Below are 72089 nucleotides of genomic sequence, written 5' to 3' on the forward strand. Positions count from 1 at the left end.
AGAATAGCACGTTTCTTTTCAGTTTATGACCGCACATTCATTTTGCATTCATTGGGAAAAGGCCTACTAACCACAAAACGTTAAAAACTGAACCATGTAAAAGCATGGTGGAAGAAAAAAAACATTATTTCAACTGAGGAATGACTGACAATTACTCTAAAAAAATTCAATTATCAACCAGTAACTTTTATGGGAAAGAAATTGTAACCTTAGATAATGTCTTGTAACAGGAGCTAAGTTTTTAAAAGTACAAGCCATGAATACAAAAACAATGATGAAGTATCATTAACTAAAACAAGGATTTCCTACGGGCAATTTTTATTGTGATTAAGCATAATTATGAAGCTTGTTTACAATGATAAATTAATATACATATAGGATATCATCACATGGTTTGTGGACTGAATTCTAAAGTTTCTTGAATAAAAGAACAGTGATAATATAGGTTAATAAAACATTGTAAGAAGTGTATCCTTCTACATACTATACAGTAAATATTAAATGTATGCTTTACTCAAACATAATACATTTTACATTTGAAAACCTTCCTCAGCCAGCCTACACCACTTAAACCTCCACTAGTTCTGCCATTATTTTTAAAACAAATGCAAGATAATAATGGTCTTCTTGCACACAGTATGACATTGCTGTGAGATCATGGTTTATTGTTCCTGAAATCATGAGAATAACCAGATTCAGTCACGTTTATGGGACTGTAACTTGACATATAAGCCAGCTGTAGCCAGTGGTCAAGGGTATATACTGTTTTCAGATGCCACTGAAATGCCTTGGAAACCACAGAGAAGTATATGAAGAAATTGCATAGTAAGCAAAGTTTTTTTTTTCCAAAATTTCAAAAGTTCCTCAGAACTGTTCTCTTCCCTTAAGGGCTTTGGTTCACTATCAGTGACTGCACTGTGCTTACACTGCCATGGGACAGTATTTTAATAGATTAAGATGGACAGTCTACTAGACCAGTGCCAGCCTACAGCAGTTTTTCCCCCCAGAGTCTGTCCCTCATGTATCTCTATGTAATCCGGGTTTTTTTCCCCATTCGTTTGTTTTAAATCCAAATTAGCCCTAAATAATTTGGTGGTGTCGATTAATATCTGACACCCATTCAGGAATATACACTTGAAGTCTTTAAAGACAAATGCTGGAAGTGCTTTTGTTTTAATAATATTCGAACAATACAGTTCACAGCAAATACTGAATCCAATAAAAAAGTACCCTGATGCATAGACACAAAAATGAATGGAAAACAAGTTGTTAGATCTGCTCTCGACCGATGACACAGACATATTAGTTATGAACAACTGATGAACAATTTATCTGTTATGGCTTTTCAGCATCCACTAATGAACAGAAACCAAACGCAGAGGTATTTCTCCCAACAAGGTTATACTAAATTTAAGAAAAAAGAATGATTCAGTTCACTGAAGGCCCAGTGTTCAACATAGACCCTGTCTCACTTAACTAATTGTGCTTCAATTCAATACTAATTGTATTGCACTACACAGGGTCTTAAATGAAATAACTAAAGCAATGTCAAATGCAGAAGCAGAGAAAAAAACAGCTCCACCAAAACCACTGAGGAGATCAGACTTGGCTCACATAAGAGTACTACAGGACAAGTACTGGGAAAACATCGGTCTATAAGGCTGGAGAGACCTGCACATCACCAGAATATGAATACCACAGCAATTCACATCCCAGCCCAAACATAGCTGTCCTCAATTTAATGTATAATGTGCAGTCTGCAAAAAACTGGTTTGTTATGTCATTCTTTGTGTATATACTATTAAGATAAAACAGCTGTGCCCTGATCAAAGTATTAGAAGTCTGAAACAACTCCCAAACTAGTTTGCCTGCGGCATTTCACTTCTGGTTGCTGCAATTTTTGAATTGTGCAAGCCATATCAGGGTGCATGTGTGGGTCAGTCCATGAGGACAGATGAATTTCTACCATAGTAGAAAGCTGGTCAAGCATCTTGTACAGAGAAAATCGTATGGTCGACAGTTGGGCAGTGTGGAAACCACCAATAACTATAATGAAATACAACTGTATTTGGCTATTTAACCCAGCACTGTTCCAAAGGGTCACTGTTGTGAACCTTTACTTGTAGGCTTATCTATTTAGTTAAAATCAGATGAGCTCAGAAATGCAGGCAAAGCCCCAGAAGAAAGCCAAAAAGCCATGCAAATACAGAATGCAAACAGTTAAAAATAGCCAATACAGACTTAAGCAGTGAGTGGTGAATCCACACCATAAGAGTACAACACTGAGCTGTGCTTTTCTGAAAAACTTACCAAACTCCTCTGTCAGTATCAAACTCTCCATCAAATCTCATCACACTCTCTCATATTTTTAGTCTACCTCACTCACGAAGGGTACATTTAAAGGTAGTGGGCGACATCTTCTTGAAAAAATGCTTATTGAACATCTTTGTGTCTTGATTGTAGTGAGAAAAGACAGAAGAGTAAAATTATCATTGAGTGTCTTATACCGGGGAAGTAAAAACGGAGAAATATAAACAACAGCATATCTTTAAAAGAAGACTGCAAACCTTAATGTTTGTCTAGTCCTTGGGTTTAAGTTGCCACTGGTAGTGTATAACTCAGTTGTACTGTTACAATTTTAAGGTGAACTTTCTTAGGCACTTGAATCTTAACTCTGAGAGGGGTGTAGGGCGCCAGTGGGACAACGCCAAAAAAAAAATAATGAACCATTCACCCAACCACTGTATAACTGAGTTTAAGTCACATGCCTAAAGCAAGACCTGCTATGCACCAAAGCTTGCCTAATCCCCATCATTCTAAGAGACGTTCCCCTAAATGTTATCACATACTGTAGCACACAAAACAAAGCCGGGTCGTAGAAAATACAGGGGAAAATCAGAGGAGATCTGTTGCATGACGCTGGGTGAGGAGACGTTTCGTCGTTCCTGTTTATCTGTCCTTGGACGTCAGCTTCTCGATCAGTTCCTGTAGGGGAGCCAGTTCTTTTCTGTCTATCAGGTTGAACTCCTGCAAAAATAAAAACAATGCACACATCTCCAGAATTACACATTCTGTACACCACCACATCATCATTCTACCATGACAGAGTTTTGACATTAAGAAATACTGCATTTTCAAGTACATTTTCACAGGTATTCTTTTTTTTAGGCATTTCATAAAATCCAATATTACTGGGTGGAAATGGATGTAGAGGAAGTTAGTGTTGGTATCACGTTTTGTAGTATACTGCAGCCTGAATGAACAAGTTCGCCATTTATTTAGCAGATCATGCTACGTTCATTACCTTCCCACTGAGCGGGTAGCGAAAGCCACACCGAGCACTTGGGCACATTGAACATACCGAACGCACATACCTGAACAAAAAAGATAAAGTGCTTGAAGGACGTGTTCAGGTGAGCCTCCTCCTGCAGCTGGATGACGGCGTCGAAGTGTTGGTGGTATATGTGGGCGTACACACGGAAGAGTCGCTTCAAGATGGTCTTGGCCACCGACATAAAGTTCTTCGGAAAGGGGACACCTGCGGTCAGAGGCAACAGTGAGAAAACTCCACAGTGACCCTTCTGCTGCTGCTGCACGGTGAAACATTTTAAGACTGGTCAGACAGAGGGCTAATTAACTACCAACTCTGCCAACACTGTTGGTAAAGACCTGTCTGGGTAATTAGGTTTTGAGCAAAAAAAAAAAAAAAATCTGACTGGCACTCCACGGGAAGAACATCAAAAACATGAGTTTGCCTTTTAGCACCAGGGGACGAGAGTCAAAAACCTTATTTAAATTGCCAATTTGCATTAATTCCTGGCCTGTTTAGAGGTGGAAAAGAACATGCTAGTTTGCATAGAAATGAAAGACCAGAGGAAAACATTTCAATATAAAAGTAAGACCTTAGATGGACAATGAACTTGCATAGAAAAATATTAAAGTTGGAAATTTATGAAAGGGAGGCAGACTTCCACACTAAAAAAATGTCTGGATCAAAGAGTCAAAGGAAGAGAAAACAGGAACGCTGCCCATACCTATTTTTGATGGGAACAGTGTCTCATCATCCAGCTGGTCCTGCACCCAAGTCATTAAATAATCAATATACTTGGGTGCTGAACATTTGATTGGCTTTTTTATATTGGTTCCATCCGCCCAATGGTACTCATACCTACAAAATGAAAGTCAATCAAAATTCAAAAACTCATCATTCTTTCTGCATACACACAATGACTTAATATGAGATTAAGAAGTAATTCTGTATGGTTATATAAAGCATATGATAATTCCTATAATCAGGAAAAGACACTAGCGAAAGACAGAGCAAATACATGCCACAACTGAAAAACAAATTAGTATGACAATAAGCAAACAGAGCAAATTGTAAAAAGCCTCGTGAATTGAAGATAAGGTGCATCTGCCTTTTGTTGAAGTCCAAAGACTGGAAGACAAGAGGCAGGCAAGTCCTTACTTGGGTCCTGCTGACATGAGAGGACAGCTCTCCTCTGTGCAGAAGTCAGTGATGGTCCCGTACAGCATGTTGATCTGGTTGAAGAAATCTACAGCTGGAAATCAAACACAGACCTGTGCGTTAGGACGAAGTTACCAACACCTACCTACATATCTCAAAAGGGGTAACACATCAGTGTGTTGTTTTTTTAACAGGATTAATGATGCCAGTCAACACATCCACTTCGCTTTTTACACATAACTGTGACTTTTTTAATCATTTACATGACAAACTTTTCTTTTCAATGACTGCAATACTGTGCAACTAACAAAAAATATTGGCTTGTGTTATTTAGTCAGAGTTCAGGAGACACTGTAAGTGGAGGGACTGAAAAGCCCTCAGGGTTGGATTCAAGGGCCTGTTCAGTCAGTGGGATGGATTTCACCCTGAATTCACATGTACAGCTGGACTGAACTTGGCTTGGGGTTTACACTTGTTTGGTGCTACTAGCTTCCGGGACGCAGGGCTCCCTGGAAGCACTGCGTGTCAGGAAGTCCCAGCTTCCGTTGTTTCATTCCATCCCAAACAAGTGGCGAGCTGGACGGATCTGACAGAGGGTGAGAGCTCTTCTCAAAAGATAGTCTGCTGCATCAAGATGGTCTGCTGCACTGCTTGTGTCATATTCGGTGGCAGTTTCTCAGTAGTTAAGATACATCAAGAGTTCCTTGAGTCTTCTTCAAGGGCTGGGAGAACAACAGCTCCATGAGTACCTTGGCCTAATTATCACGAGGGTGTTTTAGAGTGCCAAACAGAAATCATTTTGGTTGTTGTTCAAATAATGCTCACAGTGCAAAGACCTTGCTTGGACAGCAATGTGAAAAGCCGGGAACACAGCTTTGATATATGGAACAGAACACAGTAGGTGATGCAGCTTTGCAGTCAATGATTTCAGAGAAATGAAAAACTGTTCTGCAGAGCTTGTGACTGCCAGCAATAATTTGAAATGATTCAGCTCATCTATTGGAGGATCCAATTTTAGTTGCAGCATGGCGAACATATTAGACTTAACAGCCTGTTCAGCAAAATGATGTCTGAAGGTGGTTAATGTGAAAAAAAAAAAGACTTAAAATGGCAATGCTGTGGTATTAAATGCACATTAATAAATGTGTTTTTGATGTGCCCTGATCTTCTGGGAAGGGGTGCATGGGGGAGCGTGTGCGTGGAGGTTAGGGGGACAAAAGGTATGACTTCTACTAGGTACAGCAAAAAGAACCTTCCTGGGTAATTTAAAATCCAGGCCTAAATGACACCAACTGGTTCCGTTTCATTGCCACTAGCATGGAGCAGAAGCACTATCCCCACTGGGGCCACACAATGCCAAAATGACCTTGGCACAGCACCAGCCCTCTGAAACTCACCAGACTGATCAAACCTCAAATGGCTCGGGGCACAAATTTAACAGACTCCCTTACCACAGGCCCCACCATTTCATTAAGTCAGGGACAAATATATATTTATATTCAAAATATTGAAATCCTTAGAAACAAACACCCCTGCCTCTAAAAAGCTGGCATGCATTGCCTTTGCTTATCTTGTGCTAGCTGCTGGTCGCTGGCTTGCGCTCACTGTGTCCGAGGATATCCCCAGGGAAATTTAACATGCTTACACTCGTCCTCCAAGCGATTTGTCTACATGCAAAATAAACCGGCATTGGTGGAAAGGGAGGACAATGAGGAGGCCACTTAAAATTCATGTCTCAGCGCTGCTTTACATATCAATTTCCTCTCACTGTAGGCCTGGTTAATAATACCAGGGGCAAGAGTGTCACAACTCAGGTGGAACTGCCTCAACAGCACACACCAGTGAGAACCAAAGTGGAGTAAAGTTCAAATCTAGATTCTGTTTAGTTCATTCTGATATCACTGGATTGCAACTGAACGTTCTGAGCAATCAATTTCATAATTTGCCAGATTTAAGCTCAGTCCTTGGCAACTTCATTAAGGCAGATTTTATGACATTAAACATGTGTCATGTATGATGGAAACAGCTTGTTACAATCCCTGCTGGCAAGTCACTCATCATGAGGTCTGTGTGTCCATCATCCCTTGATGAGAGTAAGCCACTTAACAAAATCAAAGCCAGCAGCTGCTGCTAATTTGGCCTCTGCTGACAGGTCATTTTCCATCTCTGCACTACACCCTAAAAGCTTCCCTATTTTTTTTTTTTTTTTTTTTACACACACTACCCCACACTACCCCTCCACCAAAAACAACCCAGCCTAATTAATAAATCAGGCATTCTCAAATTTGGTCTTTGGTCAGATTTCTGAACCACTTTATTAACCGCTAAATTCACACAATGCCCAAGACAAGCACTGAGAGATTGGTTCCTTGTCGCTCATGGTGAGGTACCATTAAATTGACCTTTCTCTTTTGCTTCTGTTGATAAGGATGGAAACTGAGCTGCAAAACTACTTGTAATTGCAAAAGACCTGGACAAATCTATCAGCGTACATGACCTGCTGCTGCTGTTCACTGAATTCGGTCTTATTTCACACTCAACCAGTTCCTCCCTAAATTCATCCAAGTGCAGTTGCTGTACATTCCTAAAAAGAAACTCAATTTATGCTTTTGCACAACATGACAACAATCTAGCAGGATACCACTACATGCACACTCATGTGAGGAACTGAACTTCATGCTTACATCTTAAAGACATGCCATCGTCTCCTCGCCTCCAGGTTCACTTAGCTTCACAGAAGCCAGCATGTCCTATCAAACCACATTAACCTCATTGCTTCAGAACCCCATTACCATCCAGGCTCAACATCTTTGTACTGTCATCTTTATAGAATACTGTAGAGAGGCCACAGCTGAAAGCCATTGTTGATGAGAATTGATTTTCCTCTCAATTCGGGTCAGTTACCCAATGAGGGATCCTCACTTTCCTTATATAGTGCCGGCCTCCCCACACTGCCTGGGGGGAGTCTACCACTGGTGACCTGCTGGACCAATGGAAGTGGAAGAATCAATATGTATTCACAATCGCAGGCTTCCATTGACTAGACAGGGGAAAAAAAGGTTCCTACATCCATAAATCTGCCCTACAACATTCGTGATGAAATGTTTCTTTTTCTTTCTGGGAAAAAAAAAAATTTCTCAGACTGATTATTGCCACTAGCCAGGACTTGCTCTGTTGCCGTTAGAACCCCAAGAATATTCCAGAATGGTATTCCCCTCTAGCATTCAGCAGTTGAGTCCTCATATCCGATTTCCTTTCACACAAACCTCCTCAGAATGTCATTTATTTCAACTTCTTCTTTATACTGTGCAATGTTCACTACAGTGGTGCTGCGTCTGCGTTTTGAGGGAACAGCAGTCTGACAGCTGAGACGTGTGGAGTGTTTCTCAGCGGTGAATTAGTCATAGCGAGGCTTGGAGGGAGGTGTGACAAACAAAAAACAACACACAGGCCATCACATGCAGATGGATGGAAACGCTGACCTCCCTAACCCACGTCTAGAGTGGACACATACTTGGATGCATAAGCCACTGGCAGTCTTTATTAGATCCTACTGAACACTCTCCCTGGGCTCCATAATTGCTCCTCAGCTTCCTTCCAAAGAACTTGAAAATGAATCGGTTAAACTGATGAACTGAATAGTTTATTCAGAGAACAGACTTGTATGCCCTTTAAGGAAGTGAACATGATCGATCAACCAACCACCCGATCAACCTTTACTGTACAAGTATAGTACCAGGTACAATAAAACTGTCATGACTACTTGACAGACTGGACTTCCCTGAGGGAATTAAAAACAAAACTAAACAAGACAACATTTTGGCTAATATGAGGGGAAAAAAACTGGAAAATGATTCCTTGACCCAGATAATCAGTCTGATCCTAACTAGTCAGAACAATTTGCATGTTAATCCACCAACAACCATTGCGTTAAGACACAGTGGAAGACAGATCGGAGTGGAAAGGTGAAGGCGGACACTCACTGTTGACTGCCACCCACTCGTTGAGGTCCTCCCCGTCCGGCAGCATGACGGCCATGCGCAGGTTCCCGCTCCCCAGCGTGGCCTCCGCATGCTTCAGCAGCTCGTACTGGTGCGAGCCTTCCGGGATGTTCTTCTTCGGCTTGAACGTCTTCGACGAGCGACTCCCGCTGAGGGACAGAGAGAGGAGACGGCACAAGCCTTTACTAGACCTGAACAGCAAATCAAAACAGCAGCTTTACACAAGGCCACCTGGCGAGAGTAAATCCAGCAATGGTACATGGCCACCTAAAACAGCTAACTAGACTAAGCAATGCATCTGCACATCACTTTAGCGCCTTAGTACCCTTTTGTCAGGGCACACAAATTAGCACCACTTAGGACAGATGTGACTCATCTACCCACACAGTCTTGACAAGTTAGTGGAAAAAGAACAAAATTAATCCCACTGAAGAGCTGAGTTTTAAAAAGTGTTCAAATGTGCTTATCTTTTTTTCAGTCGAATATAAAGACATGTAATCACCACTAATTCCAAGATGTTCTTAAAACTCTTGCCAAGAATTGGGACTCAGCGATTCTATTCTAACAACCTTTCTGCATTCATGGTTTTCTTCAATTATGTCCACCAAACGCGCCATATAATTCGTGCCCATACTTGTCATTTTATTCAAAGAACAAGTGAAAATAAGCACCTGGTGAAGAGAATACCCCACTTCAGCACTGTTGTGTGTCCTGCTCAATGATAGCACACAAAACCCTCAATTAACACCTCCCTGGTACCCTATAGTGCATGTCCATGCACCTGAATAGGTCAGGGATACCTGACAAGAGTTCAGGATTGTACAAGCAGAACGCTGACAAGACGGATCTTGTCACCTCCTGTTCCCTTCCAAATAACCCTGTGCACGATGGACCCGCTCAATGCAACAGAGTCCTTTACTGCAATGGCAAACGCTGCTCTCCCTAGTGTGGATTTTGTTTGGAGCTCCGCTGCTGCTAGCCACCTCTGTGCTCTTCCTTCTGCCAGCACACCTTGAGGCCAGCATTCCGCAGGGCGTGAACTCGCATGCTCCAGCCTGAAGACGCCATCTTTCACAGTCACACATGAGTCAGATCCTCCACTTGTCAGTGTCTTTCTGTTTAAGTCACGCCCAAGTACTTTGGCCACTGGGAGCTTGTGTTATTAAGAACAAAAATGGCATGCACAATTCACAAAAGGGCAGAGAACTCGTGATGAGTGATTTTAATTCACTTTTTTCCACATTCAATCTAAAAAAGGAATGCAATCACAAAAACCTAATGTGTGACAACAGACTGCTTACATTGTCCACTCTCAGATTTGAATTTAGTTGAAGTACAAATGTATTTTCCACAGAAGAAAGACTTTTGGGCATGACAATTTCTTACTTGCCTTTTCTCATCCAACCACACAACACACAACACGCAAGCTATGTGAACATCGATCACAGGGATGGTGCTGAGGTCATAGGACCCAGGAAAGGATGATAATGTGGCACGTTCACAGAAACGGTCTCAAAGGTAATACTAGTCCAAAAGCTGCACCTCAGTTGAACTCTGCAGCTCTACTAGTTTGGCTGAAGCGGCCCGCCTTGACTGAACCGCGCAAGGAGAGACACTGCTTTGGGCACAGACTTGTTCTTTTATGACCAGCCAGTACATAAACCTTTTTCCTTGAAGACATGTAGCCAGTTGCCAGCCTTCTTCCTATCCTGCAATATGCCTTCTTTTCCTATTGCATAAATCACTGTCTGTCATCTTTTGAATGTCCCCACTGATGATGCTTTGTGTAAGAAGGCCTCCCTGTTAAACTTGCGGTGAAATAAACATCACTAAAAGGCTGAGTAATTCCCTTATGATGGAACTTCCCAGTTTTACATCAGTCATATTACTGTCACCCAAGTCACAAGATTCATTGAGGTTTTATGATGGTCATCACCAGGTACGCCATGAACCTTTTCACTGAGAAAATGTGATCAAAACATTGCAAATATATAAAATAAACCAAGGATAGCATTTGCGTGATTGCTGTCACACAGCACATATAAATGTCTATTTATACAAAGACCATCTGCTGTAATTCAGAGGCAATCTCTTACTTCCTCTTTACACTTCCTGCCTGCTGGAGTTGGAGGAACCCTCAGAAGCCTCTCCGGTCATAAGGTGCTGAAATAAGCACGGCAAAGACATCAGCCACCGCGACAATGGAGAAACGCGGGGAAGCGGTAAAGCAGATGGACGCCAAACAATGAGCGGCGGAAATAACAGGAAGGAGCGCTGAGCGGAGGCTCCTTCCAGAGGCGGCAGCCAGCTGGGCTTCCCCGGGGGTCACAAAGTGTGAGGATTCATACAGCGAGACTGGACTTTGTCTCTAGGTGTGAGCTTGGAGATGAAGTGTACCCCATAAGAAGTGAGTGGCACCACGTACGTTCTGAGCCCTGCAGTTCATGACTGGCTTGCGGATCCTTCTTGTGACTGGATTGCATTCCGACACGGCGGCAATAAACCCCCTCTCTCATCTCCTTTGACTGAGGATTCGCCGAGCACACACTCCCCCGAGGACACAATGTATCCCTCTATGCTGTTCCGAATTCAGTTTCGAAACGGAATGCACTTTTAAAAGCTTACCTAACAAGACCCCAAAAGAAAGAGGAAAAAAGCCTCCTTTATGCTCTGTTCTTCACCCTGTCTGATCTCATACCTACAGTTTCCAAAAGTGCATGTGGTTACTGAACAATCCTAACTTTACTGTTAATTATTAGACCAAAATTAAATTGAACCAACAAAAAATAATAAATTAAGAGCTACAATTTGGGCTCACATTAGGAGGATATGGATGATGAATCAGCTATTCGCTCCCCTTCAATTAATCAGTCTCTGATGAAAAAACAATGCCAGCCCTTTCACCGAGGCAGTCTAGGTCACCTTACGTAACCGGCGGTAGACATGGGCAATTGGGTTTGCTGACAAAGCGTGCACAACTGACTTTGCCATCAAAACAAAAGGCCGTCAATGGAGCTGCAGCTAGCCCACATTCGTCTGATGGCTGTGCAACCGTGTAATGAGGACACATGACCATACGAGCAGACACGGGCAGGCCTGCAGGGTACGATCGATCTGCGGTCAGGGAGCGGTCGGTGTGTGGTGTATTGGCATGGCAGTGACCACACCCCACGCCTAGTATCAGTGAACAGGGACCATTCCCCTCCACATCTGCTGCGGTCACAGATCTTAAGTCATTAGACGCGGGCCTCAGATGCTGCACGGTATGTCACCGTGGGACTCGTTCTGCGCTTGTGCGCGTGACACATGACATATCGAGCGGCACAGTGGGGCAGGGCAAAAGAAGGAAGCTGCATCTGTCCTCTCTGGACCATTAACTGAGGCCCCTGGTGCCGCAAATGGATTAGACTAGATTTAGCATATTAAAAAAAATCTGAGACACAGCCTGGGTGTTTAAGTGAATCAATGGGTCGGGATTGTAATTAAATCTCAAATGTATTTTCAGGACTAGTAATTAATGCAATGACACCCGCTTTCATTACCCACACATCAACCCTAATCTGAAAGTGCCACAGCACAGGGCTATTTCAGGATCTGAACATTAACAGAACTAAGGCTGGGGCGTTGGCCTGGCCGTCTGCACTGACACTCCTGTGCTGCAGGACTCAATAACGTGCCATGCGATTGGCCTGTTAGGACATATGGGAGGAGACATTGCGAGGAACGACTGGAGAGCACACAGAGTAATGAGCAGACATTCTCTTTCCTCTGCAACAGCAGCCGCGTCCGCAGGAGAGAGCAGACAGCGGCTCAGTATCAAACGTGATTAAACAACGTCCTGATCAGTCATGAGTAACGAACCCCCAGGCGAGGAGAAAGCTCCGGTTCTTATGTTCTCATCTCACGGCTCATTTCAGAGCCAGTGTTTTAAGATAAACAAGCCAGGGAGTGGTGTGCCTTAATCATTAAACTGATTCAGCAAACCATATTGTACTTAAATTGTTCCAAACCTAAGATCTTCATCTGTATCTTAAAATTCTCAATATTTTGATGATGCAGAATTAGGATGAATGCTTAAATATACCACTGCCTTGAGGATAAGACTTAACTTAATTCACATAGGCTGCATTTTTCATGTTTTTAACAAGACACATTATGAAAGATTTACCATGTGACAGAGCAGAGCACATTACATAATACTCTTTATTTGCTTGTAGGACAGCCTTATCCAAAGAGACTGATACAGCTGCATATTTACAAAAGGGATTCATTTTGGGGCCTTGCACAAGGGTACAACAGCAATGTTCTACCTGGGATCTGAACCCACAACCTACTGGTTACAAGTGCAGTTCTCTGACCACTTCATCACCCAGCATTACTTTAGTCCTGAATCCCTAGATGTAGCCTTAACAACCTCACGCACCCCGGCGTGACAAGAGTTCATGTGACTTATGTAAGGTTCACACACAAAAGGGACACCAAGCTGGCGTAAACAAGCCACTTAGTTACTCTCTGGATGTGAGTGGGGGGAATGGGTAGCAGCAACACTTTAAACGGTTTAAGCATGAACTAGACACTGAGATTGCCATTTTGCCTGTTTCACTCTTACATGGATATTAATTTGACATGATACAGATTTTGCTGACCGTGAACAGCTGCATTCCCTCCTAGATGTGTTACCCGGTAACACACAAAACCGCACTGTATTTCACAGCAACATGCTGACCTGGACAATAACTGACAGACAGAGAGAAACATAGCTTGGTAACAGATTCAAATGCTGATGACACAAAGGAGAAAAAGGCCACAGTTTATACACTTTTAGATTTTGAGGTTTTTGTTTTTTCTTTTTTGTTTTATGGCAGATGTGTTTTTCATATGTAATTTCCTTGTCAGTGTCATATTGAACCGGTTGAAAGGTTACCTCTTTAGAAACAAAGTGCAAATTTCGTACTCATAACAGAGACTCTTGTCTGTGCTTGGTGCAATCAACAAAGTGCAATTACCTTTCCCCTGTGTAAACCTGTCCAGAGCAAACACCCAGCAAACCAATGCACACCTGCACCTTCTCCCTGTCAGGGATAAGGCTGTGAGGCAAGTACTTTCTGATTCTGGCACTCCCTTGGTCTCCTTTAAAAGTGAATCAGAATCATGTTCAGACAGCCAAATGACGTTGTCCTGCCAACTGTAGCCATTCTTAATTAGTAAGCAAACATTTTGCTCGTGAATGAACATGTAGGCCTACAGCTTTGTGTAAAAGGCTGATTATTACTGGGGGGGAAAAAAAAAAACACATGGAGTAGCCCCGACCAAAAAGCGCAACTGATGAAAAATGTTGCCAGAGCAATGGAAGATGGTGCAGTCAATAACTGCCCACGGAACAGCTTCTGACAAGAAGATTACAAACAGCTTTGCAGACTGTCGTGAGCTCTCCGCTGATGATGGCAAGCAAACAGAACATTCCATGTAATGGAAAATACATTCGTCCTATAGCTCTGAGTAACAAACTCATGTTGATCTTTTTTTTTTTTCATTTCTCTAACAACAGCACAAGCTTTGCATGTACTGAAATGAACAAGAACATAAGTACAAATCATGCCAACAGTACAACCGCTTAAAGTGCTCACTCAAAGTTAAGCACAAAGCCTTCTCTGGTTAGATTAAATCTGGCCATTAAAGCCACTAAGACTGTTTACAAGATGGGCCCTTTTCTTTCAGTTATATATAAACTCCCAACATAAAAGGTCAGACTCAATTAGCCCGATAATTAGGTCAAGCCTAGAAGTCACACTTTTAGCCCCTTTATCTGATTTTTTTCCCTTGTTTTGTTCCAAGCGGTCATATGCTACATGCGGTACAAGCAGAAGTAAATCTTGAGTGTTACTGTAAGACAAAGGAACATGAAGAGATAGCTTGTGACACAAGCTGCGTCTGAAAGGAACACACATCTCGGTGGAGAAGCAGCAAGTAAGGAGTGTTGTCTAAACATGCTTCATTTTTTTTTCTTCCTGAATCAGAAACCCAGCAATGGACAGACAGAATGCACCAACAAGCCACTGCCTGCTTCCTGTTTCGTTTAAGTGATGGGGACTCTTTTTCTTTTTCCACACAGGAATGTTTTCTTTTATGTAAGACTGATAATTAGGCCTTTGTTCACATTAGACATGGAAAATACACCTAATCTAGTGTACTGAGTCATACTTAATTCAACCAAAATTCACTGAACTACTTCATTACACTATTATGAACGCAAAGCATAGACACACACACATGCACACACACAGATGAGACACTGCAACACACCATTGAAAATCACAAACAAACATGTTGTGCCATCAAATCACAGACGCACACACTACTAACCCACAAGAGAATCATTCTCAGTTGTGTGTGCACTAATACAATCTCAGTGAGCTAATTGGGTCTCATGTCAGGAGTGGCTGCAAAATTTGAGCTATACAGGCTACACTTACACACACACACACACACACACACACACACACACACACACACACACACACACACACACACACACACACACATCCACCCTCAATTTTGCATCTGTATACAGGTTTCCAGTTTTGATCCTGTGGATCCACTATGTACACTGAATTGTTTTCAAGTTTCTCAATCAGTTCGTTTCATTGAGTTTATTTGATGCTGATCAGGACTTTATAATTACAGTCATGTGCTGTAAATCTTTTAAACTCGTTAGAGGTGTCTGGATCATAAAAAAACATGTTAAAACATTTCTTCCACATGATTTTGATAGCATCTGCCAAATATGGACAAAATTAAGCATAAGAAACACTACTGCATGCATCTTTTTTCATACACCTCCAACAAGAAATTTTGCTTAAGATGGACACGTAACATGACAATAACATGTAAAAGACATTTTAAATCCAGATCAATAGCCACTGCATATAGCCAATAGCCAGATCAATTTCACATGTCTATTAAGGCTCTATTGTAACTACACAAAAACTGGGCCCCCGCGAGCAAGACTGGCAATCGTTCATCTACTGTATTTCAAGTGCATGAGTGCATGAACACTTTTAAGATTGCATGAGTGCATGAACAATTTTAAGATACAGAAACTGTTTTGCGGTAATGATGACCACAACAATGAGATAGCTAAAGTGTTAAAGTTTTAGATTCGACAATGCCACTGGCATAGCAATTAGCTACTTCATAAACCAAAACTAAAGGTCGTCTCCATGGTTGAGGTAGATGCCATGCAGCAAGCTTGATTAGCTGCTATAAGCCTCGCTTGATATTTTTTTTTTTTAACTGTGTATACAAGTGGCCACCTACGAAGGCTTACGCTACAAGCTAAGCCTGCCAGATATCTAGCTATCAGCTATTCATTAATATTCGTCGTTCAAACGTAACCGTGACTAGACTAACGCAACAGAATGCCAGGCAACGTTTGTGACATCCACACAGTTTGGCGGCTAGGTGGCTATGATGATGACTGGGAATAAACAAAAACAGCGAGTCATGATAAACTGAGGCTAAACGCTAGGTTTACCAGTATGGGAGTCTAGATAAATGCCATTCAGTAACGTTTAATCTAAGTTCATTTTCATGACAGATATCTACAGGATGGTAACCTGGTCGGCTAGCTAGTTAACATACATCTGGCGTTTAGCCAACAATATAGCTGTCGATTGAAATCAATGGTAATGTGCGGCGACAGCAGATTAAAATGCACCACTCCACTTCAGTAGGAGGACAAGCGATTAAAAGCGGTGTCTAACGTAGGCAGCTAACCCCGCAAAAAATGAGAATCGCAAATAATATGAACAGCTAAATATCAAGTCAGTGTGTAATCCAGTGAAAACAGTACAGCGAGGAAAAAGAGCCAGCTAGGTAGCGACTAGCGTTATCCCTTGCGATGCAGCTTCTAGGTCTATCATGCTGGATGAGCAGCACATGATATATGCAGTATCTTCCAAAAGCAAGTTGATCATAGAGACACAAAGGCAGAGTTCACAGTATACTCACAACAGAAAGCTCATTTCTCTTTGTGAAAGAAGCTCTCACAAAACACGAGCGTGCGAGCAAGAATGACTTCGTTTATCCACGCCACAAAGGACTGTTACTTTCTTGCGGTCCACAAAACAATAAAGGACACAATCGCCACCTCTCTTCCAGAACCGAATGCCAAACTTCTTCTTCCTTTCCAAAGTCTCGGTGTTTGGTCAATAGCATCTCGCGAGAACACGGGGTGCGGATGATGCCTGCTGATGTAGAAACAGTGCCGCTGCTTGTTAATACAAGGAACTATGAGCAATTACTCTCTCGTATACAGAAAAAAAAACACATGCCTTCTCAATTCAAACCATAAGTAGAATTTTTAACAATAATAATCAAATGTTTGGAGATGACGCATACCAGGACTCTTTGAACCGATTGCAAATGCTGCCAAAATTATTTCCCACTTCTTACGTTGTTTGTCACACATTTTATCGCTTGACGTGTCAGCACTACGTGTTTTAATTCCACCCAGATTAGTAATGTAGTTAATTTTGAAATGCAGTATATGCTAACTACGATGTTACACACGGGTACACAGAACACTAGACATTTCCAGTGTATGCAAACGTGCACAAGGTCCATCACACCTTCAGATGGCGACATTGAATAGGACCCTTTGTTTAGCCGGTGTTGTTGCCCTCTTTTTCGTTGATTACACTCGTTGGCATTTTTAGTCCGAGCATGTTGCGGCTTAGTGCGTGTTTCTGCGATTGACATTGGAAGGCTTGTCATGCATGTAAACGGTCTTTGATTGTGTTACTGAGTTTACAGTGAGCATTTATCAAACTGCTTTTCTGTCGTGGCACTGCAATCTCAGTCTTGTTTGTAGCTAATGTTGTTAATACCGATATACTGTCAGTCTACAGCGAGTTAGCAATTTGCCTATCTTGTTAGATAGCTTAGCTAGCTAGAAGCATAATACGCACTAAGGTCATCAGACCATGGCCGGACGCTGCAGGTCTTTTTTGATATCCTCAATATTTAGAGGTTTTGCGGCGAGATATGCTACCTCGAGTAAAATCTTAAATTGTAATAGATCAGCTGTGTGTGGAGCCGGACATGCATGTGGACGTTCACAACACCACCACTACTGGACATCCACACGTGAGCAGGGTCAACCGGTTTTCTTTTCAACGAAGTTTTTTCAACAAGGACTGTCCACTGAGGTAAGTACAACGTACCGTTCTGGTGAACATTCATGCGACAGCTAGCTTACAATCTTCCGTTATCTAGCCCGCTGTTAATGTCTTTCTGGTAATAGGCAGGAGTTCCTTTCAAAGAAGACGAGTATCCACCTTTACCTGACTACAAGTCTTCTCAAGAGTCCAGGAGTAAGGAAGTTTTCATCGTCCGTGTAAGAGGAATTCCTTGGTCGAGTACACCCGAAGATCTCTTGAATTTTTTCTCAGGTAAGCTCGTTATACTGCAGTGGTTTGTGTGGTGTAGTCATAAAGAACAGGGCTTATAACCAAAATGTTCCCTGTTCGCTTACCTGGTGGGACACTGCTGTTGTGCCCTTGTGCAAGGTACTTAGCCCAGATTGGCATAGTAAATATCCAGCCGAAAAGTTTTAAGATATGTAAGTGGCTCTGGATATGACAAAGACAAAATAGGCTATGCAAAGGTGAGTAATAATACTTTATCATTGTTTTCTGATTTATAAGGCACTTTTGGGTACAAATTTAATATGGAAGGTGCTGTATAAATAAAAACTATTATTATTATTATTAGTAGTAGTAGTATTAGTATTATACAAGCAAATTACTGTCTTGCCATCCTGGACAAGTCAGTATCAGTTTTTATGTGATGTGTCAGTTTTGTATTATAACATTCTTTTTGTGATTTCCAAGCAAACTTTTTTTTTTTTTGCCCCAGAGTGTAGAATTCGTGATGGAGTGAATGGAATTCATCTAACGCTTACCAGAAGTGGGAAGCCAAATGGACAAGCCTTTATAGAGCTGGAGCACGAAGAGGACGTCCACAAAGCTTTGGAGAAACACAGACAGTACCTGGGACCCCGCTACGTTGAAGGTTTGCTACTTTGCACATAGTGCTTCTTTGCCAGCCTTTCAGAAGGCTGATCTCTTCATGTTGGTCAAAGGCACACTGCCACAGTTGACGTTTTCTTTATTTTACAGTTTTTCTACCTTTGCTGCCTACAGTACATACAAAGTTCTAACAGAATGTTACATCCTAATTTTGTGGTATACAAGCTGACTTCTAAGACTAAGTCACTTCTTTATTTTTAGTCATTAACTGATATGGGCTGTGAATTATGGTTTGCGGTGTTGTGTTCTATTAATAGGAATGAATATCCTGCAGATAAAAAGGCCCTTAACGAAATAGCCAACATGTACTGTGATGGCACCGACTGCGACAGGGACAGGCAGACGAGCTCTTTCTGTCTCACGCAGTGTACGAAGTGACAAACAGCGAAGCCGAGGAGATCCTGAGGACGTCGTCCTTGCACCCGGCCCAGGACGGAGTCGTCAGGATCCGCGGCCTTCCGTACAGCTGCACCGAGGAGGACGTCGTTCAGTTCTTCTCAGGTGGGTCTTCCCGCGTCGTTATCCACACCGTTCGTCTCCTTCCGCGTGCTTTTCCGCCTGTTAACGAAAGGAACGCTGCCGCACGCAGGGCTGGAGATCGTTGCGGACGGTGTGAAGATGGTCAGAGATCGCTGGGGAAGAAACACGGGGATCGCCTACGTGGAGTTCGCGTCTCAGGAAATGGCGGATCAGGCTTTAGAGTGGGACAGAGGTGTCATAGGCAACAGGTAAGGACACCTCTGTGATTGCTCTCATGCTTATGGGGCTAAAATGAGAGGCGTCAGAGATACAGTTTCAAAAGTAACAGGTGCTTAACATGTAATGTCCCTGTCCCTGCTCTGGTGAATTTGCCGAGTTCCAGTGCAGATATGTGCTTGTCAATAGTTATCATCAGTAATATCATCAATTTTTCGACCTTGGTTTTTCATAGGTATGTACACATTGGTGTATCCGCCAGTAGAAGCGCGGTCTCTCTAAAACATAACACATTGCATGACTTTCTGATCATGAATACCAATGTGGTGCAGCCTCTACCTCATGTATTCACCCAGGATAGCAAAGAAGGGGGGATGGCTGATTGGTGGTCTTGCGTGTGCGCAGGTACATCGAGGTGTTCCCCAGCAGGAAAAGTGATATCCTATCCCAGCATAGCAGAAGGAGGACGGAGTATGCCTCACCATACGACAGCAGGCCCCTTCCTGAAGCAAGCAAGAGTGAACCTGCTGCACAGCCACATCCAGAGCCTGAAACCAGTGAGATCACATTATTATTATTATTATTATTATTATTATTATTATTATCGTTGTTGCCAATATTGTTATTATTTTATGTTACTTTTTAAATTAAAGCATGTGTAAAATTTATCCCCATGAGCTTGAGATGTAAATGACAATGCTCATTGTCTGCACAGGAACATGTTGTGTATCCCTTAAGGAAAACGTTGAATTTAAAAGAAGTCTTGGGGCGCTATACACTATACACCAACAAATACCCATATATATAGATCTTAAAATGAATGCAGTTTTTCTGAAAAAGCCAATAAGGGTTTCAAGAAGAAATTCTCTGGCTACTTTAATTTACCAAGCACATACAAGGTTAATGGCTGATTTAAAAATGCTTGGTGTGTCCAACCAAACCCTTTTCCAAGGACACATTTTCTCATGGTGCCTCCTAAATGTTACTCTGCCACTACAGCTGCGCATCCGTGAAACGTTAGTCCGATTGAACAATATCAAATGTATTGCAAATGCTCACTCGCAGGTACTTGCACTGCTGCTCCAGTTGCTGCATCGAGACCTGCCTCCGGTGCACCCGAGTACTGCGTACACGTGAGAGGGCTGCCTTTCCAAGCAAGTGGGCACGACATTGTAAACGTGAGATAACAAGCGCTGCTAAATTTCTCGCAGATTCATTCAAAAGATCGGGGCACATGTATATTGGAGCGGTCTCGTCTGCACTGTAGAAAGGCATGCGTTTTTCTTTCAGTTCTTCGCTCCACTGAGGCTGGACAGGATTCTCGTTGAGTATGGTCCAGACGGGAGAGCTACTGGAGAGGCCGACGTGTACTTTACCTGCCACGAAGACGCGGTGGCTGCCATGTCCAGAGACAAGGCCAACATGCGTAAGATAATTTTTACTGTGCTTTGATTAACGTTAACTGTAGCACGTTGAAATAAGTGTGTGTGAGAGGTCGTTATTGTATTGTTAATGATATATCAGAGAGCACCCCCCTCATTGTTTTTTAAGTCACCTGTGAAAACCACACAGCATTGGTCTCGTAGCATTACCTAGTATGCTATTAACAGTGAAATATGTCTTGGTTTAGGAGTTTACATTACTTCAGTGAGGTACACCATATGACAGAAGAAACACCATGACAGAAAGAGTGACTGTTCTGGAGACAGACTAATCATAATCTTTGTGCTTTAATGTTTTTGAATCACTCCTCATTTTCTCCATGCAGACGAGCGATATATTGAGTTGTTCCTGAATTCCGCATCACCAGTAAGTTGAGGTAGGAGAAAATTGATGAGTTCAGCACTTTAAAAGCTGCATTCAGGTCAAACCGTGACTTTAGTAGCTGTTCAGGTACATGCAAAGTACAGTTGTACTGTTTTATGTAGTCTGAATACAAACATGGCTTCATTGTTATGGTTTAGCTGCATTGTGAATTCTCTTGAAGAAATAATACCAAAAATTATTTGTCTTCTGCAGGTGAAGATATGAGCAAGAAATGTCCCTGTCCAACTCCAAATATCTATCTGTCTCCAAATAATTTATTGATTTTCAGAATAAGTGTGCATCTGGATCATAGAATGTCTGCTCCCAGAATAAACGCATTCCTGTAAGGTGACATTGTTGTATGAATACCATTCTCACACCCTGCACAGTACTAATGACATACTGTTTTTGTCAAGGTTGAGGGTATAGAATGGAAAAGAGCACTATGGTATGTATAAAAGAGCACAGTAGTATGTATAGCACCCTAATAAACTTCATGTTAAACATTTGGCCTAAACCGGGCATTTTGGGAAGTCTCTCACGAATCCATTTCATCTCATTCACAGCTGCTTCTCAGCTGTTGTTCAAGCTAGCAGTTTTATCTTGTATTCATTCAGAACAAGTGTGTGAGACAATCAGAAAATAAAAGCAAAACTTGCTGTGCAAAACATTCTTTCCCCCATTGACAAAGTTATGTGCTGTATGTGTTTTTTTTAGGACATAAGGACATAAATGCAGTTTGGCAGCAACAGATTTTCACTTCCACCTTTTATTAACACCTTATGTTTAAAAGGACACATATAAGATAAATTACTACTTGTAGTACTGAGCTGAATGCTTTCAGCAACTTTTCTTATATGTAGATGGTGAATATTTAGCAACTGATTTCAGCATCCAGCTTGATGTTATCTTGGAAGAAGACCCATCTGTGAAGTTATGTCCAAAGCATAGTTGCTGGTAATGATGTAATTAACAAAGCAGACAAACCTATTTTTAAAAGAATGACTAAAGGACATTTATCTTACCAACTAAACAATTATCTCTTAATAAAGACTTATCTGGTGGTTCTACAGCTTTTCTGTCACAAATGCCAAAACTTAAGAGTTGTTCCTGATAAGGTCTCCAGAGTACATTGCTTTGGCAGGCCATTCCTCAACAATATTAGAGGAATACATCTTATTGTCACCACATACTCTTCGCACGTCTTCATCCTGGACCTTGTACTAGGTGGCTTGGATAATTGAACTCGCCATTGTCACATCAAAGTCAAATCGAATGTGTTAAGTTGCCGCTGTTATTGCGCTGATGTATTTAATACATCATGTATTATTAGCCTAATAAATTCCAATATACAAAGATATGTTTGAAAACCCTATAGTTGGGGAAGACAATCCCCCATTGTCGTTCTTGCTCTTCTTTGGACATCACTGTCGTAAACCATTGAAAACAATCACTGTTCATGCGTTTTACTAAAAGTTTATTGTTAAGCAATCTTCTGAAAATAAAAACCAAGAAAATAAAATGTTACACCTTCATTTCCATCAACAGCAGGTTATAGTTACAATTCAATGAGAGCAGAGCTCATGATTCAAATAAAGCAATGCAGATAGCTTGATTGTGCAACGCTTTTAATTACTGTAAATGGAATCCTGATATGACACATTCCATGTTTAACCCAAATCTATTCTCACGGTACAGAACACGCAGTGGAAACGAGAAAAAAAAAATAAGAGATGAATGATGACGACAAAGTAAGACCGCTGCTTCACCTAGGTGTTTTAAGACATGCCAAGATACACAAAAGATAAGAATAAATAAAAAAAAAAATACACCAAAGAGGAAGTTATCAGGTTAAATGCCATTCTGTGCGATTTTGAGTGTTTCAGTAATCCAACTGAGTAATTCTGTGAATAACTACTATTTTTAAAACACAGAATGAAACCACTAAATGCTGTGCACTGCAGAACGTGCAAATATTGTTTCATTTTGGTAGCTTCAGATAACTGTAGAGAAAATCTCTTGCTCCACAGATTCATGAGATGAGCCCGGGTTTGGTAGCCAAGCTGATTTCACCACTAATACATACAACAACATGAATAACTGAATCTGTGTCATTTACTTAAGGCTAACTCAAAACATAACATAGTCAATGTGGGAAATGCAGACTGTTGAAAGAGCTTTGAGAACAATTCAAGTGCTATAATAGCAGTTCACCCTATTTGCTAATATTTTTAAATCATGTTTCATGTACCACATGCTGCAGGATATCCATTCGGCTCGCACGTGCTCCATTCAAATCCACTTGGTGGACACATATTTTTTAGTCAAACCATCCGGTCCATGATACTGTGATCAATGCAGTTGCGAACATACACAACACTGATAATTAAAAACCTTTCACACAAGTGGACACCAATGTATCCCTTTCTACCAACAGTCCTAAAGCTAAAGACCAATCCTTGTGGTATCTCACTTACTGCCCTGTTAATAAACTCAAAATTCAAACAGTCACACCTGCTCCTGTCTTTGATATTTCTCAGTATATGATATGTTTATTCAATGTGCCGAAGCCACTTGTATTCCCAGCCTTCCTGTAGGTCAGGATGGACTTGAGGCATATTGCTGCAGCAATTTCGAATGGCACACATTGCAGACTTGTACAGGATTTATTGAAGATGGCAAAGGCAACTCGTTGGCAAGGCAGTTCTCACAGAAAACCTCTCCACAGTTCTTGCATAGTTTCTGTAACAAGAAGACAGAACAGCAGCATATTAGATATAACTGGAGTGCTCTATACACCTTTTTTCTGCATGTGTATTAAATCTAATTTGTCACTACCACAACAGCCACATTTACATGCCAGATGAATGATGATTAATATGAATATTTATCTAATTACTTCCTACTGAATGAAAAATGAAACCAGTGTGCCATGCCTGGTTTACAATTTGGATGCTAATAAATGATTCTGTTGTGTTTTAAATGTGGTACCTTGGTCCTCGTCAGCGAGTCTGTCTCTTCACACATGCTGCAGATAGATGGCTTACTGTCTTCAATTAATGCCTGATCCTTGAAAAGATTAGGAACGGCTTAATGAGATACCCACAGCATCCCTGTGTGCATAATCTTATTACATGTTTAAGAGGCTTAATTGCAATGATAGCAGTGCCATCATCCACGCTGGCTATGCAAAGCACTGCTTCCTTGCTTCCCTGTTCCACAATCAGTTACGCAAATCTTGGACTCGGATACATCCCAAGCCACCGCTAAAGAAATATCAACCATATGAGAACTGTGTAGTTACTCAATAGCATTATCAATATAATACTCATCGTTTCATAAGATGTCTATGAATGTTATAATACCTTATTGAGTGCACCAGACAAGGAGACCAAACATACCTGTTCATCTTCATTTTGTGACAAAGACCTTTAAGAACATAAAAGGGAGTAATACATCAGTATTAAAGCTCTAAAAACAGTATTTAAAGTTGTATGATTTATAAACCAACTATTCCTCATGCTTACAAGCTTGAGCTGAGACTTTCCTTCTCCTCCAATACTGTCCGCAGTTGATCATTTTCTTTTTTGACTGCCTCCAGTTCCTAATTAAAAGAAAATGTCCCTTAACTTCTCGGTCCAGACGTCAGAATCACCTTAATAGCTACACATCACAGATATAAAAGTGAAAACAGAGCCATGATGGGAACAGCCAGACAACCAGAGAGATCCTTAAAGACAAAAGCATTTTATTTAACACTGACAGCCAGGAGTGCCTGCTCAAGCACATATTTGACACTGTTAAAAAGGTAAAATAAAGCTTTTTGGTTCCAAGCCACTTTATTTCTGCATATCAGCTTCAGCATGTCCAATATGTCACTTCTCTATGTTGACACCTTTCTGATTTCCTCCACTTGCTGTTTGGCATCCTTCGGAGGGGAAGATGGCTTCTTCTCCACAGACACAGAATCAGTGTGGACACCCGTCTTCCTCTCCCTCTCCCTTCTCAGCTCCAACTCCAGTCCGTACCTGCGTGCATATTCAACGCTTAACCGCTGCTGCTATATCAAAACAATGCTGTTGGCATGAACCTTCATCGCTTTGAGTATTTTTTTTTTTCCACTGTGTGGAGAAAAAGACAAAGGTAAGTTCAGAAGACAAACTGTAAGCTTACAATTTACTTTAAAAAAGCTGAGCTAACATCCCATTCAGTTCATCCCTTTTTATTAGTACGTGTTACTACATATTTCTTTAAAAGGTGTCTTAACTTGGGGCAACGTACAACGCCCACAATCAAACACATTCTGTAACTCAAACTTAAACCTAATGTGGGACTGAAACCCATGACCCACAGGGTTTGTATTCTGTATCCCACCCTGTTTTTGGTTTTCTAGCATCACCAATTTTTAGCCCCATAGAGTTCAGCTCCATGAGCTCACTATTCAGTGCTGGTCCCAGAGCTCTCAGCTTTACACCACACACTGCCCTTCATGAAGGACTCGTCTGTATAAAAGCATAAATGACTGCCACGAGGACTCGTCTCACGTGTGCTCTATCATGTGAGATGATCTGATGAACATGATCTGCTTATGCCATTAAACAGAGGAAATATATCTGCTGTCTCGGCAACTGCCTAGCAACACTGACTCCAGGCAATATTTTTACATTTACTCCTCAACACCTGGCAAATGCTCTTATCCAAAGCAACTTACAAAGCAAAGGCACAGAAGTGTATTTAGTAGGGTCACAGCACGTGGATGAAAACAACAGACCACACCTGAACATGCGTCAAGCCCCCTGTTATATCCAGCAAAATCCTGAATACACAACGAGTACATTATGACATCTGATGCAATGTTCTGTGGTTCTCTGGTTTATCTGGTTGGATTGCTACTGACCACATTTCCCATGATCCTCTCCTTGCTGCATTATACCCTGAAGGGCTCTGGCTCTCCCCCAGCTCACTTTCTTTGTTACCCGTACCTCTGCTTCCTCAGCTGCTCCACCTCCAGCTGCAGGCTCTCGATCTTGTCCCCGAACTCCTGCTTAAAGAGGCGGTTGGCTTCGTCGGCCAGGTCCCTCTCGCGCTCCGCCTGCCTGGATCTGGGTTTGAGCCACATGAACTCATGGTAAAAACAAAAGCCATGGTGGGGAGAGACACCCCGTTTCAAGTGGGGGAGGAAAAATAAGAGAGAGAGTGAGAACGCAAATGACAGCTTGAAAAGAAAGGGATGAGACAAATGAAGGATGGCGTCATCATTCTTTCCGCGAAAAGAATGGAGGATCGTGTCCAAAGAAGGTGAACCAGGCCGATTAGTTTGAACTTGTCCATTTTATTATGCTGCTTTGACTGCGGTTTACATCTATGTTAAATTAACACACATTCCCCCCTTCCGCTATATGCTGCTTACACCTCTCTCCAGCCCAGCAACAACTTTCATAGGAACATCATACACATTTTTTGGATTGTTTGAGGTATGCCTCCCGGTAACATCCTGTGTCCTAACATTCACTGCTGTTACATTGACGGTTCGTGCTAATGGGTTCACGAATACTTGACGATTCATGTAACTCAGGCATTTAATTCTTAAGCAAAGACAGGGAACCCACGCCAAAACATGCCCATCGATTCACTTTGTGTAGTTTCAGGGCCTGTTGTATCACACATTAGTAGACGACGTCATCCTTTCCAGCTAATCTGAACATGGAATAACCAATCATAAAAGCAGCTGCCTTTCAACGTTTATCTGTTCACACAAGTACACTGCTGCTAAAAGGAAAAGAGGAGATTGACATGTCTACCACCAATCTAAACATTAAAAAGAAAAAAAAATATTTTCATGAAAACAAATTGTGTTCAGCAAGTTTCCAAAGGCAGTTACTACACCAGTGTTGGTCATGGTTGCCCCATCCCAAGTTCCATACATTCCATACACCAATCCACTGTTAGTAATCTTCAGTGAGAAAGTGCATCTGCTGTTGAAGATAAACATCACCTTCAAGAATGTGGGAAGAGTTATCGTTATGCTATGCATGTGGGTTCATTAAAAAAAGATTATTTGTGCCTTGTCAGAATATTAATCTTCTTTCATTCAGGCATAGTGTCCAAACTCTCTGAAACAAATAGCCTGAAACAACGTCCACACAGATCAGTGCTTCAGGTTCCCTCACACCTGCATACCTGGCAGAGAAAGCTCAGTTTAGATATCTGACCCTGGAGTGGGAGTTGCTTCCATTTCTAAACCACACTAAGCTAGACTTGAGGAATTGCAGCAGGCAGGAAACACTAATATCAAGAGACCTGATTCATGGCTGACGTGTTCTAAACAAAAATTAAATCCTGCCGTGCCTGCAGCTCACAATTTAGCTTTCTCTCTGCACTAATAAAAATGCTTTGCTCAGATCTGGCCCGGCACAGGAAAAGGGACGGCTCTAAGGTGATACCGAAGTAGCTGCAGGAACGGTATTCTCAGGAAACTCAAGAAAAGTATCTTGTGGTTCATCAAAGACATAATCGCAGTCTGTGTTTAAGTTTGAAATGTCCAATTTTATCCATGTCCACGTTATGTAAGACTTCATGATCAAAGTCAGTGGTTTGTTTTGTTTATGATACGGTTTTTCTCGTCTCATCTTCTCGGCCTATTGCTGCGTCTGAAGAAGCCTCTCGGCGGCAGAGGTGAGGCTTTGGGCCTGTTTCACCGAATCTTTTTCCCTGTTCGGGAAATGGAGGAAAACGAGCGATGAGGGGGAAATGGAGATGGAGCGACAGAACAAAATAATGAGGAACACAAGAGGAAGACAGCTGTTATTATAGGACAGGATTACCCAAGGTCTCCCCCCTCCATGTCTCCGAGGCGGGCAGGAAGAGAACAGGAAGTGGGGGAGAACTGGCAAACAGCTCTCTCCATTCACAGTATCCACTCAAATACGCTTTACACAATAACACTGTTGTCTCTCACTGCGGAAAGGAAACTGCATCCTAAGTCAGAAATGAACCATCAAAATTGAATTACACAATGTAATCAGCAAAACCTGCACACATCCTGTCAGATAGCCTTTGGGCTAGTGTGCTCATGTCAGGTCAGTGCATGACATAGTGTGTGCAATGTGGATTAGCTCCTACCACTGCTCTAGCTGATTAATAGTAGACCAGTAAATTACTTGATGTGGGCAATATGGATTAGCTCCAACCTGTGCTTCAGTTGGTTAATAGCAGGTTACAAAATTACATGGTGTGGGTAATGTTGATTAGCTCCAACCTCTGCTCCTGATGTTTAATACTCAGTTCAGTGAGTGACACAGTGTAGAAATATAGATTAGCTCCTCCATCTGTTTAACACACTTTCAGTGAGTGACACGGTGTGGGCAGTACAGATTAGCTCCCATTGCTGCTCCAGCTGTTTAATAGTCGGTTCAGAGCGTGACATGATGTAGGGAGTACAGATGAGCTCCTACCTCTGCTCCAGCTGTTTAATAGTCCCTGCCATCTGGTTTGCCTTCTCCTCCAATCGGCTGATTAATTCACTCTTCTGTTTCACGGCGGCATCGGAGCTCTGTGTGCAGGTAATAGGCATCATAACACGCACATCAAACCATATCCACAACGACACTGACACACATATCACACCATAGCCACACACATTATATTCACAGGTAACACTAACGGGCACCTCAGATCATACATATCAAAGCTCTCACACACAAAAATAAACAACTAAGTGTATATACAGCAACAGTGATGTACATGTAATATTTTCCAAATGTTCTAAAGACATGTCAAATCTGGCTAGTGTGCAGTCCTCAATTTTCAAAATATTAATGGTCGTGATGAAGGAGCACTCCCCAGATACTGGACTGACATCCACACATCTATGGTTGGCAACATCTCTCATTCTGTTATAGTCAGAACTATTTTTAACATTGATTATTTGCCTCCCACTATCATAACACTGCTAAACCTTTCACAGAGGAAATACTTTGAATAGTAAATCTATTAAAGAAATAGCGAAATATTGTGAATGGTGAATGCGCAATATTCATTACATTATATTACATGCGTTCAACAGACGCTCTTATCTAGAGCAACTTCCAGCACAAGAGAACAGAAGTGTATCTATCCACGTTACATGAGTAACAGTGACAGCCCAGGTTAACAACACTCCCAGACCAGACAGTACATGCACAACACCATTCAAGCACTATCACAGGTTAACTTGTGCTGACCTGAAACTAGACAGCCTGCAACACTAACATTCACCTCGTATCTTGATATGTTCAGATAATCATGGGATGAGAGTGGGTCTGCGTGCTCTCTGAGTACCTGCGACTTGTGGGTGAGCTCGTGGTTGAGTGTCCGCAGGTCGTCCAGCTGCCGCCGGAGCTCCACCAGCGCGTCCTGCTTCTCGCAGATGTCCTTCTCCAGCATCTTCATGGACAGCTCCATCTCCTGCTTCATCCCAATCTGCAGCTCCAGCTCCCTCTCCACGTCCTGGGAGAGGAGGGGGAACACGGGTTCAGCTTAAACATTGCCCTCACCTCCGGCTTTGGGTTGGACCCTGCTCTCAGCTGACCCTCACACAAAGCAGACAGGGTCCGTTCTCCCTCCACCACATCCAAAAAATAGCAGCAGAAACAACATACTCGCAGGATGTTTCAAAGTTCCAACCACATATAAAAGAACAAACTAAACAAATGAATTATATCATGATAAAAATTTGGCTTTTATCATTTTAACCATGGTTAATAATTATGGTTTATAATTTTGTCATTATTCATCTTTCTTCAGTCCAAAGAGCACCTTTAGATATTTTTAAGTACGTTATACTTTTTTTCCAAAGCACTACAGCACTGCTTATTCCTCTTTCTTTGTCAAATTAATTATATTGTTGCGGCAGAAGACACTGACCAATCGTAGCTGGGTTTCTTCCTTGAGCTGTTTGCGTGCCTCTCCGAGCACTTGTCCATCTGCCATGCCTTCCGATTTCGACCCCTACGGGGACAGAGTGCATATTAGGTGTGCTCATCTCCCGTTAGGTGTGTTCAGCACCCAAATCAAGCATCAGCACTGCATCTTGCACCTGGGATGCCTTTAACAAAAGCAGCTGAGCCAGCCTATGTCAGACAGGCTGCAGCAATGCATCTATAATGACCTCATCCCAGGAATGCCAGACATCTCTAGGGGGAAGGACCTGAGAGGCCTTCCGATTACCACTCACATGGACGTACATGAAACAGTACCTTCTGAATACAAATTACTTACATCAAAACAGATGTCACAATCCTATTTATCTTTTCATCCCCTATCTCTGAATGAAAAGTACATTTACACAATATGATGTGGAGTAGAGATGGTGTAAATACCTTGCGATTGGACTCCAGGAGGTAAGAACTTTCCTCCTTCACTAGCTCTACTTCTTCCTGAAGAGTTATGATCCTGTTGTTTGCAACTGCAAGCTAAAAAATGAAAGAGAAACAGACATTCTACAGGTCTGTTCAGTGTCACTGTTCATGCTTACATAGGATATTTTTTTAATTAGTTTGCTACAAAATACACATAAAGACTACATGAAACTGTGTGTTTGTGTGTGTGTGTGTGTGTGTATGTGTGTGTGTGTGTGTGTGTGTGTGTGTGTATGTGTGTGTGTGCTTGTGGATGAGTTTCCAGCAGGGTATCAAATTGTAAAAAGACCACTGGCGTTGCACTCTGGAGCAAGGTACTTGCTGCAATGGAAGAGCACCCATTTAGAGACAGCTCTGATATAACAGAATATAAAAAATCCAATATTCTGTTTTATCTCTTGAGCTTCATAACCTTGTCTAAGAAGCACTTAGAGACAGACATCTCAAGGTTGATGCCTTAACAGGAATGTCAAAACAGTGCTGGCTTTTTAATTCACTTTCATCATTTCAAATCTGGTTTAACGTGAACCCTCCTTTGCCTTAAGCTGAGCAGCAGCAGAAATGGATAATATGTAAATGTAAGCTATATAAGTAACTCTGGATAAGGATGTCTGCCTAGACAAGAAATACTAATCAAAGCCATCACAGAATGTAAATGTAGGGAGCAAGCCAACCTCTTCTGTCAACTTTGTGTTTGACTTCTCAAGCGCATCCACTTTTGCCTGGAGATTATTCACAGAGGCGCTGTTCATGGAGGGGAACAGAACGGATTCATGATGACAAGCAGCCTCCACAGAAAACAACACGTGTAGGAGCAGAGCATGAGGTTTCAATGACAAGTTTGCCGAAATAATACAACAGTACCTCAAGTGTCTGTTGAGCTCCTCAACGTAATTCTTCTGGTCAAGAATTGCTGTGATCTGTCCATCACTGAAATGTGGAAGAGGAACCGAAGTTATGAAAAGTTTAAATGGATAAATCTACAGACACAGATAGAGGATCTCTGACAAAAGGCCTGGCTTGAATCTTGAAGCTTTCCCTGAATCTGTCACATGCTGAGGCCAAACTGAGGTGAAATGACATACTCTGGACTTACCCTTCTGTGCTCTTACTGCTATGACCTCCATCCTTCAGATACATTGAGAAATCTATAACGCCAACCTGCAAGGATACACAAGGTTAAACAGAAGTCTAGAATGAGAACCTGAAAAGATACACAAGACACAGCACCTTGAGATATTTTACCGGAGTAAATCTGTGGCTTGTTTGGTAAACATACTGAAAATCGCAAGGTCTGAATTCACAAAAATAATGAGTTAATAAACATAACACAATGTTAACCCCATGGTGTGTATCAATGAACAGATGTTCATTCTAGAATCCCCTACAAGAAAAAAATAGTTAAATCGATAACAATGTGTGACTACAGTGCAAATGCCAAATGTACTGGAGCAGCTGTAGTAACATCAAGGTCTGACTGTCACTGATTGTAAGGTTAAAAATAACAAACAACCGGGGTCTGCATTCTGAAAGACATCTCGCAGTCGAATCACCTGAGAGTCCAGGTCCTCCCCCTTCATGCAGAGGTTTGCATCAATGACATTCAGCCCCACCAGGAGCCCGGCGATCACAGCACCCTCCTCCTCCATCATTAAGGCATTCGGTTCATAGAATTCACTGAGGAACCAAGCCACACACCAAAAACAATCATTTACGTTGAAATATACAATCCAAAACACAAGGAATACATTCAAAAGCATGTAAAAATTACTGCCCTGTACAAAAAATATGTACAGTATTGACAGCCACTGGCATTTTATTTTAGATTTCAGAGTTTGCCATACATTAAAAACACTACTTTTTCATTAGGGACAGAAATACTTGCTCATTACATATGCTGACAAAGATACTGACAGATAGGATAGAATGGAACTACAAACTGCATAGGGATGTACAGTATAAAAGAACTAAGTGACTCACCTGAGCAAATCCTTCCTGTTGATGATGGTCTTCATGTAATCTGACAGTTTCTTCTGCATCAAGGCAAGGCGAAGCCAGGCCCTCCCTCTCCCTAAGGGTGTTCTGTCATAGGGAACAAGCACTTCTTTGTTAAAAAAACACACAGATGGTATTTACTGCAAACCACGCATCATAAACCAACCAACACCATTTATACAGACCAATTACTCAGTTTGTGCCCTGGAGGAATGTGATGTTGAAGACAGGCTTCAAAAAGAGAGGTGAAAAAATGACTGAGACACTCAGTTCTTCCAAATTTCAAAGAATGGCACCCAGACTCAGAGGCAGAGAAGGTAAACATCTAATGGACGAATTGTATGTTGCAATTTTAAGTCTATTATAATTACAGGCTATTGAGAAATTCTGTTCCTGCTTGTTCATACCCCAGCCACACAGTGGCGATCAAGTTTATTTCTCAATCCACTAATTTCTCCGCCATTTAAAAATATCCCATTGTTTTCTGGTTACCTTTCAAATAAGGTAGAATCCAGGCTGATAGATGGAGCAGATCGATGGGAAGGGAGCTTCAAAAAGCAAGAGGGAATTTTTTTTACAGCCGTAGCTGTATACTGTAAATTGGGCACCGTCTAAGGGCAGGATGTTCAAAGGAAGTTTTACGAGAGCTTGTGAATCAGACCCTGTGAAATGCGTCTTGTGGGGACAGTGGATTTTCTAATAGCCCAACACCTTTGGGGCTCTCATTCGCCCTCTCTCCTATTCGAGCCAAATAGGACATCAATTTACAATGACACCACATAGTCCAGGGCAGTATTTATAGACATTCTGGAAATAAAGCCCTTATCTACAGAAGACATTCACTGCCATCTGGTTCCTTCATCCCCCAGAACACCACATAGATTGTGGGGCATTGTGAGACATACAGATAAATCACAGGCCGTTTCAAATTTACACTGCTGTTTTGTGAAGATAAGAAACTCTGGGCCAAGTATGCATACAGCCCCTCACATAAACATAAATCCATGCATCATTAACATGTAAGTTCATATTATAATATTACTCCGCATAGACTCTGATAAAAGATAAGTGAGACTAAGGCCAAATAGATATCTTGCAGGATTGCCCTGAACATTATTTTGACCAGGCGGTGCTCCCAGCTGAAAAATACAATCCCCCTACCAACTAGCCAAGAAAACCGAAATTATGCTATTCTTGTTTGTTTGTTATTTTTTATAGGAGAACATCTCTAACATCTCTAATCAGATAACTGGTGCCAACGGTCCCCACTGCATAGGTTTCTGCAAACTAAGCGTGCTTCAGGGTCACATTGGACTTGTAGGCGAGGGACGTGTTGTAGGAACTGTTGTAGACTTGTGGGTGAACAGGTTGTCCAACAAAAGCCCCAAGTGGGCACCTGTAAAACCCTTAGTGAAGCCCTGTCTTATTTCATGTGGTGTTACAGGGCTGACATCAGAGAAACTGCTTACTTGAGCCCAGGCAGGTCCTTCACACTAGCTGTGATTTCTCCCGCTTCTGGGGTTAACTTCTCCACCAACTCCAGGGGGCCCCAGAAAGACTTGTTCTGTCCCAGGAATGTCTTCTTGGCTACAATATAGACAGCATTCAGTTTTGAGTACACACAGATAGCATATGATCAGCATGGTATGGCTAACTGGTGATGTCTAGTGCATATTTCTGCAAGAAGTTCAGCAGGATAAACCCATCAAACCACCCAGGCTGACTGTCATGACAGAGCAGGACTCGAGTTTGTATTGATCATCATTTCTGACAGAAGAAAATGGTCTGACATCCCAGCTGGCTAGTTGAAAGGGTTTCAAAATACACAGCTTTCCAGACGGCTGGGCATGAAATTCTGAATGCAGTTACATAATTATTATGTAAGCATCCTGAGTGCCATTTTGAAATGCTGTTCTACAAGAATATGGAGCCAACAATCTGAGAAAGTAGAACATGCTGCTATTGTTCTCTCCTTGGATTAACTATCATGTCATTCTCACACAACAGGCAACATATTGGAATATGAATATAGTACATTCATTCACGATTTTAAATTTTCCCCGAAATGGTCACTATTTAGGCAACTTATATCACTGCTCGGGGCAGTGGCTTAATGTGGCCACATGCAAATGAACAGCGTTGCTTACCAACTATATCAGGCTTGACAACACAGCTGCTGACAACCATACTCTAAACTGAGACACACAGAAAGGTTGAGCAATCAAAATGAATGGTGATAATTCACCCACTCAAGCAGCACATAGTGTCATTTTTCATTTCATATGGGACAAGCAGGTAATGATCAATGCTCATCCCAATGAAGACAGTTGGTCTCTGCATAGTTATCTCAATTAAGTGCATGGTTGGCACTGGCCATACACACAGCGGGCTGGGCGAGGCAGGACTAAAACAGGGTCTAATGTGAATGAGCGGCAGGGGGAGGGGCTTACTTTTCAGTCCGTGTTTCAGACAGTGCTCCATCACCACGAAGAACTGCTGGAGGGGGGCGTAGTCGGAGTCCAGGGTTCGGCCCAGGTTCAGCGCAGACTCGATCAGCCCCTTGATGCTCAGTTTGGCCATGTTCATCAGGTTGAGCCTCTCGATCGCGATGGGGTCCTTAGGATCTGAAAAGAGGAACAGGCAGGGTGTCAACAAGGTACTTCTGTCTCGGTTGCCATGGTGATGGCATTTGCACCAGCTGTGCAGCCATTGCTTACTGTTGAGCACTACTTAGGCCTACCTGTGAGAAATAAAAGGAGATTTTACTCCTAATACCGAGCACAGGAATGGGATAACTGCTGCTTTAGCTCCGGAAACACAGTAAGAAACAAATCAACAAAAGCTGAAGTGTCACACGGCTTATGTAGTTATTTGTAAAAAAGTTGAAGATACAATATCCTGCAAATGAAAATGGTTAACTGGTAAACATCAACAATCCCTAAATTCATCATATTTTCACTTCAACGCAGTTCCTTGGAGGAAGACATGTTTAGCATTTATTTAACACTCAGCAAGGCTTACTGGAAATGAATGCAAATAGCAAGCAAAATTTACAAAGCTCACACCAGAAACTACTGTATTTCTACCACACATGTAAGATTGTTTGTTGAAGTCAAAGTTTCGGTCATTTTGAGTCAATCCGTCAACTACATTGTCACAGAGCACTGAACAGCATACATTTTGCAGAAAGAATAAAAAATCCAGAGCACACAAAACTTCAGACTTATCCCCTGAACCCCAGTAATCCCACTCTCATATCTTACTCCAATCCTTGATCCCAGGAAAATGAAACCAACAGAAACTTCAAGAAAACAGCAATATAATACTAACAGCAACAACAGAAACAAGGCAAACATTGTGAGGGGATATAATCGTCAGTTGACTGAATAAATCCTGAGACTCTGGTGCTTGGGACGATAATCGTTCAATCTAATACAGTAGTTTTTACCTGTTAGTACCTTAGCTCCATTAAAAAGGCTGTTCAGCAAAAACCAATCCAACTGCAGGTACTTTATCTTGCACCAATGACCCTCAAGGGGAACAAAAGTAAAAACTAGGGTTGAAGCAATGAAAAAGTAACTGCGTGCAGGCATATCAGATATTGTCCTGTGAAAAGGGTAAACTCATTATAATCATTTTAGTTCATACGAAGCTAATAGTGGTTTAAAATATTAGCTGCCATGTGACAAACCAGACATTCATTTTCACTGTAATCTTGGCAAAGTGTCAACATTATGCAGCCAACCTGTACGTTGTGCTGTACTTGTACGGCTAAAATAATAAACATTTTACATCTTTGAAATCAGACACACAAACCAACGGATAAACACTTCCGCACAGACCCAACTGGTTGCTCACAACAGTTGTGAAACCTGTTCACCAGCCCTGGCATTGGAAGCCACCCTTCAGAGACGGCGTAACAGCAGGGCTACAGCAGGTGGGATGTACCATGGCGACGGATCTGTGCCATGGGGAAATGGAGAAGCACACTAATATAGCAGTTTTCAGGCAGGCTCGGGGAGGGTCAGAGAAAGAGAGGGAGCAGAGAGAGCTGTTTCTCTTACAGAGAGAGAGAGAAAGGGACAGCGACACCAACAAAGAGAGAGAAAGAGAGAGACGGAGAGAATGTAACAGAACCTGGCACAGGAAAGGTGAATGTACTACAGACACCATCCCCACAGAGCAGTGTCCCCCTGGTCTTCTGGATCCACTCTGCACACTGCTTTTCATTCCAGAGCTGTTCATTTATTCAGTTTGACCGAGATATTCAACAAAAACAGAATTTTAGTTGACGTCTCTACTCTCTACTATGCCATAAATTATATGTGAGGCAAATGTGGCAGTGCATTTTGATATTAAAAAGATTGTTTATTCAATGTTTTTCTTTTTTGTCCTCCTGATGAAAAATATTTGGTCCGCCTATCTCCATTCATTACTTGTTTGGTTACACATCATATGCTACATTGAAAGCTCAAGGGTTATGAGAATTTCAAAATAAGATTTTGCCCCACATTTATTTCTGTAGTTGTAATAGCTTAACAGGTTCACCTGCCTTTAGTTTAGACCATCAGAATTTGAATCCCTCAGTGCAACACAATTTAAACCTCAGTCACAAACTCCCAGCCAATGACAAGCTGAAAATTACAGTGCCTGCTAAACTACGGGAGCAAAACACATCTACAAAGCCAGCAGACTGCTAATGTACTGGACAAGCAAGACCCTAACTGCAAATTGCAAACTCTCTATAACTGAATCCACATTCATCTCATGATGAAAGTCAGCAATACGATTAACAGCCTTGAATACAGACATCATGCAGTGAAATGGGTTACTCGGTTACAGACTGCTTGCCTCTCGAGAGTAGCAGGATTTTGTCAGCAAATGATAACCTACACAACAGCCTACGAACTGCAGGCTTGCTTTATCACACCTCAACAGTTGCCAAGGTTACTAAATGCAAACTACGGGAAGTCATAAACGGTGTAGTAAGTGCCGTTATTCATCAAACTGCTAGCTGTCTCTCGCGGCAGGTTTACAGTCTTATAGGCTTGATTGTGTGGAATGTTAAATGTGTCTATAACTCATGCAGGGTACAAAATCCAATGCCTTACCCATTATACTGTAGTTTATGTCAGTGCTACCGTATATTACCAACAGGCCAACCTATAGGCCTACAACCAGAGATGGAGCTATGGAAAAGAAAATATAGCATTAATTCAAAATTAAAATATAGTGCTGGATTTGGCAGTGGTACAGGGGGTTAAATTTTTTGTTAAACAGGTATCTAAACCCATTTGTACATTATAGGAGCAATGACAGCCATATGAACCAATACTGAAAGCTACAGCCTACAGCTGATCTTGTAAGTATACATACGTAAGTTTATATACTCACACCGTCGCCATGTATAATTTGGTGCTTTTTCAGTTAAGTATTTGGTAAGATGAGCATTTCCTTTCTTTCTTTAATGCTTCTTTTTAGCATTTCACTTTGCAGTTCATTCAATGTTATACTCAAACTCCACAAGCTAAAATGGATGCCATATTGGTGAAACAACTGCATTTATTTTTATTGTCTGCCTGTAATTCCTGTATTATCCAAAAGATGGACCACATGACTGCCCTTAAAGTCTTCTAGGATGCCAGTGGGCCCAATGTATAACCCTTAGGACCCGAGCAATATCATCCTGCATCATTTGGCTTTTCATGTTGATTCTCACAACAGCAATATATCCCTGCATGTCAGAAGCAAATCACACCGAGAGTCCCCCTGTTCTTGCATGCATATCAGTGCCCTCTGGTTTTTCTAATCACGGAGGAAAATGTCTACTGAGGAAGAGAAAAAAAGAAGTAGTTACTGACATAAAACAGGATTATACCTGCTTCTGTCACAGACCTCTGAAGACAATCTTCAAAGAAACATCATCTGACAAGGACTTATCTGCTACTAGAAAACGAGATGCCGTAGAACAAAAAAGGACCAAAAAAGAAGAGAATATTATAGTGCTTCTGTCACTGTAGCTGTTAACTAATTCACATTGCAGGCTATTATTCTGCCTGCCAAACAATACCGACGTGTGGTCCCATTAACAATCATGTGACTTGTACAACAGTAATCCCTGGCAACACACTCTTGCTGACTAAACGCTCTCACAATAGCATAACTGCAGTCTAGAAGTGCAGGCTAAAATTGGAATTAAACCTAATCAGATACCTTTCCAGTTTATGTAACACAAAGGCCAGCAGGAGAAAAACATGTCGATAATTAGCCCAAGATAATATGAGGATTCATGTTAACAGACTGCAATACTAAGGCTGTAAAACCTTTTGGCTGTCTATAGCGTGAGAGCTTCACATAAATGTTTAGAAAGACAAAAAACCTGACCATCAAGAACTTGAACAGGAAAACACAGGTGACAATAGCTAAGGTCCCTCACTCACTGTATCTTCAAACTTTTTTGCCCACTGGATAGCTAGTAGGCCTAAATGGTGAACCAAAGGCATGCCCTGAATAACATGTCTGCCTATTCAACAGATAAAGCTCAGAATAAAAGACAACTAAATATGGGTTATGAGGCAGAGAAGGGAAGGCAGAGAGGGGAATGCCCTGCAGTAAAAATGTACTTAAAATAAATGATGACTATGCTATATCCTTGGCCATGATAGACTTTTCCTGTATTTTCTGTATTGCCTTCACCAGGCAAAGGATTCTGCAATGATACCACTGCTACCAATGATAGGAACAAAGTGTTCGTCACTATGAGTTAGTACAAAAAATATATTTGTTAACATGAAACATTGATGTTTGCAAATGGAATACAAACGAAAGGTTGAGGAGTTAAAACGACTTAATTTGATGATGAAAAATGATTAATTAAAACGATAAATGATGAACAAAACCTGTGAGTAAACCCACAGCACAGGAATTAAAATTACAGCAGGTGTAAGATATTCCTCAGTATTACAGATGATACACTGGTGGGATTTTTAGAACTGTCAGGGCCTTTGTAAATGGCTTCTTTGTAATACATAATACTCTTTTTTTTCAGCATTTTTTAATTTGGAAAACCTCCAATACAAAGACAAAGCAAACAGCAAAAGTGTGCCATGGTCTTTAACTACATTTAGGCTAGGCCGAAATCAAAATAGAGACTATTTTTCAGATAACCACAGATTAACATCCAAAACACCATCACATTACAGGGAGGTAAATCCTAGCTGTCATCTGTGAAACCATTCAACAAACCTCACTACAACGCATGTTGTACAACAAGTGCAGTCTCATTTAGATGAATAACCCTTTTATTTACTGACGCCCATCAAAACAAGCACAAGCACGGTGCAAGTGAGCCGACACCCAGGGATATAGACTACACAGAGCCACTTTGTTACAAGCCCTGACTTCCTGTGCTTGGAGATGGAGATTTTTTGCCAGCAGCAGCTTTCAGTTTGATGCTGCTTGCTGGGTGATGTAGCTCCATGATGCTGTTACACAGCAGGTCTGAGTGGCGATTTGTACAGACCGTGCCCTTTCCTGTCCAATTTAAAGTGCATGCATATGGCCACACATTTACGGTGACTCCGACCCAGCCGCATGGTTCTGGTGAACCCAATGACGCCGAATGGGGCAAGCCCGGCCCGGGGGCTTACGTACCTTCATGGACAGGCTCGGGGTCGGGGGTGAGGGAGATGTCATTAAGCTCTCGCAGACAGAGCCACTCCCCGTCCACGGATACCCGAAAGTTGCAAAGGTAGATGGTCTCCCTGGCCGCCTGCGTGATCTTTTCCGTGGTGGGGGTGGGGGCATCGCTCTGGGGCGTCAGATCGGACATGATGACTCAGCTGGTGCAACAGAGGCGGCAGCAGAAAGCCCCGGTTCCGTCCGCCGAGCCGGGCGTCCGAAACAAAACAAAACAGAGGAAAGAAAAGAAAAAGGGGAAAAAAAACCCACAGCAAACCTCCACAGCAGGTCCGCCAGAAGCCTTCACACGAGCGGTGTGGCAGGGAGACAGAAGAGGAGGAGGAAAAACAAAGGGAAAAAGGGGAGAAGGAGGAGATGCTGACAGCGATCCCCCGCGGGACTAAAAGGATGCTGTTCTTCTCTCAGCCTCCGCAGGACCCCCCTCGGATCGCAGGTGATTGAGGGGAAATAGCCGCTGTCTCAACAACAAAGGCTGGCCGGCTGCTACCGCTCCCCCACTGCTCCCCAGCTGCCCGGCCGTGCGACAGAGAGGCGTTGCGTATGCCTGCCGGTGGTGGAATCCCTGCCTCGCTCTCCCCTGCTCAGCCCCGATCACTGTAATAGGATTGGCTGTGCGCAGCGCTCTGGGTGGGCATGGACCAAAATGGCTGGCCAACGAGCTGTGTTATAAATCATGCGTCACGTGAGCAGATGGTCCAGGCAAGAGGAAAAAAAAAAAAAAGAGAGAGAAAAATTCCCAAGATGCCTAACTGATGCCGGTGATGCAAGGGTAGATTATCCATTGCTTTTGCCTTGAACGCATTCCCCATCTGGGAATGGAGGCCCGCTAATCAATAACAGATTCAGCTCATTTCCATGAGCAGCTGGCCATTGCCTCTTAAGACCATTGAAGGGACACCATTTATAAAGATCATGAGATTGATAGCACCTTGAATTTTAGAGACTGAAATCTTCATGGAAGGACCACATACAAAAAACCACAACGTTCACTTTGAAGTAAATAAAAACCATTAAGACTAAATGAGGCTGCACAGTACAGAGACTACAGCACAGTCAATTTAATATTTCAGTAGGAAAATCCACACAGACCATTTTGTTCACACATTTATATCCCTGTGTAATTTCTGACCAAATCAACATGAAATGAGAGCTACAAACTAATGGCAGCTCTGTAGCTGTATCTGTCTAATTCAAATCTTGTGATGACTGCAAACATATTACTACTCAGCAAGGACATTTTATTCCAAAATATTTACCATAAAGTGGCATAAACTCATTCAGACCTACAAGCTCAAAATATACAAACAGAAATAATGCTTCCTTCATAAAAATTATATTGTATAAAACGATGACTCCACAGTCAAAGTCAGTGCAAATGACAATCAAATTAATCTCCCTGTGACAAACATAATTAACATGGCACCAGAAACAGAAGACCACAGCCTAATTAGGCAAGAATCACAATGGTAATATGCTGTTCATTTTACATGGTACAAAAAACGACGACACAAAACACATCACAGACGACATTAGCTACTGCATTAGCTTAGATATGGAGATTGTTTGTCGTTTGATATCGTACAAACACCCTCCATTTCACTGCCATTGTATGGCCCTCTTAATGATAGCTTTGCCGAGGGCGTCGGGGGATTGCCTGAGCAGGCTATCCCCCTGAGAATTTCCACTCAGATTTTCAAATGACTATTTGGCCACATGTTAAGACTGTAAGAAGTGCACACTCACAATACACTTAACGCAAAACTTGTGTGTCTTTTAGCAGAGACGATCTGGTATCCTGTCCTGAATCAGATATCAAACTCTGACTTTGTGGAAAAAAAAATACTGTATGACAAATATGAATTTGAAACCACTAATATAAACATTTGCCAAAGCCTAGTTTCATTTATTTAGCATCATTACCCTGGGAGGAAAATTTTGCCTTAAGAAAAAAAAAAACAGACAACGACTGTACTATTACACAAACTGCAGAACCCTCACTGCTTTCATTGATGACCAATAACAATATATCATTTGATTTGTACGCTACAGCATGCTTAGTGTAGTCTATACTTTTTTCCTTTCTGTATTTCTTGTGTTGGCAAAGAAAAATGCCACTTTCTTTCCAAAGGATTAGCAATGGATCTCATGGTTGTAAACACAAACCAATGTAGGAAAATGTCTCAACTATGCTTACTTTTGAGAATGTATTATGAAAAACAAGTCAAACAAAACTCCTTTTTAATGTGATGTGAATGATTTTTACAGAACAGCAGAGTGACTCAGTCAATACAAATTTGAACTTTAGTGTATATTTACTTCATGAAAGTAAAAATAAGGAAGACTCCTGTGGGTGGTTTTGGTTAAACCTTGCATGCACACTCTACTTACTGTAATTCACTTAAATTTAAGCTTCCTCTTTCTGAACAGCATTTGTGTATTCACATGTTATACGTTGAAAAAAATCACTGCACTACCACCAATACATTCATGCATATGTTACCTTCCAAGGGCCTATTCATTCATGACATTTCTCCCAGTTCGTGTTCATGTCCGCCCACTACTACTACATAATCCAATAACTACCACAGCTAGTAAAGTTAAATCTAATGATTCTTGGATACCTTGCTAAATTGTGATTAGGACTGATTGTATGTGGAATGGAGCTAAATCGGAATCTCTCTGTGGCAGAAAAAAAGTACTCCATAACTTCAGAGACAGAACACCTCAACAAACCGTTTATGCCCATCACTGTGGTATTATATAAAGTTACCCTAAAGGTAACTTTATGTAATAGGTATATCTTACGTAATATGTTTACGTTAAGTAAAGTTTGTGGGTAAATTACCATCAGTTCCACGGCTGACAGAGCTCACACACAGCGTAACTGAAACCATAAACGTATTTTTAAATTTGCAGAAGTTGGGAAAAATCCCCCTGACCTCTCCAACTCACAGATGAATTTAAATTAGCTTGCTATTAATCAGCTAACACGCTGCGTTATGATACTTTAACGGATAACACGAAGCCAGAACCCCAGCTGATAAGCGATGCAACCACATTACCAAACGTGGACGCTCCTATTTGTATTACGCTGGTCTCAACAACGGTTTGATTGTATTGGTCAGCTGCACGCCAGGCTGCGGATGACTTGGCTATGCAGGCAAACAACAACTGGGGTTGGCATTTGCACCACTTTTGTCTACACGTGCATTTTAAGACATTTCCATTTTTACAAAGATTTTCTCTATTCTCTGTGGTTTCACCTCACTGTCTCTTGACAGCCATTTCACCCTCACCCTCACCCTCCCATACAGTACAGTTAACAGCTGTCGATTAATTTATATCTGGTCCTGTTGGAACCCAGCTCTTAATTGCTAGTGACCAATTATGGATAAATCAGATTTCCACCGCTTAGTTTTACTAACTCTATTGCAGAGATGCGTGTCTACATTTCACTGAGCTATGAATAATTTAACAGCTGGGTAACGTTATTCTAGCCAGCTCCACGTTTTTCCATATGAGTCCTTTTGACCCGTAAAGTAGCATACAGCTAATAGGCCTGCTTTATATGACCTTGCGCGGACATGGCAATGCATCCACATCATATAATTTTTCATTTTTCCAAAACTTAACTGGAAGCCCTGACAAGGACGGCCAGTTCATCATGTGACTGTGACGCAAACCGCACACGGTTGAAAGAACACCAATGACACATTGAACGAAGGACACATGAATACCACGCAAAACCTATCATTTTGACTGGTAACAACCGACTGGCATCCAGGAGATAACTGATGTGCACACCAACAAGCCACATCACCTGAAAAATATCGACCTGATGCTTCATTTATGTTTCAGTGCATACTTTGGTACAATCTCTTGATCGAGTTTCAGTTGCGGTTGGAACGCGAAAACACGTCCCTGCATACTCAGAGCCAGCAAATTTTACAGGCTCTTATCTAACGACCGAAAGAAATGCCTAAGATCGTGTGAAGATGCAAAACAAGAATAATGTCGCTCTAAATGCATACTGTAAAAAAATGTAATACTTACTTTTCTTCCTGATTTTCTCAATTTGAAACTCATACTGAGGTGACTCGGGAAGCGGAGACTCTCTCTTCGTGAACTGTATATTCCCAGAACTTAACGCCTCTTTAAAATATATAACCGAAGTTGGAGAAAACGTCTCCTCCGGGCTACTAGCCAAATGTCCGTTATTATCTTGTTGATGTGACCTTCCACTATCCGTGGAATGGTCCAAATTGCCTGAAACTTGCAAATCCCGGACACGTCCTGGTGATGCTGAATGCTGCTCCGCCATCTTCAGTTTAAATTCATGTGACTCCTTTCCAGTCTCAGCAGTAGGAAAGAAGACCCATTGCCAAACGTCGATTCGATTTCACTTCTCCTGAAAGACCTTGGGCTCTGAGTAAATATCAATTTAGCGGTCCGAAAGGCGTCTGTCAAATCGCATTAGAACATTTTCTGTCCTCCTTCCCTAAAAGTAAGAACTTCAGAAGCGTCACGTCTCGGCCGTGACGTCGACACTGTTTGTTTACCTGCGCCGAGTGCTCTTAAAGGCATAGTGTCCCGTGCCAAATAAATACAGCACCATAGGCTGTTAGGAATAACTGTGATTGCCATTTCAAAACTAGTAAAATTGCATAAATTATAAGTATATTGCTAAAATAGGCGATCCAAAATCATGTCAGAATATATAATGTAAAGTAGAACACGTATAAATAATTTCAATGCGTAATCATATACACATATCAAAGAGTCAATAATGTAGCTCTATGGTTTGTAGTAAAGTCATAATAAATACACATATGTATATCCTAGTATTTTGGATGTCTTACTTGAGTGATTGAGCGCATATAACAGGCATATCAAACAGAACACCAGAATCTAACATTTTGAAATAATTCTTGTATAGGCCTATATATATGGTCACGCCTGGAGACCATTGTACAACAGAGAAATATTTCCATTATTAACAACTGAGAGACATATACAATTTATGACATACAAGGCCACGTGTATCAACGGTGCGTACGCACTAAAATTGTGCTGAGCACTTCTCTACACACAAAACGGTATTTGTGAAAAGATACTTTCCGGGAAAACATGCGTACCTCTGCGCATGGTCTCGAGGTGGCGTACGCATAAAATTTGTAATTTGCAGATTAGCGACACCAAGAGGAACTAACGGTGATGCAAGTAAACGGGTCTTGTGTCAATCATTGATGAGCGTTATCGCGCCAGGTCCCAGCGCCAGGATGAAGTGACTGAGAGGGCAGTTAAAATTGCGAGGGGGCATATCTTTTTATATAGTAAAACAGTAGATTAACATCCTGCTATTACCTATTTCTGCTTTTTTTTCCATCCTGTGGGTGCCAATATAGTGGCGTTTTGACTAGATGCGAACAATTCCATACCTTACCTTTTCCATGTGTTTGTGCGTCATGGCCATAATATTCGGGGCAGATTGCCAGGTCACCACCTAAAATTGGCCTGGTGGTAGGTTTAATGAAATTCATTTATTTAACCATGCAATAGCCCCTGAAAGGCTAAATAACAACAACACAAGACTATTGTTTCAAAATGAAATAATACATTTATTTCACAGCAGTGGTGAAGCCATAAAAGAGATGCCAAAAAACGAATAAGCGCACACAGGACCAGTGTGTCCGCACCCGGCGCCACGAGGGGGAAAGGGGGCAAGAGCAGAAAGAAAGACAAAACGATCTGATTATCTTTGTTTTGTTTTTTTTTTTTTAACTTAGTGACCCTAACACTGTTGACTATTATTTTGTTGATTTTAGCAGTCATCTTTCAGTGGTTAGAATCGTTCATAAATTCTATTATTTTGCGTCTTGTAGACTTACGTTCAGAGTGCTCCGATTCCCTAAATGGTGCGAGGACACTTCTTATTCTTCTCCTCCACCGTACGCACCTCTGGTGAAACTGCATTCATAGCGGTCAGCCACTCCGCATTTTTCAGTCGATTTGAAATGGCGCTAGTCTCGCCTCCAAAAAGGACATTTTTGTCTCCTCTCCACCTCTTCAACCATCACCTCTATCTCCGTGTCCGAATAATTTCTTTTCTTAAGTCTTGCCATTGATCCTCAACATCAATCTTTGCATTTCACTCAGATTTACCTGGGATCTTTAACATGCTAATTCGGCGCATTAAAGGCGTGTCTCGGTCTATATAAGAACAATTAAGCGTTAAGCGCGTTCATGTGCACATAATCTCACGATGGTCTGATTTACGATCAGATTTATGAAGACAATTAGGCGTACGTGGTGTTTGATAACTCTGACGAAAAACCCCCTTACACAAATCGTGAGATTGTGCGTACGCATGGTATAGGCCACGGCAAGTTGTACACAAAGATTGATACATATGACCCTAGGTCTGGCAATACGAGTATCATTATACGATAAGATTATTTCGCAGATAAACCTAGTAATCCCCCCCATAAAAAAGGACGATGAGCCGCTCTTTTGAACTGCTCTGAAACGGAGCCATCCGGCTCCCTTCAAAGAGCCGTTATTTCCCGTCACTACTATCCTGGCCTACTTTTGAAATTGGTATATCAGTATCACCAGGCAAACAAACGTCTATTTGTTTTCTACAGTCTTGCACAATCCTGAAAATTTCCGAGCATTGTTGTGATCTCCTCTTCCGGGCAGAGAGGAATGAAATATAAGAAACAGGTGGGCAGGGCTTTGGAAATTCCTGTCCAAAGAAGAATCTGAGGTTTAAAAGGAGGGAGCTGCAGAAGAAAGCTACACAGACACCTATACAGAGAGAGAAACAGGTGAGAGAAACCATACAGCATGTGCTACTTCTGAACTGTTTTTCAGTAGGCCTATATTGCATAGCGAACAAAAGATGTCTAACTATTGGTAGCAAGGTAGGCAGTGCTGAGTATATTATGGTGGAGGGCAGTGTTGAATAGAAACTGCACTATAAGGTTTTGTAATAGTTTTAGTAGGCAAAGTCAGAGAACAGAAATATATCTACGTATCGTTTTTTTAGGGTTTACGTCTGGGGCAGTGTTTATGGCAGGGATTTTTTTCTACTAAACATGCTTTGTTTTCGTTAACAATGGTGAATGTTTTCAGGTGACATTTGCACTGCATTTCCATCTAATGTGTGCCATCTCTGCAGTGATAAAAATGATATTTTCACTAAATATCAAAATAAAGGTGAAATCATGTTTGTGCTCAAATAATATGATAGACAATAATTAGTCTGTGGTAGTAGTGTAAATACAATCATCTTAGAATCAGTTTTACTAATGACTGTCATTTTGAAGCTAATATTGCTTTCTAAAGGTACTGTAATTTGTCAAATGTTTTATTTTAAACTTGTATGTTATTGTCAGAACTCAGGCAGGGACTCAAGCGCAGACAGAGGAGATGGATGCCAAAAACGGGTTTATTTAATCCAAACTGGTAATCCACAAAACGAAGTCAGGGCAGGCAGAGTCAAAAACCGGGCAGACACGGCGACCAAAACCACAGGGCAAGAACGAGGAACGAAGTCAGGAAAAACAGGCAAAGTCCAAAACCAGAAAAACACAGCAAACATTCCACAAATCAGGTCCAGAAATCGTAGTCAAGAAAAAAAAAAAAAAACAAGTAAGGCAAAAGGAACCGACAGGCAAACCAGAACAGACGGCGAGTAGCGAAACAGCAAACCGAGACGAACTGGCAAACAAGACGGAGACAAGCAGGTTAGATATAGGGCTAGGCTGATGAGGTGATGGGAAGCAGGTGTGCAGGCAGGCAGGTGGAGACAATCAGGTGGGTGGAGACAGGGCGGAGAGCAGGGCAGGGCTAGAACACAAGGAAAACAAAAGCACATGGACAGGGAAAAGAAAACAACCGGCTAAGACGCCGCAGTCATGACAGTTATTACTTAGGTTTGCCATTCAGTTGCAACCTTCGACACTGTCCTTACCCTGTTAAGCATTTAAAAGTCTGTTAATAAGAAATAATGGTGTTTGCTCTGTTACATAATCCTGATTCAGAAAACAGGGATATCAGTCGTAAATGGAATCAGGTCAGACTAGATATTTGATCAAAAAACACAACAGTGGATGCTCTTCGTGCTACTTTTCCAAATCAAGCTCTCATTATTTCATCTTGGTAGCTCTTCCTTTAAAAGAAGATTTCCTAGGACAGAAAGAAAACATGAAAGCCTTGGTTATCACTTTCTTCCTCCTGTTGGCCCTCAGCTGTGGTGAGTCCATAATCTTATTTCTGAAATGCACTTTATATGAATGTAAATTACCATTTTCCTTAAATACTCTATAGTTAAATATGTAAGTGCTCTGCAAGAGGAGAGGCGAACGCAAGGGGCCTGAACAGTGACATTATGAGGAGAGACCAGAGAGCTTTTGTAACTACACAGACTACTCTGCTGTTCCACATTTCTTACCATGTGCTTGTTATGAAACAAGGTGTTTTTACTCAAAAGCTCTTGAAGTGAACACGTTATTGTAATATTCAGTGTAATCCAGTTTTATTTTATCACTCAGCTAATACGTCCAACTCTAATATTGTACTGTCCATCATCCAGGAGAGGCCTTGCGGTGCAACCATTGCGTCCCTAGCACACCGGGCGGTAGATGCACCACAACATTGGAGACCTGCAGACCCGATCATGATGCCTGCATCAGAGCCATGTTTCTGCCCCCTCTTCGTGAGTATCCCTCACTCAAAACCACTAGAGGCATGCAGGAGACTCCACCGATTAGAGTATAGTTCCTATGCACTGTTTTGAAAGCCTGAAGACATTTCCTACTGTTGTGGAAGGCATTTAATGTATTCAAACCAGAGCACTGTGGCCTACAGCTTTGTCCTTTTTCAAACCTTTTTAAATCAGACATGTAATCCCCCATGCAATTGTCATTTTGTGCTTTGTCTCTTGACAGCCATCTCACATTTTCGAAGATGCATAAAGATGTCCGATTGTATGCTGCTTCAGGGTACTCCCAACATCAATGCCTACTGCTGCTCCTCAGACCGCTGCAACTGAGACATGGCGCTCAGACTAATGAAGATTCAGGCTGTACAAGGATCGTGTTGTCACCTTGTTTAGTTATGACTTTCTACTATTGTGTTTCACTTTAATATAATCTAAATCTGCAGAGCTATTTTTCTGTGATAGATATGTTTATTAATCTATATACAATAAAACGTCTACAATGAAAAGTCTGTCTTGCTTGGCTTGGATCTGTTGATTAGAATGTCTTATTGCACATGCCAGTTATGCTCAGCCATTTTTTTACAGTACTTTCACAGTGCTGCAGTTACTATCTGTTTGAATGCATTAGTTAAAAGCTTGAATAAAATCGCATGCAAAACTCCCAAGTGTAGTAGAGTTTATTTTTCTGCCACCAGCAATAATTTCTGTGTAGACAGTGACACAACATGAAATACACAGAATGTATGGAATATATTTATTTCAGTGAAGGAATTTTTGATCATTTAAATGGATTTGAGTCCAGGGGTTTGATCCCCCTTTCATAAAGGGCCCTTTAATTTAACACTGTTGACTTGACACACCGAACAGCACACTATCTGTATCACCTCAATCAACACGTGTTGAGAGCATCATTGTACCTAGGCGCACAGCCTGTCATATCTAGAATGATGAAAACAACATTAGTTACTATTCTAGCCTTTAATAGTAGTATATCAACCATAACTGTATCCAAGTCTGTATGCCGGGTATCAATACCTTCCATACATGTAAAATTAAATGTGTGCTTTTGGAATTCATAAGTGCATTTTGCATTTGTGCTGAGGAAAACCCGACATGCCTCAATATGAGACTGATGTCTATTATTGGCCTAGATCTGGCCTCATACAGGTGAATGTACTTCAATTAACCAATCATACACATATGTCATACAAATATGCTCCCTGTGGCATTCAAATGACTAAAGGTAATACAAAGACATAAGTTACTGCATATATTTCCAAGGGGGTGTTTTATTGTAAAACATCTTTCTTGTGATGAGTGAATCCACCACGCAAACCAAGCCCCTAACATTATTTCCGTGACAGTGCCCCTTTTCCACCAATGGCCTTAACAAGATGTCACTATCTGCAGGTGAAATATCTGAAACCAATTTGTTTTCTAAGTTCACACAGAAGTGTCAAAATTGAACTCTTTTTAATTATTGTTTGTACTGACTGAAAAGGCCAATTATTTGCTTGCAATATCACAAAAGGGTAATTGCAATGGTCAGATCTTCTCTTTGAGAAAAAACATGTGTGTGTATCTCAAACATCTGATGTGGTTCGATTAAAGGATTTCTGTTTCTTTGTGTATCACCTTACCAAACATTAAGGACTTTCAGGCAGGAAATAGTTTTAACAGCATTTTATATATCAATACATCCACCAGGGGGCAGAATGATGCACAGGCCAGGAGTCACAGTACCTTATTTCAGATAATCCACTCAATACCAAGAAATCACATGGGGAGTATCTGTGAGATGTAATCTGAGATTTAATATCTTTTGTACACAGATCAAGTCTTTTCTCACCAGTTAGCATTTATGCCTTTCTGTACTCTGTGAACTGCATACATATATACACACACACTCCCAGGCAAAAAAAGGGTCAAGCCCAAAATGGCAAAACATTAAGCTTTGAATGGTCTTAATAACAAATCACTTTTCAGGAAATTAGCAAGAATTAAACAAATAGATAAAGTAACTGAGTATGGTATAGCTTTCCCCTGTGATTTCATTAAGTGTTGAAGCCTTGAGGGTAAACTTGAAGACAGCTTTTTGCAAAAAGAAGAGTCAATATTGTTCCACTCAGCATTGATGGCTTCAAACAGTTGATGAGTAGTTGAAAAATGTTTCCCGGCTAGTTTGTGTTTAATGTGAGACCAAATATTCTCTATAGGGTTCAGCTCTCTGGCCAGGCCTAAACATGAGCCTGATTAAATTGTTTTCAAGCCACTTCTTGGTGGTCTTTGCAATGTGGGCAGGAGCATGGTCTTGTTGAAAAATAACATCTGATTGCTCCTCTTTAGAAAAGAACTTTTCAACTGTGGGAAGCAAGCCTTTCTGCAATATTCTCCTGTAAAGCATTAATTGACTTTTCACAGTGAAGCAGCTCACCAGTACCGGCAGCTGAAAACGCTCCCCACACCATTACACCTCTTCCTCCATGCTTAACTTTGGTAGAGATGGATCCAATATTGTATTTCTCACCAGGTCTTCGAAGACACCTCTCTGGGGCACCACCATACAACTCAAACCATGATTCATCACTCCACACAACTCTGCTGAACCACTCTGAATCAAACTTTCCATATTCTGCCAAAAACTTCATTCTGTCTTTGATGTTTTTCTCAGACAGCAATGGCTTTTTAACACATCTTCTAAACACAAAACCTGCATTAGACAACCTTCTGGTAATTGTTGTTCTCAAAAGAGTCTTGGTGTCTGAGGTCTTGAATTATTCTTACAGTTCTTGTAGGCTTTTTTCCTGTCTTTGAGAACTGTAAATTTCAGCAGGTGGTCATCCCTGCATGATGTGGCTTTGGGCCTTCCAGATCCTTTCTTTCTGGCAACATCATCTGTTGTTTCAAACCGTTGACCTATTCTCTTAATAGCTGATAGAGAAATACGGATTTTCTCTGCCTTTAGAGTCTTGTAAATTTCAGAATAACTACAGTTGGCCTGATGAAGACCAGCTATGCAATTTCTGACAGCAACCCCTGCATGATGTTTTGCCTTTTTGGAGCAGATTTTCTCACTCCTTTACCTTGGGACTCACAACACTGCATATTGTAGATCTCTCCCTGCTCTATCACTCCTGGCTCCACTTATGAGTTTGTCATCAGGCCTTTGAAAAAAAAACATCCCAGAAGATATTTTTGGAAAATTTTGTACATCCAGACATGTGTTAGTTTGAATTTTCTATCAAACATTTTAATCATTATCATTATTTTTACCTTTGTGTAGAAGAACACTATATAAGTGAATTTCCCTGTTTCCAGCTTTCTCCCAAACAATTCACTGCAGCAAAAGTTAACAAGCAAATAGTGGCACAGAAGGTCTCAGGAGTGTATTTGTATAATTCTTGCTAATTTCCTGACCAATGATTTGTTATTAAGACCATTAAAAGCTTAATGTTTTGCCATTTTGGGCTTGGCCATTTTTTTGCCCAGGAGTATATAAAATGAATAAAGTGCATGATGGAGATAGCAAAATATTGCAACATACTTTCTGATGTAAGAGTTAGTGAACTGTCAGCAATGCTACCTTCTTTTCTCACATTCGCTTCCAAACGGCTCAAACGGGGAATGCAGATTCACTTCAATGGCTCTGCCTGTTTTGCCACACCTTGCATTTAATTTTAGATTTGAAAGGTGGTTAAGGGCACTATGACTGCCAAAGGTGACACAGGTTATAAAACATGTTCACTAGTCACACATTTATGTTGTACACAATACAGCTGGGATTAGAAGATTGGCTTGGCAGACTTCTGCTCCTATCAACTGAGTTCCTCACTGAAATTCCTGCAGCACAGTGATATGTAGCCAGAGGTATGGAAGAAGGATCTAATTGGTTACCTTGGTGTAGAAAGGGAAAGTAAATCAGTGCTAGGTGCAGTAAAGTTAGTGGAAGATCAACTACATGCAGTAGTTGCACTGAATTCTCTGAGGGGGAAAAATGAATCCTACTACACTGAGTTTCCTGGGCATCACAATCTTTGGACTTGTAATTGTTACTCATTGTGCTGGTAAGATCATAGATATTTTCATTTGATTTTGGTTGTTGCTCCTGAGACAAGCTGACGTGCATTTCACAGGATGGAAAAACACTGCAATTTAATCTGGAATATTGCATATAGTTTTTAGATTTGTTTCCTGTGAACAGAGGAGAAGCAAATGGCATACAATTGGCAATACAGGAATGGTATAAATTTAGCACTACTGGAAAAGACATACTTTATGTTACTTCTGATAATCTTCGTTTTACACTGTAGTTTGATGGTTTTGTTCGGAATAATGCAATATTTTTCAACATCTATAATGAATCCACAACGAATATTGTCATGTTACGTGTGTGATTTGGATTGATGCCAGCAATGTTATGAATTGTTCCAGTTACCGTATCCATGTTGGTTTCAGGACTGAGGAACGGAGGAACAGAACGATGCATATGCAAAGGGAATCCATTAAAATCGATGAGGCCAAAGGGAATGCAGAAAATAGAAGTGTTTCCAGCGTCGGCTTCGTGCATGAAAACTGAGATTGTGTAAGTACGAATTTACAGTTCTGACTTCTGAAATTCATATTGACACGTATATGACTTGCGTGATATTTCAGTGTACTGGCTGAGACGTTTAATAGTAAGAGCAATGTATAAACCTGCTCATCTAAAATAGATGCTTTTAAGATTACTCAATTTGCATCTGACTTTTCAATTTCCCCTGGCAGTGTTACAAGAAGGAAAAGAGGAAGGAAATTCTGTCTCGACCCAAACGGTGAACAAGGGGAGAGAATCCTTCGCAGCAAACGGTAAATACAAACTTTTGACTGGTTGCAGCAAAATCAGAAATACTTCGAATAACCCCAAATTCTAAAATATACAACGCATTTACTTTTCAGGAAACTGAAGCCAGCAAACAAGTCAAAACTAAAGCGAGGAAAGAGACAACGAAGACAGTGAAAACTATCAATACTGTTTTTGCCTCTCCGAGACGTTTCTGTAGGGCACAGCTTGGCTGCCACGCTCCATTTGCTGATACAGTACTGCAGAACTACAGTATGCTTTCATCCCGTACGCTGCAAATGCAGTGGGTGTGTAGCTGTGGGTTAGTTAAATGTAAAATTGCATATCGTAGTTAAAATTGATTGGGCTGTTATTGGGAGGAGGAGCTGCGCTGTTGAACTCAGTCAATCAACAAAGAGTTAGTATTTTCACGTTCTTGTGTCCATACAGTTTACTACAGTCTTACTTCAAGCTGCAGTGTTTAACATAATAACATGTTTTAAGAAATGTCTTAAAATGACCTATAATTATAGTGGCGCGTTAATTCCTCCAAAATCTGGTCTCTTATTTCTTGTATTTCTTGGATCACTCTACAGTGTGTACACTGAATATGCTGCATATATTTAATTGAAGTACTTTGGTGATCTTTTGTATACTTTTGTTGTAATCAAATATTTTCCATGAAAATTAAAAAATAGAAGCTTGTTTCCTTTTACAGGCTTGATGTATTGTGTAGTACCTTTAAATTCATATTATAAGGTACACATTTTAGGTAATTTTATTTATACTGTTTACTTATTACTTTATGAAATATACTTATATTTAGTGAAAAATACATAATTACACAACTTATACATCATTTTATATTGCCCCACAGGTGTTGTTTAATTAGTGAAAAATAATCATATGTTTCAAAGATGATCTGAGAAGCAAAAAAAAAAAAAAAAGATTTCAGAATTGAAATCTCCATCTCTAACATGTACCCGAACGTGGGCAGCTTCAGTTTCCTTGACATAGTCATGGTCACTGAATGAACAGCTATGCTAAGATTATCATCAGTAAACCCCAGTGATGATCCCCTGTTAATATAGTTCTGGAGTTCATTCAAGTTTCAGTATTAATCCTGTAGTGGAACGGATGCATATTTAAGTAAGTCAGACCATCACAGTCAGAGGTGTGACCTGTTTATCATGACCCAGGAATTTGAAGTTTCTCTTTTGAAAGTGCTACTTTGCAAGTATGACCATAATTTGGGCGCCATATTCATTCATATGTTCAGTAATTGATTCTTTCATATCCTACATCCAGACTGTGTAAGACACCTTTTAAGATTTTAAAATGATATTATTTTTCACAAGAATGAAAACAGACAGAAAATGATGACAATAAATCTGATGAAAAGAGAAACATCTGCTTCCAGGTTTGCAATGAGACCTAAATGGAATGTGGTTTATAAGTGAAAAAACTAGTCTTTTTCAAGTTAGGGCAATTTTTAAAATGTACACATAAAATTGTGCATTGCATGTTCTATTAATTGTTGTAAATGTGCTTCTCATTGTAGTCTACAATAAATTGTCTGTTTATTTCAAGATATTAAAGTCTGCCTTTTCATGACTATCGCACCATAGAAAGCATTTAATTTGGGCATATTGTCTGGGACATTTGACATTCACCCACCCACTATGTGGTTCCGTATTACAGCCCAAAGACAGATCTCAGCCTTGTTCTTTAGTTTCATTCTTCTGGGCTACTCTCCCTAAATACAAAGTAAATTAAAGAAGGTCTTTCTTTTGATTTATCTTTAAGTTTCCTCCTGTTTGTGTTTAGTTAGGAAGGTTAAGTTTTCTATTAATTATTTTGATTTTCGTTGTTAGGTTAGTAGTTCTTCAATCCGATTACATAGTTGTGTTTTTCTGCTTGTTATTTTGGCATTTTCCCCACCTGAAGTTTTGATTTTGCTTCCTTCTTTATTTATGACAATAGGTTAGCTTTCTGTCTGTGAAATTAACACTGTCGTGGTTACCGTGGGGACAGGAGAAGGGATACTCCACTCACTATTTTAGTTCCCTGACCCTTGACCGGGGGTCATAACATTAGTAAATGACTTAAAAAGAGAAAAGCTTAAACCTGCATTGGAGAGCTCAGTTCACTACATAACAAATTGACCAGTGTGCATTGAGTTCTGAGAGGCTTAAAACTAAAATGTATCTTTGACCCTTCTGAATTTGTTTAATGCTGGTCACTTTATTACAGGCTCTAGCTCATAGTCAGATAACTGCTAACGTTTACAATGCAAGAAAATAGGGGATAAGTATGGTTGCATTATGACAACTTTAATGTATTAACTGAACTTGAAAAATGTACAGATATTTAGATATTTGCTTGTATAGTACAAATATTTATTTTCACAATTACTGTACTATTTACATTGTTTAGGCGATTTGCTCTTGTGAGAGCTGCATGTGCTTGTGGGGGCTGAGAGAAGCGACCCAACCATGCAATTTATATGAATATGTTTAAAACAGAACTGGAGAACCCAGCCCCCCAGGGAGGTTCACTGAATCATGTAACTACCAAACATGGCAACAGTGGCAGACAGGGATTGTGTTCTAGAGGGTCATGCCGTGCAGATTCACTGAGCTTTATGCCATCTGGATGGCTCATTCTGTCCATTGTGTCTACCATATCATTTAATCCTCACACCATAAAGATCAGTGACTCTAAAAAATTTTCCACAGCATGAACACTCAAACACAACTGCAGTTTCCTCGTTAGGAAATGTAGGTGTGTCTGGTCTGGCTTGTTTAGCCAACCTGACATTCTGTTGACATTCAGCTGATAGGTGAGGTTGCACTGTTTGAACTTCTCCAAGGACATACAAAGGCCAAATATGAACATAGCAAATGCTACTACTGAGAAAATCCTACTGTAGATCCCAGCATGCTGTTCTTGTGCCTAGGGTCTATGCCTTTTTTTTGAGATCTTTTGCAGTCTCTGGGTAATAATTTTATTTTAAATCTTACACATTCCAGATGTTGCCATGTCAGACAAACATGTTCTGACATGTTTGTCCTGCATGTTCTTGGGTAGGTCTATTATTGGCTGGTGGCTTCATAAGAAAGTCATATAGGGATGCCCCCTACCTTCTCTGTCACCAGTCTTTAGAATCCATCTCCATCCCAGAGTTCCACCTTCTTGTGTCTTGCCCATGTGCCAGCATTGTGATATGTGCCCACTAGCTACATGCTTTGCAATCTGAAACAGCTGCACCTTTATTTAAGGGAACTGGTTACCAAATTGCATCTGGTAAAGGTTAGGATTAGATATACTATAAATTAAAATGAAGTAGTATGGAGGAAAACCAAAATGATCAGGTGTGTGTTCTGTCTTCCGCCTACATATTCCTTTCTGTGAAGAGCTGAAACCTTAAAGGAACTTTCTTTTCTTCATTTCTTGAGAAAATAAAATGGAGGCAGTTCCCACGATTTAGTGTATGATTATCCACATCCTTAAGCGGGGCTGTCAGACATATGTGCAGCCATTATGGCAAACTGTTTTGTCAATCCAGCCCTTGTTCTATTGAACTGATGCAAAGAAATAAACATCTACAATTATTAAAAGTTTCTCTGAGGTTAACATTGCATATATGACCTTTTTCATTGACAGCATTTGTCAAATAACAATAAATTAGCTGTATTTGCCTCTTTTGCAGTATTTCCTTTTCTACATGTATTTTTCATAAATCTCGGAGAAAAACTGTAGGTTTAACAGAGGCTAAACTGTAAATAAAGCACTAGTTACTGTCCATACTTGGATTCAGGATGGAACATTGCTGATACATACTTTAGGAAATGTGCTTAACCTGACTAATGCTCAGAAAGTCTCAAATCTCCAGTTGTTTACAGGATAAAACAAATGAATAAATAGATAAATTCCCCCTAGATAAAGTCACCTGCTAGGCAAAGAAATGATATGACTAGGGGACCTTGAGACATAATAAAATGAAAGAAAATCATTTACACAGAATTACAGCTACTAGAGTTCCTTTATGTTTAATAATAGAGTGATCCTCCTGTATGGGAACTATATAAATGTGAAACATAGATAAGGACATCTGAAAGTGTAGAGCTTTATTTACTGAAATCAGAATGTCACTTTACTCCGCACATCATTATGTGGAGTCACTGGATATTATGTACTGGATATTATTTTGACTTTTTCAGAACCAAGCAAAGAAAAGAGGGGGGAAAGTGGCTTTGTGCTAAAGGAGCATCCCCTAATTAGCTTATGTCACATCATGTGAAAACAGCACAATCTTATATTTGCTCCCAACTTCATCCCTTGAGTTGGCAAGACTACCAAAGAGGAAAAACCATAATGGCAAGAGTCAGTGGCTATTTTTTGTTTTATATGTGGTATGTATTTCTCCTCACAAAATGTTATTTTCACCATTCCCAAGCTCTCACGCTATAAATACTGCAATAAGCTGATATCATATTCCATAATATAAATAGTATTAAGTTATACACTACTGTGCAAATGTCTTGGACATATTCATGTTGCAGTTATTGGATAAATATATCATCTTATATGAGCAGAAGATCCTTACATAATTTTGTTACTGCATGAGGAAGGAAAGACATTGTGTGAAACAACTCCCATCACTCAATTTTCAAGGTGTGGTACCCAAAACATACACAACACAGAGAAATGTAATCTGTAGCAGACAGTTGCAAGATCCAAAAACCTGTCTAAGAAGGATGAGCTTTGCACTAGAATAATATCCTTGGGGAGCAACAACAAATAAATCATTAAATCAACAGACAGCTGGCTGAAGGCTCAGATGTGGGCAGTATGCAGGTGTCACCAGGCATCAGACATCAACAGTACAGAGGTTTGGATGTGCAATAGTAAAGGAACCTCTGTTAAGAAAAGAGTATATGATTAAGGAATAGATGTGCTCAATGCTTTAATTTGAAAATATTTAATTAACAGTACTCTATGCAACCACAAAATGGCTTTTTCAATTTCAGTGCAGAAAAAGGTTGAAATCATTTTCTTAATGTAGGAATGGTTCCCAGATGGAAAAAAAAACCTAATAAACAAACTAATGGAAAGGTGTGGGCCATCTTAGATTTATACGAGTATCACATCTGAGTCCAATCTGAATCTGTGTCAGTCATTTCAGTGTGGGTTTCCAAACTATTACACCAACACAATCCCAACAGAAAATCACAGCTAGGGACTTTCAGTGCCTGCATTATTTTAAAGATCTGCCTTTTGCAGTTTCACATTTGACACAAAGCCACCAAGGAAACAGGCCAATAAGCAGAGCTGCCAAAAGATTCCTGATAAGGGACTCCCCACATTTCCAAAACATAACTCTTTCTATCACAGCTGGTTTCAGCTGTAAAACATTGCAATATGCAGAAGATGTTATTTGTTCAACTTGCAGATGTTCTTGTCATGAGTGTATTTTTCATGGTGTATAATTGACTGACTCTTCCTTGCTATTGTGATAGGATTTCTCTTACTCTGTACTGTAAACAACATGGAAGCCACATTCACTTTGCAATCAAATCAAATAAAACTGACAACACAGGAGAGAATCTCAGCATGTTTTGTTTACAAGCATATCATTTTAAACACTGAAAAACACTTTCCGTGAAGACATGAGCTGAGCTGTGTGGAGAACCTGGCTGATACTTCTCATAAGAAATGAACAGAAGGAATGAAACTTACAAAAACAAATAATGTATTTTAAAAATCCACAAACAGAAATAAAACCACCAACTTCAGCGCACAACCAAAGCAACTCAGTCTGCTGTGTTGCAGCCACATGTTTGTATCTAATATGCCTTGATTAGCAGGTGAGGCTTGCTACCCAATGCCAGGCAATAGCAAACAGAGGGGTAACCCTAAAGCAATTCCCTGGTTAGGTGTATTTGCTGTGAAATAAGCTCAGTTATTCACATGGTTGAACATATAAAGACAATACCTAAAACAATTGAACAATTAACAAACATTTTCAGGGAACAGGTTCTCCTTCACAAGCTGCATTGTGCTATCACGGTCTATGACGTTTGAGCCACATAATACCATAAAAAAAGAATGCAGACATTTACAAGCCTTTCCCAGCAAATTTCACTCCGCTATTATTCATGGCAGTTCTGTATTCAACAATTACAGAGTAAAAAGCAAAAGTAAAAACTGAAAGATTGTGGAGGGTGAAAGGGGCTTCCCATCTTGTCCTCATGTCATACCAGGAACATCGTTACCAGATGCCCACCCCCGCCGAGTGGTATAAAAACAGTACCATCTGCATTCTCAGTCTGATATCAAACTCTTGCTCTCAGGAATAAGGCACAATATCAACACAACAACAAAAATGAGGAGCGTGTTTGCACTCTTGCTTTGTACCGCTTTAATAGTCACAACCATAACTGAAGGTAAGACTTTCGCAGGTTTATCCTATAGTAGCATGATTTTGTATTGTTTGAAATTGCATGAGTACATTATTTTTTATATTTTTTATATTATTAGATATTATTATAGGTAGTAGGTTGGAAGGACAAAAAGGGGAGGGGAGACATGTAAATGGATAAATAAATATTACCTGGCTTTGCCTCATATAGGCAAATTCATGAAATGTCACAGGACTCAAAATGGCACTTTCATTGATGACTTTCATTTTATCCACCTTAAAATGTCATACTGAAAGCAATACAATCTAGTCTTTTTCTGTAGAAAAACTGAAACTGAAACAATGGTCTCTCTGCAATCTGGTCACATTGCCAAGTTTAACCGACCTGTAAAGGCATAATGCCGATGCTGTCATATTTAAAATGGAACTTTATTTTGGGTGTCCTCTTAAAGATATGTATGTGATGAAAGTGTAATATCCCATGAAAGATTCCTGATTATGAAAGATCAGTTTAATTTTTTGCCTGTGGCTTTGTGGGTCTGCTGTTCTTCCAGCTCACCCAATGAGTAACAGTCAACGCTGCCTCTGCGAAGGGGTAACTCAAGCCAGTGTGGCTGCCAGAAACGTCCAGGCCTACAAAGTGTACCCAGAGAGCCTGGCGTGTGACAGAATCGAAATCCTGTAAGTGTGTGATGCATCCTGACTGTTCAACGTGTATGCCACTGGGTAAGAGTGAATGGCATGGCATTACGACGAAGAATGATTCTTCTTTTTTCTCCCCTTAAACAGCGTGCAGCTGAAGACAGGCCGAGTTGTGTGCCTCAATCCGAACTCCAAGATTGGGCAGGCGATGAAACAAAGAGCCAGAGTGATTTAGGAGGAGAAAAAACACAAACTCCTTAAATTTCCTTTCATTGAAAAAGATTAAAAATATAATGAAATACTACTAATATAATGGAAAAAAAAACATTAAAAAGTCTCTTGGAAAATTGAAGATCAGACCATTTTTGAAGACTTCCATTTCATGCTGTTATGATTATTTTCTTAGTTTTACTGCTTAACTAACTGCTTAGTGGACTTAACACAACTCTGTACAGCACTTCATAGTATCTGCATACATTTGTAAAATCCATATTCTCTTTTTCCCCGGCAATAATCCTTCAGGGCTTTAGACCTCTAACATAAATAGCATTAGAGGTCTAAACAGAGTTGTATGGTTTTAAGATAAGATAAGATTGGTTAAATCTTGTGAATCTCAGTTTGTGAATAAAGATTTGTTCACCCTATAGGAGTTGATATGCTTTTCAATCGTTTCAATATGAGTTCAAACTTTGTCACTCTAATCTACAAAATCACACATGGCCGGATGCTCTGAAAGTTTGAAACCATGCTTTAAACTGGAATTAATGCAGCACAATTTCTAAATATATGAATTTATTTGATGGAATGTAGGAATGTCCAGACAGAACATTCAGGCACATATTGACATAACCGTTTGCTGGACAGAAGCGACATTCATTTTCTGATGTTAGGATTTAAGTACAAATTACAGATCTCCTCACTTTCAATGCAGTTTCTTTCAGATTTTTGTTCACATGGTCAGGTAACACGTGCACGCTCTTACTGTTAGATACATCTCCACTGTGAGAACAATGGCATAGTGATGGTAAACTGTCTGAAGCTATAACATAAAGTGTCAAGTTCTCATCAACAGGTGACAAGGCTTGCTATTTCCTAGATGAGGCATTCAAGCTGTCTGTGAGAATCACTATTTGCTTTTGTTCTTGAAAATGCAGCTAACATTTCACACCATGTTTTGTTTTTACTTTTGTCTGTGTGTTCGGAGAGTTGATCTGAAACAGGTTCTTCAAGATGTTTTTTCAGTTGTCGACTCAGGTTTAGCTGGCTGAGATGCACCTTGCTGCTCCTTGGAAAGCACCAGACAAGTACTCGGTAATAAAAGCACTGTGAAACAATTCAGGTCAATTCAATTACAATGCTGCGCTCTGAAAAATATATCTTTTATATATGATATTGCTGTCATGCATTTCTCTGCAGATTCTGGATCACTATGTCAAGTTGCAGGGATATCTGTCACAGACAAATGACAAATTTATTTCAGTATTCACAATCACATTGAGACGTACTTTACTCCACATTTTGACCACCAGTAGCTAAATCTAGAGCCTCAGTTTCTAGTATTAGCTTTCTGCTCTGAGTTTTAATAATATGATCCCTTTGAAAGACACTGTAACTTCATGTCTTGAAGTAAATGTAAACAACTTCATGTAAACAAATGTGCCACTGAAGTGCTTTTGATGTCACTTATCAGCACAAGGCATTCAGCAACAAGATGCTGAGATTTATATAAACAAAAAGGAGCATTTTGTGTTGACATACTTTTCAAATACCTGACCCTCAGTTTGACAAGAACATCAAAGGGATGTCAACCTGTTTATATGGTGCCCTGATCTCAGTTCCTGTAAGAGTGCTGGCTTCTGTTAAAGCTCTCTCTGTTTGTACACACTGCTTCACCTGATTCAATGTTAAAGCCATGCAACATCTGGGCATACAGCAGCTGACTATTAAAATGAATTCCAAGTCAAAAACAGTTTGTCGCACCATCTGAGCACACACTGCCAGCAGTGATGGGAAGCAAGAGCTTTTATCTGCTGTTATCCCTACAAACAAAGACAGTCCAGTGTATTAGATGAATGTGAATGTTCACTGCATATTCCTACAGAACATCACTCTCTCAAAGCTGTAAATGGTCATTGATAATGGTAGTATTCCTGCTCTGCTTCAACATCTATTATGAAGATACAGATTGACACTGTCAGGGTTGCATTGCAGTCACTCATATTTTCCCTATTCTACATATTCTGCATACTTGGTTTGCCAATACATGAAATCAAACAACTTCATAACAGTACATGTATGCCATTATTGTGATCTCTAGCTTTGTTCATGCAAACAACAGGGCTATGCAATATCTCAGAGTGTAAGCATTAACATTATTTTTAACTTGGCAGTTAGTGCAAGGCATAGAACATAAGGCATAGGTCTGTTTTCTGAAAAATGTTTCAATAAAATATTTAAAGTATTATTTAAAATACACACACCTGTAGAGCTTTAAGTCTTTCTAAAAAAAAAAAAGTCAGTAGTTTACAATGATCCTTCAGGGAAAATCTTTAATCGGAAGCATCAAGTACATGTCATCTTACAGGTCTCTCAAGGATGATTTGTAAACATTTTACACATCAAGCCAATATTTAAAAGAGTGATTTTCTCAATGAGTCACCCCAATAGCATTTCAGGTGTCTTGCAGCAGTGTAATAGGGGACAACATGTGGCACACAGCATGCACATTTAGCTGATGCTCTTATCCAGAGTGACTTGCCCAAGGGTACAGCAGCAGGGCCCCAGCTGGGAATTGAACTGGCAATCTTTCAGTTATAAATCTTGCTCCTTAACCACTATGCTACACTGCGGCCCCTGGGACACAGGTCACAGCCTGGTTGACAGACCAGACAGGTCTTTTTCTCACCAGTAGAACTTTTTAGAACTGTTTTATTATAACTTTACTGGGCACACCCAGCCTTCATTTCCTTCACAACTGTGACTTCCACTCCTGTAGCACTCCACTGTAGGCTGGTTCACACACAGCACGCCAAGAGCAACAATGAACTGAGGACAATGAAGCTGAGCCAGCCCTTATCATGATACTTCCCAGACTTGCTTTTCCAGTCACAATTGACAGCTAACACACATGTTTGATGCTGTTGTTGTTGTTTTTCCCCCCTCACACAGATGGAATTTCAATAGTTGAACCACACTATAACATTTGTGTGTTGCTGCCATCTACTGGCTGGCAGTCATCATCATTATTTGCTTGCTTTGCAGAATCTTTGCTTTGCAGTTAATATGTTTATAAGCATAAACTGTATACAGCTGGAAAACTAGGTAGTATATGCAATTACATAATGTGCAATGTCTAGTTATAGATTAAACAGACCTAAGTAATGATTGTAGAAAAGATAAAATTAATGACACGTCAAGACATTCATAAGTATGCATCGTGATAAATTAATTAAGTGACATATACAGAAAGTAAATGTGAAACGATGTCTGAATGCCCCTCATTATCATGGAGTTGATTTGGGCTGTCCAACTGATATCTTCATTAAGTTGTTGAAATTAATCAAGAATAATATTAAAACGAGTCAAAATAAAAGAAAAGTTACAGAAATAAAAAAACTAACAGTTGTGACATGATCCACTTGTACACCTGATCATAACATATTTGATTGGAACAGTCTGAGTAATGTGGTTAATGCTTTATTGAATTTTAAAAACGCTGTAGAGAAATCAACACCCCATTAATCAGATGCTCCCTTACTCCTAAGGAAGTGATCAATGCAACATTCTACATTTCAACGTCAGTGGCTTCTCCCGATCAACATTCACCTGGCTTTGGAAACATAAGGTATGTTTTAGTAGCTATGGAAATGTCTATATTAATGGGTTTTATGCGAAAAGGACAAAAATCACTGCTGCCTCAGCAATTGTCTGCTGAGATCTGATCCAGAATCAAGCAGTTCACAGCAGTAGAGGGCACTGAAGGACACGTTATGGGAGAACTGCAGAAGTACTATACCGGTAAAAGAATTTCCTAGCACAGTATTTCTTTACCACAGTTCAAAGACGTTTTCAGCGCCAAGACATGTATAAACTATATATTCTCCACTAGTCATGAAGTAAACAAATGAAACTTAGTTCAACAACGGATCATACATTATCTCACACAAACAAAGACTATTTCCAAAGCCATGCTACGCAGTGTTGTCTAAATTATTTCACTTGGCGTCTTAATGTTTTCTGCGGTGGCTCATGAGATCATTAAAGGTAGACTGCTATGTCTTGCTGTCCATTATCTCGAGATAATCATCTCAGGATGTGATTATTATCAAATGGTTATCGCAAAGTGACGAGAACAGGAATTTCGATTGTAACACCTGATTTCTACGTTACCAACGTAGGCTATCGTTACCATGCGATGAGCCTACTCAATACGATCCTCTTTCAGTGACAGATAGTAGGCCTAATACGTTACGCGTTGGTGACAGGATCGTCATCAGTAAACGTGCATGGTACAAGACACAACTACTACGATAGATGGAAATAGTGCAACGGTGTATTTAATCTCTGTACCTTCAAGTAATGTGGTTTTGGTTTTGGATATTTAGCCTATGAGTACTCTGGATACAGCACCTGAGTCGGTGGTGGCAACGTTCGAAGAGACAGCGTTGTGAACGGCTACCTGGTAACTGCCTCCATTTCTCCTATCAGCTCTCAACAGTAATGATGTACGGTATATGCGAATGTCCTTTAGTCTATTCTTGTATGATGATGGTGAAGACATGAAACCCGGCATTTATTGTCCATCAATATGAAATGATAAACATTAGAGTAGACTACCGACACTCCTGTGTCCAACCCACCTTATTTTCGTTGGAAGCGACAAGTGGTATCCGCTACTCCACGCCACCGTTAGGCTACAATAGCAAGTCTGCCATATCTGTTCAGATGGTAAATTATATGACCATAAAGGGCAAAGAAGTGTTCAGGTGTCTTCCATAACGTAAATAACGCGTTTTCTTCAGCTAGTAAATCGTACAATGATCATTGCCGATCATATAGGCTAACAACTCGACATGACATGATATAAAATTGACAGACTCCGTCTTGGTAGTCTAACGCCCACGTCTTATCTACAAGGCTACCTTCAAGGATGTATTGGACTAAATTAACTGACGAAGGAATGCAGCGGCACAGCATTTGATGCATAAATAAAACAGCAGCATTTTAGAAAGAAAAGCGTGGGGGATTACACGTTGTCGTTTTAATTTAATTACCATAAAACACATGCTATAAAAGGTGCTACGATCATGACCGTTTGTAGTGATATTCAGAGTCCATGTCAAAGTCACTGGCAGCTCAACTAGCAAATTGAACACTGTTAAGAATAGATTGCGCGACGTTAGGACGCATGTATGTGAGACAGACAGGCTCATATAGGCCTGCCTACCTGGACATGAGTGGCCATACTCTTAATAAAACTAAAAAAAAAAAAAAAAAAAACTGAAACTGAATGCAACCACGCCTGCCTTAATGTTGCATGTAACGGCGGCTCAGGCGGAGTATCTAGCTAGCTGGAAAAGCTGAAATGCTCTGTCGATTACTTGTGATTTTAAACCAACAGCCTCCTAGTTTCTCGAAAATGATAATCAGAAAATAATCATTAATAGTCAATCAATAATCAAACATTTCGTACAATGAAAAATACTAAGAAAACGAATTACAAATGTTATTACTTCAAGACAGTTTTGGGTAACGAATTCACACAACATTCGTAAGCACTACATAAACATGACGCAACGGTCACACAGTGTTATTAAAGCTGTATTGTACATTGGACATAGCATACTATAATACTGTTGACACACTGAATGACACATTCATGTATCAATCATAAACCATTTAATACAGATTCATAAGAACCATACGCGAAACAGTATATTTGCGTTATATCATCACCTTGAGTAAATCAGACGGACGACCACTGCTGACTCGGTCTACTCATACATCATAGGCTACACAGCATATAAACATACATTGGCATTTAAGCTTGTTTGGTCCAGAGTCTTATCTAAGTAGGCTATTTCCTATTGGACAAGACCAGTGAGACCTCAATGGTTGTAAGTAAAGGGAATTGAAAATAACTATCATTTCTGTTCATTATAACAGTACGATTCTTTTATTCAATAATTCACAGTCAACATCTATGAAACATGCTATACGTCAACACATAAATGCAAATTTTAAGATGTCACATGGTGCATCATTATTCATACTTAACTATTGTTGCGGAGCAATTTTAAGCAGTCTTACTAAGTGAACATGTCTTATGTATGGTATGTATGAGCATTCCGAGTCAGCATTCTTCTAAATGTCAGATGTACCTAAGCTGATGTATTGAATGAACATTTAAAATGTGTTGTAATATGTGTCATAATAGAAATGCCATGTCAGACATGTTATAAAACCTTAATAATTCTCTATGTGGCTGTTACATAATGTTAATATTGTGCTTGTGAATATTTCATGAATGCTTTATGGAGGTAGGCAATGTAAATCACTGCCCAATTTTGTAATGAGAAGAGTGTCTTTTTTCAAACAGATTTTTTTAAAGCTGGGGTGTATATTAAAGTCTCATTGTGATTTCAGTAAATGTGGCCTAAATGAAGGTTGATTATGCAAGTGGATGATGGAAACCTTTTTAAAACTATAAATAAAATGGTATGTGTTTTGTTACTGGTGCAGGAAACATTTTTTGCCACAGTCACCATTCCAAGTATAATCATTATTGTTACAATAAGCAAATTGTGTTGAAATGCCCTAAAAACACTTTGGTATAATGACGGGTGGGTTTCCCCTTTATGTCTGCAGTTTTTTTTTTTTTTTACTCGGGCAAATTTCAGTCTTCCTCTTTCGCACCTTAGCAGATTTAGATTATCTACTTTTTGGACTCTTTTCTTTCTTAATGTGAGGATTTGACTCATGGTTCACACAATGTCGCTCTGAAAGTTGCTGATGGTGAATTGATGCAAAAGGTCATTTGTCAATACTGAAATAAAAATACAATTGTGCTATGAATAAAGAGAACAACATATATTTGTACAAACGCAATGTATAATACAGCTGTATGTTTTGTTTTTAATGTCTTGCCATCTTCATTTGCAAATTGCTATAGTTGCAGCACCCTCTGTTTTATGTGTTGGTCTTAATACTTAATTTCTCATGGATAACCTACATAAGGTCTGACTTTACATTAAGTAGGCAGTTATAGCAATGCAATACATGGACCAAAACACTACCAAATGCAGAGATTTAGGATTTTTATTATTAGTGATTTATTAAAATGATATCTTAGCCCAACACATTTCCCCTGCTCTTTTTCTAACCCTAACCTTTAATGTAACTCATGAGTTTGACATATTGTAGCAGTGAAAGAATGCTTGCTTACAGTGACATAGTGCTCATGTCTGTGTACTTACTAGTTTACCTACCTACTAGTCTAGTTAACAACATTTAATGTAAAATGTGACCAAAATAGATAGACAAAAGAATATATTTTGCCTCACTATTAATAACATGTTACACATCATAAGACCATTTACAGTTTTAACAAGGTATTTTGTGACTATTTATTCCAGTGGAAAAACAAAAGTACTGATCCTACATGAAAATTTTGCCATTGTGTTTGTGAGGGTGTCAACCTCCTGATTCTGTCTTAAGCATGAAGTATCATTCAGCATAATATCTCTGCATCATAGAACAACGGAAAAAAAATTCCCTCCCACTGTCACGTACTGTATTAGACTAATGAAGTGTGACCTTTGGGGCAGGAACTTGTGGCTTGTGTCTCCTCAAAGGAAATAGCTTGCGTCTCTGTGAGAAAGTGCCTTGACAGACCTTTAGGCCACACGTTCACTGTTGAATTCATTGGAAAATGGAAAAAAGGCTTCTGTCACTGAAGCACCGAGCTTCATGTTTCCTACAGAGTTGCAACAATAAGTCGTCATAGTCAGCACGCATCAAAGAGTCACAACACCAAAGGTTTCAGCTGTGCATATAATGAGCTGTGGTATTCTTCTTTATCTTGCTCGCACACAAACACACAGGTACATACAAAGGTGATATCCCAAGTTATAAATGCTTTGCATTCAGTATTTTCACTGGAAAGGAATGTGGTGTCCTCAGCTGTAGCGGAGCAAAGGGGGGGGGGGGGGGGGGGGGGGCAGAGGGTACAGCTGCCCCGGGCCCACGGTTCCATCAGTTACAAAGGGGCCCACCCTGCCTGACTAAACACACATTTTTGTTGTTTAGTTGCATATTTTGAATAAAGTTTGTTTGTGTGTCTTGATTGTGGCAAAAAAGTAATAGTCAGACTGAGGGTGTTATGGTTTTCGACCGACCCATAGCTAAGTTTCTCGCCACGATATTCATTTTGAATGAGCAGAGACACAATAGAGTTACAGAAAACTTTATTCACTGTCCAGTATCCCTGTGTAAGTATACAAACAAAAAATTACGGCCTCTGTTCGAGTCCCAAAGTAGGAACTAGGTGATCGCCGGTTGTCTTGTTTTATTTCCCATCGCCATCACTGCTGACGGAGCCGCGGTATTTAAAAAGAGTCTCACGCACTGAGGTGTGCACACTGCATTGTAACCGACATTTCTCTCCGTTCCGCCCTTCCGTCTCCGTAAGTTTCCCGCTTGGATTTACATTTGTTCATTTGGCAGACACTTTCATCCAAAGCAACTTACATAGGTTACAGTTCTTTACAACGTTATCTATTTATACAGCTGGATATTTACTGAGCCAATTGTGGGTTAAGTACCTTGCCCAAGGGTACAGCAGCAGTGTCCTAGCGGGAATTGAACCAGCAACCTTCGGTCATGAGTCCTGCTCTTTAACCACTATGCTACACTGCCGCCTCAGATCTATCTGGCATCTCCACACAGCCTATAATTGGCTGTATAAGGGCCGACTACAGGTCCTCGCCCCCTCTGCAATGAGCCATCATAGTCCTACTAGTTTTAGTAGTTTTAGTCCCTAATCTGTGGCTTTTGCCGTTTCCATTTCTTAACTTTTAATTTCTTCTTCAGTTCCTTTTTGTTCAGAGAAAAACAATACTGTGTCAGCCTGCAAAACATTTATTTGCATTGTGTCATTCTTTATGAGGTCATTTATTCAGGTATCAGTTAAGGATAGAGGAATGTTTGCATCTAAGAGAAAGTGTTTTTGCTGAGCTTCCCATCCAATTATAAATCAAGAGGCCATTGACCCTTGCACGATTGGTCCAAGTAAATTTTTCCTGGAAGTTTACTTTCAATGACTTATTTTTGAATACTCTCATTTCCAAGTGTGTAAGTAATACTAAGCTTCAGTTTGTCAACCATCTTCATACTTGTTTTGTGAAAATTTATATGTATGCTCCTATTGATTTTTTTCAGTGAACCCTCAGGTTTCCTTGATACAGATGATATAAACGGCCCTGTGTCACAGAGAATCTCCAAATGAGTGTCATACTAATATAACAATATTGCTCACTGCTGTAGACTGAAAGGTTGATCACAGGCAGAGAGCATTAACGTAGAGACCTGTGAGTCCATTCAGAGCCCTGTAAACCTCTGTATACCATTTTGTCAGTATAATTATACTCAAACAGTCTAAGAAGGCAACTAAATAATGAATGCAGTTTCAGGGGAGGCATTTGTAGTCCAGAAACATGAATGAATCTGTATGCAAACACATATGTGATCTTAATCTTGTAATCACTGTCTAGGCCGAAAATATCACAAGTTAGTACTTCCAGTTTTATGAGAGTACAGAGGAAGACCTTAACCATTATACTGATGTGTGGAATAAATTCTCAAAGTTGCCAAATTTAAATAATTTGCCACCCTACTCTGCTGCCAGCCAGCTATTACTGTAAGCCTTCGTTTAATACCGAACATGGCACAGGATAAACTATGATTAGACAACACTTTTTTAATGCAGGGGAATTCCGCACTAATTAATATTCAACGGAAACGCAGCTGTCGTTCACCACAATTTGCAATACAGTAAATGCCCAAATGAAATATGTAACTCAGTTTACTGGACTTGCAGTTCAAACAGAACCCAAATAGTCAATCTGGAAATAGAGGAGGCAGTCTGCCCTCTTTCTGCACACTTGCATTTTTCTGTTCCTGAATCTGTGAACTTCATGCTTTCTCTAGCAGAAACAAAACACAAACCAAAAAAAAATCGAATCTTCGCTAAGGTCACTGTTTGTATTTCCAAGGAAATACATTTGATGAACTCGTCCAAAGTAGGATCCTGCTCAGACACTCCAGCCTTAAGGGAATTTTGTAACTCTCTCAGTAAAGTGTCCTGCTTAGCATTTAGAGAAAGCCTTCATAAGCCTTCATAAGTGCCCTTCACATTTATTCATACCACTGATTAAATAGGAGCAAAACATGACATAACAGCGAAGAAATGTTTTGGATATGTTTTGGTTTATTTTTATTATTATATATGCTATACTTTTAAGACTATTTCACAGAACAAAGACATATCATTCACAAATAATTATGCATTCTTCTGTTATAACACATTTTGTTCCTATTTGATCAGATGTATAAGTAAGTATAAGAGTCCGCTGTACATACTGGTCTACATTACAATGTCACAGAGGGTCATATTGTCCTGACAGTCTAATTTTACATGTGATGTATACATAATGGCACAAAATGAAATTCCACTTGAAATTCTTTGTCAGTTGCCATAGCTGTTTATGAATGTTAATGGTGTGACTACTAATGAATAATAGAGTACTTATGAAGGCTTTATGCAGTATATATGCAGGTCTATTCATGGAGGGCATTACCTTGTAGTTCTTTCGACAGACCTCAGTTGTCTCCTTATATCCCAATGACTACACAGTATTTCTGACTTTTTGTGGACCCCCATGGATTCCAGTTGCACCTCTTTGTATTTTCTCCTGGCACCGATCCTGCTTTTACTACAACACTACAACACTGTCAGTCTGACTGCCCTTATGTGACTGTTTCCATTGCAGGGCCTGTAATATTTAATGCATCATGACATGTTAGCCCTGTAAGAACATCTGGCAAGCAAACAGATGATGATATAAGACTAATACTAAGAATAATGCTACTAACAATAACAACAGAAAAAAATATTAATATAAATTTGACATGAACAGTCTTCATTTAAATTAAAGTACAGTCATTTGGAACATCAAGCAGACTGATATATAATTGAAAAGTTTAATAGTATAGCTTACAGCATCATACTTCTGCTTGACAGAAAAAAAACCCCAAGTATTCTCAC

General features: G+C 40.4%; 4 protein-coding genes and 1 long non-coding RNA gene across 8 annotated transcripts; 3 read left to right on the forward strand and 2 right to left on the reverse strand.

Moving 5' to 3' along the window:
• Positions 1 to 395: 395 nt before the first annotated feature.
• On the reverse strand, positions 396 to 16631 carry LOC118776985 (MOB kinase activator 1B). The gene is made up of 6 exons (XM_036527665.1): positions 16480 to 16631; positions 8452 to 8618; positions 4469 to 4562; positions 4035 to 4168; positions 3375 to 3538; positions 396 to 3027 (listed from the first exon to the last, which is right to left on the reverse strand). The coding sequence occupies exons 1-6, from the start codon at positions 16491 to 16493 to the stop codon at positions 2950 to 2952; spliced, it is 651 nt and encodes a 216-aa protein (XP_036383558.1). The 5' UTR covers positions 16494 to 16631; the 3' UTR covers positions 396 to 2949.
• Positions 16632 to 17201: 570 nt separating this feature from the next.
• Positions 17202 to 22372, forward strand: grsf1 (G-rich RNA sequence binding factor 1). The gene is made up of 10 exons (XM_036526784.1): positions 17202 to 17678; positions 17774 to 17921; positions 18388 to 18543; positions 18927 to 19061; positions 19150 to 19288; positions 19662 to 19813; positions 20322 to 20434; positions 20547 to 20682; positions 21025 to 21075; positions 21276 to 22372. Exons 1-9 carry the CDS (start codon positions 17454 to 17456, stop codon positions 21072 to 21074), a joined length of 1254 nt encoding a protein of 417 aa, XP_036382677.1. The 5' UTR covers positions 17202 to 17453; the 3' UTR covers position 21075; positions 21276 to 22372.
• Positions 22373 to 22528: 156 nt separating this feature from the next.
• Positions 22529 to 44690, reverse strand: rufy3 (RUN and FYVE domain containing 3). Of its 4 annotated transcripts, none has more exons than XM_036526600.1 (18): positions 44210 to 44690; positions 34906 to 35079; positions 33925 to 34042; positions 32441 to 32542; positions 32014 to 32137; positions 31557 to 31621; positions 31325 to 31390; positions 31135 to 31204; positions 30422 to 30514; positions 29967 to 30050; positions 29382 to 29549; positions 28517 to 28614; positions 26045 to 26164; positions 24958 to 25090; positions 24590 to 24666; positions 24464 to 24491; positions 24054 to 24131; positions 22529 to 23804 (listed from the first exon to the last, which is right to left on the reverse strand). In XM_036526600.1, the coding sequence occupies exons 1-18, from the start codon at positions 44475 to 44477 to the stop codon at positions 23661 to 23663; spliced, it is 2010 nt and encodes a 669-aa protein (XP_036382493.1). In that variant the 5' UTR covers positions 44478 to 44690; the 3' UTR covers positions 22529 to 23660. The 4 variants fall into 4 exon arrangements, with proteins under 4 accessions (XP_036382493.1, XP_036382494.1, XP_036382495.1 ...); XM_036526601.1 differs by lacking the exon at positions 44210 to 44690 and adding an exon at positions 40109 to 40924; XM_036526602.1 differs by lacking the exons at positions 22529 to 23804; positions 24054 to 24131; positions 24464 to 24491; ... (1 more) ...; positions 24958 to 25090; positions 26045 to 26164 and adding an exon at positions 26584 to 27773.
• Positions 44691 to 46886: 2196 nt separating this feature from the next.
• Positions 46887 to 49543, forward strand: LOC118777092 (CD59 glycoprotein-like). Its single transcript, XM_036527815.1, has 4 exons — positions 46887 to 46983; positions 48324 to 48413; positions 48753 to 48875; positions 49108 to 49543. Exons 2-4 carry the CDS (start codon positions 48365 to 48367, stop codon positions 49209 to 49211), a joined length of 276 nt encoding a protein of 91 aa, XP_036383708.1. The 5' UTR covers positions 46887 to 46983; positions 48324 to 48364; the 3' UTR covers positions 49212 to 49543.
• Positions 49544 to 60094: 10551 nt separating this feature from the next.
• On the forward strand, positions 60095 to 60992 carry LOC118776215. Its single transcript, XR_005004916.1, has 3 exons — positions 60095 to 60149; positions 60679 to 60805; positions 60914 to 60992. It is a non-coding gene; the product is annotated as an uncharacterized LOC118776215 (long non-coding RNA).
• Positions 60993 to 72089: the final 11097 nt, after the last annotated feature.

The sequence above is a fragment of the Megalops cyprinoides genome, chromosome 4 (genome assembly GCF_013368585.1).
Source record: "Megalops cyprinoides isolate fMegCyp1 chromosome 4, fMegCyp1.pri, whole genome shotgun sequence".
NCBI classification, from domain to species: domain Eukaryota; kingdom Metazoa; phylum Chordata; class Actinopteri; order Elopiformes; family Megalopidae; genus Megalops; species Megalops cyprinoides.

Excerpts from the sequence above, each read along its gene's own strand:
- LOC118776985 (XM_036527665.1), bottom strand. Across the intron at positions 4,563-8,451 it reads CGAGTGGGTGGCAGTCAACA|CTGTAGATTTCTTCAACCAG; the intron begins GTGAGTGTCCGC and ends TTTGATTTCCAG. Across the intron at positions 3,028-3,374 it reads ACTTTATCTTTTTTGTTCAG|GAGTTCAACCTGATAGACAG; the intron begins GTATGTGCGTTC and ends TTATTTTTGCAG.
- grsf1 (XM_036526784.1), top strand. The coding sequence starts at position 17,454 with ATGGCCGGACGCTGCAGGTCTTTTTTGATATCCTCAATATTTAGAGGT. Across the intron at positions 19,814-20,321 it reads ACATCCAGAGCCTGAAACCA|GTACTTGCACTGCTGCTCCA; the intron begins GTGAGATCACAT and ends GCTCACTCGCAG. Across the intron at positions 20,435-20,546 it reads GTGGGCACGACATTGTAAAC|TTCTTCGCTCCACTGAGGCT; the intron begins GTGAGATAACAA and ends TTTTTCTTTCAG.
- rufy3 (XM_036526600.1), bottom strand. The coding sequence starts at position 44,477 with ATGGCGGAGCAGCATTCAGCATCACCAGGACGTGTCCGGGATTTGCAA. Across the intron at positions 32,543-33,924 it reads AAGGACCTGCCTGGGCTCAA|AACACCCTTAGGGAGAGGGA; the intron begins GTAAGCAGTTTC and ends TCCCTATGACAG. Across the intron at positions 30,515-31,134 it reads ACACAAAGTTGACAGAAGAG|CTTGCAGTTGCAAACAACAG; the intron begins GTTGGCTTGCTC and ends TTCATTTTTTAG.
- LOC118777092 (XM_036527815.1), top strand. The coding sequence starts at position 48,365 with ATGAAAGCCTTGGTTATCACTTTCTTCCTCCTGTTGGCCCTCAGCTGT. Across the intron at positions 48,414-48,752 it reads CCTGTTGGCCCTCAGCTGTG|GAGAGGCCTTGCGGTGCAAC; the intron begins GTGAGTCCATAA and ends TCCATCATCCAG. Across the intron at positions 48,876-49,107 it reads CATGTTTCTGCCCCCTCTTC|CCATCTCACATTTTCGAAGA; the intron begins GTGAGTATCCCT and ends GTCTCTTGACAG.